The 61,921-nt window shown below is 38.5% G+C and overlaps 2 protein-coding genes across 3 annotated transcripts; one reads left to right on the top strand and one right to left on the bottom strand.

Annotated features, from left to right (window-relative positions):
• Positions 1–2,432: 2,432 nt before the first annotated feature.
• Positions 2,433–20,078, top strand: cdkn3 (cyclin-dependent kinase inhibitor 3). The gene is made up of 8 exons (XM_028821960.2): positions 2,433–2,597; positions 3,658–3,746; positions 4,198–4,253; positions 5,072–5,116; positions 9,183–9,405; positions 12,812–12,843; positions 15,379–15,482; positions 19,702–20,078. The coding sequence occupies exons 1-8, from the start codon at positions 2,586–2,588 to the stop codon at positions 19,789–19,791; spliced, it is 651 nt and encodes a 216-aa protein (XP_028677793.2). The 5' UTR covers positions 2,433–2,585; the 3' UTR covers positions 19,792–20,078.
• A 6,117-nt stretch (positions 20,079–26,195) lies between these two features.
• On the bottom strand, positions 26,196–57,757 carry cnih1 (cornichon family AMPA receptor auxiliary protein 1). 2 transcript variants are annotated; one of them, XM_051919948.1, is made up of 6 exons: positions 57,600–57,757; positions 45,026–45,094; positions 44,745–44,792; positions 29,623–29,735; positions 29,196–29,339; positions 26,196–27,486 (listed from the first exon to the last, which is right to left on the bottom strand). In XM_051919948.1, exons 1-6 carry the CDS (start codon positions 57,678–57,680, stop codon positions 27,459–27,461), a joined length of 483 nt encoding a protein of 160 aa, XP_051775908.1. In that variant the 5' UTR covers positions 57,681–57,757; the 3' UTR covers positions 26,196–27,458. The 2 variants fall into 2 exon arrangements, with proteins under 2 accessions (XP_051775908.1, XP_028677447.1); XM_028821614.2 differs by lacking the exon at positions 44,745–44,792.
• Between the last annotated feature and the right edge of the window lie 4,164 nt (positions 57,758–61,921).

The raw sequence follows: 61,921 nt of genomic DNA, 5'->3' as shown, positions 1-61,921 counted from the left end.
AAAGGTTTATTTAATTTGGTATTTCCTCAATCAGTTACATAAATTAAGTCAAATTATTTTCCCAATTTACACTTAATCTCTTTATTGCATCCATGGAAATATTTCATTCATTTTATTCTTATATTATTCCAAGTGTATGAGCTAAAAGGCATTATAACAGAGTATCCAAAATCTTTTGTCAGGTGTACTTTCTTTTATTGAAGTTTTGTTAAGTCAAACACACTGTTCAAAATTAAGTATAGACTATTTTTCGGAGAAGCAAGAACTTAGCAGCAGGACATTGCCACAAACATCCTGCCTTATGCTGTTGCCCGCATTGCTAGATTTTTCTGGAAGTGTCTATTTAAAAATATTTTAGGAAAAAATGCATATGTGAGCAAACAACTGGATAATTGACATGTCGATTCTGAGACATGAGAAACGTGAGATTTTTTTATGTATGTTTTCAATATCATTTGCCATCACAAGGCAATGGTCACCTTTAGCTTGTATTATAACATAAAACCTCTTATTTTCATGGAGAATGATGATTTATTTGTTAATACACCACAAAACACATTGGGTATGTAACATATAAAAAATACTGTTTTTGGGTAGAGTATTCCTTTAAACCAACAGGTTACTAGTTCATTTTCAGCCTCCGACCCACTGTGTGACCTTGAATAAGTTACTTAACCAGACAGATAGGCCTATGAAACAAAAATTATATAAGCTTGTTCGGTGGAATTGCATTTGAAAGGCCACTCAGCAGATGACGTTTCTGTACCTGACCCTCGTCCCTCCATCATAGGCCACCTGCCGCTCACCACGCCCCTAGCCCCATCTTTCACCGTTGCTAAGAGACTTCGTTAATAAAACAGGCACGTGACTGGAGGAGAACGCATATTTAAACAGCACGACCTCAGGTGACAGCCATTTCGATTCACTTCACTGATTCGATTCTTTCGAACTACCAGTTTAGGTACATTGACAATCCTCAATTAATTTGGTTTGTTTTATCGGCCAACTCATAGGGACAGCAAATATAAAATAATTAATACATTACTATGTATTTAACATGCTAACAATTTATATCACATCTTGTCTCAGTACAAAATGCATGACACAGCAGTTAAAATGCGTAATTAAAATAAGACGATATGTTTGAGAAACATGTGCGTGTGAGAATCGTTCGCTGTGTTCTCATGTAAGAATCAGTAAATGACACATGCAATCAATGAGCGGTAAAAATGTGTGCATTAAAGTATGTAAGATGATTGTTAGAAATTACAATAACATTTTAAAAAGTTTCATTTTGTGTGACTAACTTGTTGGATGTATCAATGAACATAAACACATTAGATTAATAATGTGTTATGCTTATATTTTCCGTTTAAAACAAGCGAGTGTGCTCTTTGGCCGGTAATGATGCAGTTTGACATCGAAAGGACAGTAAGTGAAACGAACGGGAATCACAAATCAGGCGGAACGTACAACTAACGCATGCGCTACAGCACTCCTCGTGCGCTCGGCTGAATCGATTCGTTTGTGTTCACGTTGAATTCCCCGAAAGCTCGCGAATCGCTCATCACTACGTAGCCTCTGGGCACTAGCCTAATGTTGAATAGCATTTATTTTTCATGTCTGTTTATTCGGATATATGACATTGTGTTTCTTTATCTGGATTTTTGCTTCTGTTTGGCTGTTGCAGTCTAAAATGATATAGACCGTTAAATAGACGTACTGCATTGTGTTTTTGTGGTTAGTCTTTAAATAATTCTCATTGTTTTTAACTACAGTATACTAAAAGGCAAGTGCAACATATAAAAATAGATCGAATATCTCCTGTTGGCACTCGTTTTTGTTCGCATTTCATTCAGTTTGTATTATTTTAATTGGCGACTTTAAGTGAAAAGGCCTGAATGGCAATTGGAATGCATGGAGAAAAAAAATCTCTCGTCCAACTAAATAACGGACAGATTTTTTTACTTTTACTTTCTGCAATTTTGGTAGCATAAGTCCAAATCTCAATTTTATGATCATGTCTGTAAAATGTTACTTCTCGTGATGGATTGTCTCACACCGATTTAATGCTGAATAATGGGAACCGAAAGACAAATATAATTAAGATGAATATGTATTTACTTATTATGCTACAGGTGGTGTTGTTACTAGAAATAGTTGAAATGATGTATTTATACAGGTTAATACTGTACATTAACTATGATAACTTCACTGAGAATTAGGGCGAAGCTGCCGATTATCGTTCCTTTCTTCTATTATCCTTACTGATGGATGAAGCGAGCAGTGCCATCGTACATTAATTAACATTCTACAACGGATTAGTTTTTAAAATTGTCGTGACTCATTATTTCTCCGCCCTTACGCGTCATTTCGTTTCCAATGCGCATGCGTTCTCACTGTTTTGACGGAATAAAAGCCTCAGCCAATAGATTAGCCTATAATGACAAAACAAATAAATGGGCGGTGCATGTTGTAGAACGCTGTTTGCTTATTGGTTAAAATGATCGGATGTGAGTTTTTAAATTTCCTTGGTGACGAGCGTAGTGTTTACTGCTTGGTTTGGCAAGCGGGAAAGCGTCGCAATGGTTTATCCGGTAAGTACGGCAGAGTGGTCAGGCATGGACAATTTAACTTAGTTGGCGTAACGTCAGACGACCAGTAGGCGACAGCGTCAGTCTCGTCGTTAAACGGTGTCGTATGCCTCGTTGTCTGTCGGAGCCTTACAATGAGCTTTGTTTTGGAATCTATCAGTCTATTCTCCTTTGACACCGATGCGTATATGTTGTTGTGTGTATATATAGGCAATGCCAGTCACTTAACAGCTCTAGCTGTCGGGGGTTGTTTTAGTTCTCTTTATAAAAGCAGTTTAACGAGAGACTGCTTATACAGTTTGAAGACCCGCAATCATCCATTATTGTCAACTGACATCTTTGGATCTTCAAAGCTGGAGGTTAATAATGTCAATTCAAATGTGACTTCTCAAGTTGAGAAAACTACCAGCATTTAACTGTGTTTGTAAGGTTTACAGTTCTATATTTTTGCAGCATTGTATGGGTGATATTAAGTCAGCTTGATCCGTAAATGATGCTGAACTGTCATGTGGCAATATCCTTTATGTTAAACTCGTATCTGCATTAGACAATCTATCTGGGACATATTTCTTTATAGTAAACTTAAAATAATGTTATATGAGGAAAAACTGATTACAGATGCAGGTTGTCGTAATAAAAAATCTATATGGATTACATTGTTTACTGTAGACTGGTTAATTTAAATATAATCAGTTACAGTTAATTACATGTCATATACAGTATGTTGGAATACACTGTGTGGACAGTCCATTGTACTCCGTTGTGAGATCCAGCTCCTCTGTGGCGTGGGTCTGACACTCCGTGTGGGCTGCGACTGTTGCACCGTCCCGTGAGAGGAGCACTGCATGCACACCTGTACGTATGGTGATGTGGCAAGTGTTCATTCAGCCTCAGCTGTCAAGTTATCCAGCCGGCAGAAGAGTCAGAGTATTTTTTTTTAGTTGGTTTCTTAGTTTGATGCAGTGGAGAGTCATAATTCAAGTGTTTTTGTTTGTTTTGTTTAGTTTACAACCAATGACTAAAACATGAAATATGACTAACTGCTTTTGGCACTCCTCTGCAGTCTAGCGCCACACGAAAAACTGAGTTTGACTCCTCCGATGATGAAAATGTGACCGAAGAACAAGAACAGACTCCACTTGAGATTTCATGGTAAAGAAAAATGACATTCTATGTTGTAAATTTCTTCAATGGAAACAAATAAATACATAAATAAGGTTTTGGTGTAGCAAACCATGTCAGCTATAAGGCAGCAGATTCACGTTCCCATTGATTTATTGTGTGACCGTGAGACAGTTCATTTGCTTTTGCTGAGGTTATGTGTGCACCAAAGAAAACTGCACTAATACGTGTGAAACACTCCGATATGGTGTTCACCATGAAAGAGGAAACAAAACATTTGGGTTTTTTAATGATAATTTTTATTTTAAGTTTGAGAGTTGGATTCAGAGTTTTTTTTTTTTCTTTTCATTCTCTGAGAATATAAATTCAGATAGAAAAGTAAACAAAACAAGTTTATATTTTAAAGAGGAGACTGTTTGTTTATTTTTTTCCTTCAGTCTTTTTTGAAAGAGAGCTCTCATCTCGGTCTTTTGTGTTCTAGGCTTTCACTGGCCAATGTGGACTGCGCCCAGAATCTAGGGATCTGTGCCCTGCCAGGTAGGACGTGCTCATACAGCTCCTTTCACTCTCCACACTTAACAAAATACTGAACTGGTATAGCCTAATAGGACACACAAGTCATTAATGTAACAGAACACTAAAGATGTTGGGAGAAAAGAAGAACAGGAAACGTGTAAATATTTAAAGCACCTCCATTTCAAATATGTTCTGTTTTGTATCATCCCTTTTATAGCACACACCATCTCTACGTACTTTACAGATAAAATACAATTGCTTTACGTAGTTCTACAGTTGGCTTGGAGTCCAGTTAAGCGTATTATTTGGGTGCACACATTTGGTCATTAGTGGGCATTTAACGTGCTGCACTGTGCGTTACATTCCAACTGCTTTTTGCTTTATGTCACATATTTGCAGTAGTGTGTGAAGGTGTTGGGGAAGAATAAGAGTGGCTGTTGTAGATGGGATGTGCAAGTAAGTGTCCCATAAAAGGTGGGTGACTTCAAACTTTATGTGCAGTGGTGGGTTTGGTTTAGTGAAAAGGTCAACTTCAGGGGACTGCTGTCACACATTTACAGCTTTGGAGCTCTTGAAATGTGTTTAGTTTTTTTTCAAAAAAAAGAAAGTGACAAAGCTGATAACAAACCCACCCTAAAGAACGGCTGATTGTTTTAATTGTTTTTTTGATTTTGTGTGAGGTTTGTGACTTTCATTTGTGAAATGCACTTATTATGTATTCAGCTACTCCACACAACGCTTAGATTAATGTAATTATTCTTTTTTATATCTGTTTTCAAGTATTCATAGTAAAAGAAAAAGTTTCTTGTTTTCTGACCTTTGTTTACTTTTCCTTACAGGGTGCAGGTTTAAAGATGTAAAACGGAATCTTATGAAGGATCTAGGTACTGAAGTTTCACGTTCACTTTGAGATCTGCAGTGTGTAACAGCAGATTATTAATGTCTGCATTCATCATTGTAACTTAACGTTCCAGAGATTGCACACAATTATTTCTAAATGATTTTTGAATAGTAAGATTATATAATTCATACTATAAATGTGTATGACCTTACTAAGTCTAAAGCACAAACGCAAACACTGCCATTATTTCTTCCCTGCTTCTTCGTTTTAGTTGTTCGTTGGCTTACCTGATTCTGAGCATTTTTGGGTTTTTTTTCTTTTCTTCACTTTAAGTGTTATCCCTGCAAGTAACATCTCAAGAATAATCCATTTTAATTAAGTCAAGGAAAATTACAACCACAAACCTTTTAATAATATTCCTGTGACTTATTGTTTTTTTTTTTTTTTTAATTGTCAGAATAATTAGGATTTTTCCTAAACAGAAGTTTATTATACTTCTTCTTCTTTTGGTTGCTCCCATTAGGGGTTGCCACAGTGGATCATCTTCTTCCATATCTTTCTGTCCTCTCCATCTTGTTCTGTTACACCCATCACCTGCATGTCCTCTCGCCACATCCATAAACCTTCGCTTAGGCCTTCCTCTTTTTCCTGTTGCCTGGCAGCTCTATCCTTACCATCCTTCTCCCAATATACTCAGCATCTCTCCTCTGCACATGTCCAAACCAACGCAATCTCGCCTCTCTGACTTTGTCTCCCAACCGTCCAACTTGAGCTGACCCTCTAATGTCCTCATTTCTAATCCTATCCATCTTTGTCACAACCAATGCAAATCTTAACATCTTTAACTCTGCCACCTCCAGCTCTGTCTCCTGCTTTCTGGTCAGTGCCACTGTCTCCAACCCATATAACATAGCTGGTCTCACTACTATCCTATAGACCTTCCCTTTCACTCTTGCTGATACCCATCCATCCATCCATTTCCCAACCTGCTGAATCCGAACACAGGGTCACAAGGGTCCGCTGGAGCCAATCCCAGCCAACACAGGGCACAAGGCAGGGAACCAATCCCGGGCAGGGTGGCAACCCACCGCAGGACCTTGCTGATACCCGTCTGTCACAAATCACTCCTGACACTCTTCTCCACCCATTCCACCCTGCCTGCACTCTCTTTTTCACTTCTCTTCCACAATCCCCATTACTCTGTACTGTTGATCCGAAGTATTTAAACTCATCCACCTTCGCCAACTCTACTCCTTGCATCCTCACCATTCTACTGACCTCCCTCTCATTTACACACAGACCTTCATTCCTCTCCTCTCTAGAGCATATCTCCACCTCTCCAGGGTCTCCTCGACCCGCTCCCTACTATCACTACAGATCACAATGTCATCAGCAAACATCATAGTCCACGGGGACTCCTGTCTAATCTCGTCTGTCAGCCTGTCCATCACCAATGCAAATAAGAAAGGGCTCAGAGCTGATCCCTGATGTAATCCCACTTCCACCTTGACTGCATCCGTCACTCCTACTGCAGACCTCACCACTGTCACACTTCCCTCATACATATCCTGTACAACTCTTACGTACTTCTCTGCCACTCCCGACTTCCTCATACAATACCACAGCTCCTCTCGAGGCTCCCTGTCATTTGCTTTCTCCAGGTCCACAAAGACGCAATGCACCTCCTTCTGGCCTTCTCTGTACTTCTCCATCAACATCCTCAGAGCAAACACTGCCTCTGTGGTGCTCTTTCTTGGCATGAAACCATACTGCTGCTCATTAATCATCACCTCACTTCTCAACCTAGCTTCCACTACTCTTTCCCATAACTTCATACCGAAGTTTATTATACAACAGTAATAAATAGTGCTGGATATAAGGCAATTCAAGAAAACCATAACAGGTAAATATAATGTCATCTATGTGACCCAATGTCATTTTAACTTTAATTTATACTTTATTATAAGATCTTGTAGCTGAGAAAGAAATATTGGCATTTTTTTCCTTTCATGTTTTTCATTTTTTAAAACACTTAAATGTCTTCAAAGAATGTCGGATTGCAACACCAGTTGAATAGTTGGGAGAATCCCAGGAAGATGTGTTTTGTGAAATACTGATTTTAAAATGACATCTTTATTAAGTGATAGACAAACAAGATGACAAAGCGCCTCAATGCACGTGTAAACTCAAAGAGAAGAGAGGGCCATTGCGAGAATCCCCTTTAAAAGATATGTTTGGTGTTTTTCAAGTCAGTTATTTCTTCACTATCCAGGTATATGTTACTTCTTTGACGGCTGAATTATTTTTCCAAAAAACTCTGTTTTCTGTAAAGCACATAAAGCAATGGTTTCACACATAAATCAACATAAAAAAATCTGTTGCTATGTGCTGTGGCAGCTGTTGGCACATGTTCGGCATCAGAGCGGGAGGGCGGCGGTAGGGGGTCTCAGTGTGATGCAATATGGTTTGTACCGCTTGTCATCATAAGTGGTGGTCCTCCCAGGCGAATGCTGCTGTAGGCGCATCAGCTACACGAAAGTGTCCAGCACCACGATTAGCTGGGACTGATCAGATGATGCTGGTACCTCACTTTCGTTTTTGATCTCCATCTCCAGGTCACTTGCATCAAACTCGGAGTCCGACAAGTAAGAGTCCTATTCAATGAAATTACGTAAAACGTCCATGGAGTATTTTGCTTTGCACATTCGCTTTGGCCTCTTGCTAGATGTCGATACCATTTTAGAGGCCGTTTGCTCTTCGCTACTCATGCACGTGCAGGGAATCGAGGTTAAATCAGCAAAGTTATGTAAGTTTCCTTCTAGCAAAGAGATTCGAACTAAAACATAAGGGCGAGTTTTGTCGCAGTTTACAGCTGATTTCTGTCCTCTAGCCCTGAATTTTGACAAAAGTCGACATCAGCCCTGAAAGAGTTAATTTACCAGTTAAAGTGTGTTCTCAAAGTGAAGCGTATTTTATAAGCTTTAAAATACTTTGTTCTTACAGCTTAAAGTATGGCTATTATATTTGCTCCATGGTTAATCCATCCATCCATCCATTTTCCAACCCGCTGAATCCGAACACAGGGTCACGGGGGTCTGTTGGAGCCAATCCCAGCCAACACAGGGCACAAGGCAGGAAACAATCCTGGGCAGGGTGCCAACCCACCGCAGTCCATGGTTAATGGTTAGCATTATTTTGTTGCCTAGGAGCAATAAATAGAACATTTTGCCATCGGTCTTCAAAGTGTTCATATCAAATGGTGTTATAAAAAGCATCAAATAGACGAGCTCATCATTGTCATGGTTGGTGTTCGTGTTTAGCTGCAGAAAAAATGTCACCTTGCAGTATCAAATGCTGGATGTCACAGTGTACCTGCACTTCTGGATGACAGATTTTATTTCACTTGCATCCTTTACTATTAAAATTTTGCATATTCCATAATCTTGAATGCCAAGTGCTGTGTAAATTCAGTAAAGCTTTTGCTAGACAGCCGTGCTAAATTGAATATCCTAACAAAATCCACTTGTTTGTTTCTAGGCGTTTTATTAACTTCTGTAAATCTTTAATTTTAATTTGGCTTGTTATTTTAACAACAGAGAATGATTTGATTGGCAAAGACTGAGGCATCTGACTTAAAGCTGTTTGTGCCCAGCAGGGAGCATTAGATTCACAATTGGATCATGTGAGAAAGAGTCTCCGCTCATAGGACCACCTTAAAGCCAGTGGCAGCATAATAACAAAACCAATGACGACAAAAATCTTTCCATAAATTGCTTGTATTAAATATTCATTTAGCCTACTGGCCAAATGAACTGGAATCTGGCAGCATGAGTGCATTTGCAGTGGTCAGTACACTCCGGCGGACTCTTTCTTTCTCTGTCATGGCTGCGGTGCTCTTCGTGCTCTGGCTGTTGTCTTTCCCAAGTGCTGTTGTATCCTGCAGAAGCCTCTCCTGAAAAGTGTTCACTGAAGACACCCTCTACATCCTTACTTACATGCAGTTGTTTAACAGTTGCTGTGTAGGCAAGCATCATAATGATTGTGTTCTGAATCGAAGTCCTCAAGCCCTTAACTGTTAGTAACAATAAGTGTTTTTGTGTTTTTGTCAGGGGAACTGAAGGGACAAGGAGTGGAAGAAGTCTTTGTGTTCTGCACTCTTGGTGAGCTCAACAAATACCGGGTACCACATCTCCTTGACTCCTACCAGCAGCATGGACTGATTGCACATCACCATCCATTTCCTGATGGATGTGCTCCAGAGCTGGACCAGTGCTGCCAGATTTTAGAAGAACTAAAGTCCAATCTCAAGAATGGCCACACAACTGTGCTACAGTGAGTATTTCTAGTTTTTCAGACCAGCGGTTTTCAAACTGTGGTCCGCGGACCCCTAGTTGTGAAATATCCATTAACATTATGTAGTTCCATAATAATGTAGCATCTTGCTAATTATCGCTGTTACTTTCGAAATGCTTCGATACCCTATTAGCCTTTTCGGTCAGAGTCAGACCATTTAGTATTTTAGTAATGTTAGTGGTGCTGGTTTTAATTATTCTATGCGCACTACAGTGACATCAAATTTCAATAAGACGTATTCTAGTCAGTTGTTGAAATTAAAACTTATGGCCAGAGCATTTAATATGGTAATACTATAATATGCTCTGTCTGCTGGCGTAACTGGCCTATTTCGTTTACGTTCGCTATAGTTCCTAAGTAAATAATTATTTTGTTGTTTGCCGTAGGTAGGGAATGCATAAGTTTTTGAAGCATAAGAAAACAGAGTTGCCGTTACACGAAACAGACGACAGTTTTGACGATTCAGAATCGGAAGCTAATGACTTGTCAAAATGCAAGAGAAAGCCAACGCCAAAGTTAAGAAAATATGACCAGGATTACGTTCAATTTGGTTTTGTCGAATGTGCTTCAAATTCAGATAGACCGCAGTGTCTGATTTGTAACAAAATTTTGTCAAATGAAGCTTTGAAACCAGCCAAATTGAAAAGGCATTTAACGATGAACCATCCTGATTTAGCTGGCAAACCGAAAATATTTTTCCAAAGAAAGAAGGAAGAATACTGTATATCAAGGAGACATTTTTAAGTCGTCATTGACACCAAACGAAAAATTGCTATAAGCATTCTATTTGGTGGAATTGAGAGTGGCTCGCGCTAAGAAAGCTCACACAATTGCTGAAGATTTAATTCTTCCTTCTGCAGTTGATATGTGCGACAGTTCTAAACTAAGAATGCGCTGCAAAACTGAAAGGAATTCCATTGTCTGACAACACAATTGGAAGAAGGATAGAAGACATGGCAGATGATATAAAGGCACAACTAACTGACAGACTGAAAGGTTATTTTGCAATACAACTGGATGAGAGCACCGATGTTGCCAACCAGGCCCAACTGCTGGCCTTTGTGCGATACTGTTGGGAAGGGGAAATGATAGATTTGTTTTTATGTCATCCAATGCCTTGCAGAACAACTGGTGAGGAGGTTTTCAAAGTGCTTGACAATTTCCTTTCACAGTCAGGTCTGTCATGGGGTCGGTGCATAGGCATTTACACGGACGGTGCAGCATCCATGACCGGGAAGCATTCTGGAGTTGTGGCGCATGTGAAGAAAGAAGCACCTAAAATCACAGCAACACATTGTATGATTCATCGGCAACCATGGGCAGTGAAGAACACGACACAATCACTATCTGAAGTCTTGTCTGGTTGCATCAAAGTTGTTAATTTGATTAAAACCAGACCAGTATTGACTGACCTCGCTGGGCACGAGCAGGAGGAGTTAGCTGAATTGTCATGCGGTTGCAGCTTACAAAATAAGTTCAAGCAGCAATCACTGTCACCTTTGTGGCCAAGTGTGGCTTCTGAGTATCCCCTGATATCCGAAAAGGCAGTCAAGAACTTGTTACCATTTGCGACAACATATTTGTGTGAAACAGCATTTTCAGCACTTACGAATATGAAGAGCAAGTACAGATCGAGACTGGCCATTGAACGTGACTTGCGTGTGAGCTTATCAAAAGTAACACCGAGAATTGACAGTTTGTGCAAATCAAAGCAAGCACATCCTTCCCACTGACATTATTAGTGTTAACCGAAACCAATGGTAGGCTAATAATTTCGTAAAAATGACTTTGTTCCATAATTATTGCATGCACATAGGCGTAACGAAAATGTATTCTGCGTTACTTGTTAATTTATGATTTCCTGTTATACTAGTCATCGTGACAGTGAAGAAGATACTGTGGAACCTGTATGTCCGTTATTTTGATTGCAGTTTACGTTATAAAATTTTACTTGTTTAATATAGGGGTCCGCGAGCTAGGCCCAGAAAATAAGGGTCCCTGGTGCAAAAAGTTTGAAAACTGCTATTCCAGACGGAATGCATCCTATTGTTGTAATAGCGTACCATGATTACTTGCAGTTGCTATCAGCTTTGAATTTTAATGAACAAAAATAGTTCTTCCAATTTAATTACATAAAGTAAGGGTTTAAATTAAGTTAACTACAAAGACCCAGCATCTCAAAAATGTAATGTTCAGTTAAAAAACAAAAATTTCACAGGAGGTGTAGATGGGGGATTTACCTCCAGGTGTGTGTGGTCTTTATAACCCCCCCCACACACACACACACACACATATCTCTTGTACCATTTCTCTTTTCTGCCCAGTACTGACATTGTAAGCCATCTGCATACAACAGGCCATACTACTTCTTGGGCCATTAAACACGCTGCTGTCTTTTTGCAGCTTCCCACTTACCGTATATACTCGCGCATAAATCGGGTCTTGAAACCTGAAAAATCAATCATAAAGTCATACCCCGATTTATACACCTGTTCAAAAATGCGACACATTTTTTGCTTACTCCAATTCTGCATCAGTTTCTCAGACACAGCAGCACAGTTACCAATTTCTTTTGCCACTTCAACAACTTTTAATTTCAAACCAGCTTCATATTTTCTTCTGATCGAACGCTTTATCGTAGATAAGGGATGCTCTTACGATAAAGGTGTATGAGGGTGTGAGATACAAAAAACACAAATCAGTGCAAGATCGCTTCGGAATAGTTCGGGTATCACCGTGTAGTCACGTAGGCGAGAGAGAGAGAGAGGTCAGGGGCACATGCTGATACAGTGCATTGCCGCACACACACAGAAAAAAAAGGCCATGTGCTCCGTGGTTCCTCTCTCAGGTGGGTGTTAGCATATCATAATCTCTTGGACCAATAGCGAGAGTTTTCCACATTCGACTTATATAACCGACATTATAAAATACCAGAAATTATATGGTAAAAAGAAGCCCCAACCTATCCACAGGAGAACTTAAATGCGAGTATATACGGTAGATTCATTGCTGGAGACTAGGTTCTGTAATTTTCAGTAGCTTGAGACAAGGACATAGAGTGCGCCCTAAAGGAACATTGCTCTTCCTAGGTCAGTTACGGGGCAATTACACCTCCAACAGGCCCAAGGCAGCGCTCTTGACAATATGCACTTGCTGTTGTGTTTAAAAACGCGCCATGGAGGTTCAAGTGAACCATCTATTTAGAGCAAGCCAAAACAATATATAAGCAGTACACCTTGGCCTTGCATTTTGTTATCTTCTAGAAGTATGAAGTTATTCTGCATTTTATTTGTATGAGTACACTTTACTTTGAACCACATTGTAGCAGAATAAACTGATATAAAATTAATCGTGTTTTTTTTTTTTTTTTGTTTTGTTTTTCTAGCTGCTATGGAGGACTTGGCCGTTCTGGTCTAAGTAAGTGATTCTGGCAATAGAACGTAAGAAATGTTTATGGTATCTGTGACAGTATCTCCTTTCACATTAGGAATCCAGTCTGAGAAGGACCTCACTGTTCACGTGCACAGTTTTATACCGAAAATTTTGAAGTTGTTTTAACGCATTACAATGGAAACAAATTTATTAACAAATATATTTCTGCGGGTGTGCAGGTAATAAGACTTTCCTAAACAAATTCCTTTATTTTTAGAGCCCTTTTACAGTGAAATTCAAAGGGTCTCCATTTGTAAACTTAAGTTCAAGGCTACACGTTCCGTTGTTTAGCAATATAAACCCATCATGCATCATTTTAATATTCATAGCTTGTGCCATTTTGAAGTGTTGAGCCCCCAGGTATGACTGATATGAAAACATTCAGCCGGACTATGCGAGATGTGGCTTGTGGGTGGTAACTGAAATTAGTTCTTAGATATTTAAACATAACTTAAAAATGGTTGAAGCAAAAGACTTTTTGACATGCAGAGCTGTATTTACTTGAAGCAAAAATAAATAAATAAACAAACACAACTAAGGAGCTTGTTAGCACAGTGCAGTGGAATGCTATTATAATATCTGCATCCTCTGAAGAAAAAAAGTTTCCCATATTGAGCAATAAGTTACAGTGTGAAGGCGTGCGACTGCTGGACGCATGTTTTTGTTGGCCATACATATCCTAAGCCACACACATCTCCAAATCCCTTATTCCAATTCTGGTTGGCGGGGGGGTGAGACGTTGGTCACAAGCCAGGAAACTGCAGTTGACAAAAGTGCCCGTCTAGCAAAGTCTTATCTGACCAAATTAAAAGCCTGAACAGGAAGCCAAGTGTTGCTGACATTTCCAGAAGTGTTTGCATTTTTAAAAAGTCACACATTCTCAAATAAAGACTTTAGAGGACATGCATGTAGCATTGAAAAAATTATACGTTCAAGTTTAAGAGACCACCATTATCGTACAGTGCATTCTCACTATCGATACTTACTGAAGTGTTTGATACTAATGAGCTGATGACGTTTGGTTTTACTGTGCGGTGGATTAATTAAATAGTTTACATTATTCACAACTCTTAAATCATTTCAAGCATTATAGTTTCATATATCTGAGGATCTGATGCAAGCACCTATAAGCACATTCTAGTCCCCCAAATGTCTAACGCCACCTTGGATCTCAGTTTGTTGAATTTTTTTGCTGTTTAATACACTGAGACGTGGTACTTTTGTACGTGTTACTCGCCATACGTTTTGTGTGGTGATGATGGCGATTCCTAATACACCGGGTTTCAGTTGTGACCCAAACTGAATAAACACAAAGAACAAAATAATAATGGGGGGGGGGGGGGGGGGGAGTGTGTTGCAGGTATCCAGTCACGCTGACAACGTGGGTTTCTGCTGACGTATTAAACCACTTCTGGAAACTCCTCTTGTGCAAGCAGACGTTCTGATGGGGTCCTTTACAATTTACACCCGCTGATATTTCAGTCGCTCGTTTTCCGTACCCTTTTTTCCAGGGCCGTGTAACAGGATCTGTTCCCAGTCTGGGCCCCAGCAGTTCAAGTTTACGTGTGCCAGTTATAGAATTGTATTCATACTGGCAATGGCAGAGACATTTGTGGAATTAAATGTGTTTTTTTATGTGAGGCTATTAGTATTAAGTTTTGGACTGGGCAGTTTATGCTCATTAATTGGCTAACACAACTTTTCATGGATTTACAAAGCTGAGTGACTTTACTTTAAATTTCATTTTTGGAGACTTTTGCCATTCAGTCTACAGGCCTAGTGGGTTAAAAACAAAAAAAGTAACGACTCGACTAAATTACATATTACCACTCTTTGACATTTCTCAAAAAGATATTTTAAACAGTATGTGAATTTTTCCATTTAAATGTTAACAAGGTGTGTCATTGCATACATTAATATATTAGATTCTTGAATTGGATTGAATTAAATTGATAATGGATAGATGTTTATATACATATTTTTAATTATTTTTGACAAAAAGATAAGGATACTCAAATACCTTCAAACAGTTAGCCATATTAACCCTAATTACATGTCTCATGCCCATGCATTCACTTGGCTAACCTTCCGCCTGAGGAGGTCCACACACACACACCGCCTGTGGTTACGGCCTGAGCGGGTGAAGATGGCGTGTTAGTGTGCGGCACACTTGAGAGTTTCTTGTCAGTCGGCCACTTTCCATTCCCATGGAGTTGGCGTTGATAATGCTGACGGAGTGTGAAGATTCAGTGTGACGCTCTCAAGACTTCCAGCCCTCCAGGTGTTGCTCAGTTAGTTCCCCCTCACATTATTCAGTTCTGGTTTTTAAGCCACAATAAGTGAGTCCTTTGACCCATTCAGTTAAATTAGATATCCCAACGTAACATTAAAGATGGTTACAGCAAACAGCAGGAACTCTGATAATTAATGACATTTAAATAGCACAGGTGTATGCAGATTATTAGATGTGACTTGAAATAAGTGCTGACCTGCCATTTCCTGTGTTTGTCTTTTGGACAGTCGCTGCATGTCTCTTACTTCATCTGTCAGATGTTATGACCCCTGATAAGGCAATTGATCTTCTTCGTGAGCTCAGAGGGTCTGGAGCCATTCAAACAATCAAGGTATGTTTTGACTGAAAGCGGTCGTTGTGCTTTGCAGACCGCCACACCATACGTGGAAGTGTATGTGAGTATCTGAAGTGGCAGATTATCCAGAGTGAGGCCTGACATTTCCCAGTCCACGTTAGCACAGACAAGGATTGGTGGAAACTGACGTGAGAGGACACTCTTAGCCTTTATTAACGCCTATGGATTATAAATGAGTTTATCTAGCAGTAGGAGTGTTGAAGTTTGATTAATGTTCCAGTGGAATAAAAGAACCATTTTCTTTTTTGCATATCAGTACTGTAAGTCATATGATAGAAATGTATGGTTTTTATGGTGATATTTGTTCACGTAGTAAAATAATAGATATACTGCAGTTGCAAAGAAAAAACAAATTTGAATCCTTTGGAATTACATTCTTGAAAGAGAAGTTCAGTATTTTTTAAGTCAAAGCTATTTCTTCACAATCCTGCTATATCTTAACTAGTAGAAGACATGGACCCCCAGCCCTCAAAAAAAGGCAATGGAAAATCCTAACAATAAACCTGAACATGAGTGACATGACGGTGCAGGACAGCACCCCACTAACGGGTCTTTGGGTTACTGATGTTTATTATCAAATGAATTGTGATATGCTGGTAAGAAACGGAAGGCTGTGCATTTTAGAGTTAATGAAGTGAATGGTGGTGGGCCGAGTCTCATGGCATAGATCAGGGGTAGGCAGTGTCAGTCCTGGAGGGTCGTAGTGGCTGCAGGTTTTCATTCCAACCCAATTGCTTAATTAGAAGCCAACCCTTGCCAGTCTCAGACCTTATTTAATTTTATGGCTTGTTAGTCTGCAATGTTGGCTTCTTATATCGTAGATTTGTTTCCTTTCCAAGGATATCAAAATGATTTGAAGCCTAAAACTGATAATCTTCAGTCTGTTACATATTTTTCTTTTAAGCGTTTTATTAAATCAAACAGTGCATGATGAACATACATAGATAGATAGATAGATGTAAATGGGGGGAAAAAAAGAAAGAACTGCTGGCTTCTTTGTCATTTGCAACTTACTGCTAATAAGGAGCCATTAAAACAGTGAATGCCGCTCTTTAAGACTGAAATAAGCAATTAAGGGTGGGGATCTTTAACAAGTGAGACCACCAAAATGAAGCATCACAATGTCACTTGATCAGTAAGTGCTTCTTCATCAGCAGTAATTGACTTCTCATTAAGAAATTGAGTTGGAGGAAAAACCTGCGGCCCTCCATGACTGACATTGCCCACCGCTGCCACTGATGATGTCAAACATCATAATAGGACGTGATTGGCAGCACTGCATAAGCCAGTTTTGGATTCCTACATTTCTCCAAAAATGATGTAGATGAAAATTAGAGGGAGTGTCTTTTGTAAATGCATTTTGGCTAAACACATCCGACAACGAGAGAAAAAGATGGGACTGCCAGAGAAAAGCTTTAATTCCGCAAGCAAATAAAATTTGTTATCACAAACTGGTGGACAAAAGAAGAAAATTGTGGAAGCTGCTCTCTCTTTTGCGGGTGGGTCTGTGGGTGTTGTTGAAATTGTCCACCACAGAGCAGGATGTAGTCTTGGCGTCAGGATTGCCACAAGGTTGGAGAATTGATGAATATATAGGGGTGGTTATAAAGATTAAATATACGTGTGTTGCTGGATCAATTGCTTGAATTTGACAGGTTGTGAAACATCTCAGCGGAGTTTAGTTAGTTTTCTTACATTAGAATCGCTGACACATCTGTATTCAATAAAAGCCCATTCCTGAGTCACCCAAGCCACCCAGCATTCAATTTTACGGTATTTGTTTGGGCAGAAGGGCCGTGTGCATTGTTGAAATCCGGTACTTTTGTAAGGAGATGAGGTGAGATGGGCCATTTAAAGGGGTTTATTCTTGCAGTTCTTGTGCAATTTTAGGCTGATCTTTCACTTTGGTATGTGTGGCAGCGTCTAGCCGTGTTATCATTTGTTACCCTTGAAATGGCTCCAGTTTTCAGACCGACATGTGAAAAGATTACGGATGCTGTTTTTGGCCAAATGAACAATGTACAGTACATGACTTTGTTCTTTATTTTGCAAGCAGAGTATAAGGTTGCAGAGGAAACTGTCGAGAGTTTGTGCCGCTGCATTTTGTGTCCCTTGGCCGATGCGTTTACATCAGTGTGTTTTACACTGGGAGTTGTTTGTAGATGAGCTGCTGTGACCTTCCGCTCGCTGAGGTTTGGTCCATGTTGGCAATGCTGTGTGCTCACACCATTGTTTGGCTTGCATGTAACCCTCATTCCCTGTTGAGGACTGTCACTCCAGTGTCATAGCTGGCCATGAGAAGGACTCTTAAGCTGAATTTTGGGGGCCACCGTGAGCCACACATGCAAATCAAGGGTAGTGTTGTGTGTGTCACAGCATAAGGTGTAGAATGATCGAGTTTCAAAGGCCAGCTGTGCATGGGTGACGTGTGACAGATGGACAACCTTTGTTTTATTTTGTTTTATTTATATCTATAACATCTATATATTTATATGTGTGTGTATACACATACACAGAGGGGACTGGGTGGTCTCGTGGCCTGGAACCCCTCTGGAGTTTTTTTTTGTTTTTTCTGTCTACCCTGGCCATCGGACCTTACTCCTTTCTATGTTAACTAATGTTGTCTTATTTTAATTTCTTATTTTGTCTTTTATTTTTCTTCATTATGTAAAGCACTTTGAGCTACTTTTTGTATGAAAATGTGCTATATAAATAAATGTTGTTGTATAGATATATATATACTATAGATATATAGTTATAGAACAGCACAGATGAAATGATTGCTCCCTAAAACTAAGTTTCCGAGTGGACGTATGCGGTAAGTTTCAAGGCCTTTTCACTGCCCTACAGTGTACACCCTGGTACCCTTCATCCCCATGTAAGCTACAGGAACAGATGAGGTATTTTTAAAATGCATACAAAACGCTTCTTTAGAACATAACATAATCTTTTGTGGCAAATTAACATAAATAGTGATTTTGAAGAAATAACTTTGACTTGAAAAATAACAAAATGACACTTTAATTACTCAAAAAAAAAAAAAAGTGGTCTGATCGTCAACTAAGTCACAATATTAGACAAATGCAGTTTGTTTACACTCAGAGCAGAAAACCAATTGTCCTCGCTCTTCTCACGCTGGACTGATGGTTTAAACATTCACAGTCCAGGCCAGAAGATGTCTGTGAAGCTCCACGTGAAGGGCTGCTCCAAATGCTAACTGAAGTCGGCTTTCCAATGCGTTAAGTGAGACCGAAGGTGTATTGTGCTATAAAAGAGGGCTCAAAGTTTAGTTATTCAAAGCGTTTGCTCTGATCATGTCAACCACAAAATATCGGAGGAACTTGGATGAAGAACCTTGGAGTCGAATGAGCCTGCTAAGGACATTGTACTGTTTCTAAATGTCTTCAGTTTATCAAGCCACAGTTCTACAAATGGGGGAAATTCTGTTCTGTTGCGCCCTCCCACAAAGAATACAGAAACACTGCAAGCATGGAGTGAAGGAGGTGTGAGCAAATTCTGGAGTAGAAGCAGAGAAGACCTGCAGAGCTCTCTTGGACTTGGTGGAGTCTTTGAATAAAAACACTGAACAAAAATGGAAGAACACCACAGAGGAAATGATTGCTCCTCAAAAGACACCTTAAACTCTTTAGCAGACTTGTGTGGTGTTAAAAAGAACAACATTGCACACTGAAACCAAAAATCTTCCAGGAATGTGTTGGGACACCCTGGTGCTTGAAGACCTCATAACTGCTGGAGCACCATCACCACCATCAATTAGTTCAGCCCTGGGACTTTTGAGTTGTGGACCTCCCATAAGCCTCCAAATTTCTGTAAACTCTGACAGTACTGGGAGAACCTGAACTAACAAAGCAAGCGAGCGAGCGAGAAGCACACATTCTCAAATTCCAGTGGGGTTTTCCCAGCAGAGCCTGACGTGGATCGTTCAGACTTTACTACAAAAAAAAAAGGGCTATGACTGGTGTGTCGTCTTATTCTGTCACCCTTGTGGTTTTGAGGTGGTCCTTTCAGTGATGGATTTCCAGGACTAAGCCTGGTCCATTCATGGAGCTGACACTCCCACACTATTACGGTGACTGAGTTGAAGATTAGCCCACGTTTAGGACTTGATTTCAAATTTGCAACCAGATTGTTAAATGTTAATTCCTTAATTTCTCCGTTCTCTTTCTCTTGAAAGCAATACAACTTTTTACATGAGTTCCGAGAGAAGTTTGCTGCTTATTTGACAACCAAAGAAGACTCCACATCAAGATGCGTTTCAAGATAGCTCTTCATTTTCGTGTCCTCTGAATAATGTGCTGGTCTAACAATGGAGCCCTGGGAACGCAATGCTTTAAAGCTGCTGCCTGCTCGACCCCGTAACAGAGCCACCCTTTGGACCATTTTGTAACCGCATGCATCTTTTGTGGTTAACTTGTTTGAGGAGCTCTTAACAGCTGTCGCTAGTCCACGCTTTATGTACCCTGAATTATTTATTTTTTTGAATTAGTTTTTTTGGAACAACTAATTTTTGATTTGCTAAAAAATAAAATCCATGTGATTTAGAGCACAGTATCATAATTTTTTTTTGCGTGGTCTTTGTATCAAGCTAAGACAACCAGACTGGCATTACAGATCCTAACAGGTGGAACTGGACACCCTTCACAGTGTCTGTGCAACAACAAACCCTTCAGTTCCCATTACGCAGTCAAGCCAAATATGCAGTGACCCCATCAGCCTTAGGCCGGGCTTGTACTTCACGCGACAGGACACTTGCTCCAGAGGACGCTCCTGCTACACGCGCGGTGTACTCTTTAGACTTGTGCACGTATTTTACATAAAACTGAAAGATTCCACCAGGTGGCACTGCAAGATATCAGCACGGTGAGAACAGGTTTGGCTTCACTGTGGTATTAATTGTCTGAAACGGCCATTAAATTCCGAGGACACCTTGTCATAACATCTCTGAAAAGGATGGATGTTTACTGATTCCACCATCAGTCCAGGGATGCGCCCTTTCCAGGTAGCATCGGGCGCGAGGCAGAAACCATCCCTGGATGGGGCATCAGCTCATTGCAAGGTGAACACACACATACACGAACGTCATTTTAGCGTCAAAAATCCCAAAAGCTTCATGTCTTTGGAAGGAAACCGGAGCACACTGTGGAAACCCACCAGGAAAACATGCAAACTCCAGGCAGGGAACACGAGGGCCGTGACTCCACACCATGTGTAATTATTATCAACATGCATTATTTAAATGAAGTTAACGACTTATCTGTAAAATGTAACATACATACTTTAATGCATTTCATAATGAAAGTGATATCGGGTATAAATCTAAGGATTCTAAATGTGCAGAGAGTTGGAATATAATACATGTAATGAGTTCTGTGCGGCGACCGCTGTTTGCCGCTGCCGTCAGGTCAGAAGGAAGCCCGAGAAGCACATAGCGATTAACAACTGGGTCCGTTTACAGATGACGTTTACGACGGTCTGCTTTAATGATCAAATAAACCACAAGGTTAAAGCTGAAATTTCCACTTTAATCACAAAATTGGTTTTTTCACCGTGTCCTTAATTTTTTTCTCTGTGCCATACATTCTGATGCTGTTGCAAAGGTGCAAAAAAAGACAGCACAGAAGATGTTATGTTAGACCTTTAAAATGTATCGAGGCATTATGTTGGGGAATATGCGACTCTTGAATATAAAAGCACCACAAATGCATCTGGATGTTGGGATTTTGCTTCACCACATCGAAGCATTCATCAAACATCGAAGCGCGCACATCGATCCCGGAGCACTGGCCTTCTGTCGTGTAGACAGTAAACGGAGACTGACATCACATTCCGACTTGTTCGCACTGCTCCCAAGACTTTTTGCTGGTACTGCAACTTGTGCACACATCGCGTTTATTTCTGAGGACCTGCTCAGAGGATGCGTCAAATGAACGCATGGCAGCCATGATGCGTACGCATTCTGACCATGAAGTTTAAACTGGCCGTTAGGCTCCATCCACACTACTACATTTTCATTTAAAAATTCAAGCATTAGTCTCCATTTTCACCCCTCATCAACACTACTGCAGTGTCTTCAACCACCAAAACGGAGACGAGTCGGGCTGATAACGTGGATGGGTGATGTGAGACTCTAATCGTGCTCTGGTTTGTTTGTGCTCATTACGTTGCCCTCCCTGCCTGGGTTCTACTTATTTACAACACGTCATTCCCTGACGGGTCCCCCACGTGGCGGACACAGAGGAGTTGCTTTCAATGGCACTTGTTGTGCTGCTTACCTTTATGCATCTAAATTGTGTTTTGCACAGTCTGCTTGCTGCTCTACCAGTCAGTTTTGCAGCTTTATTTCCCCCATCATGGATTGTCCCGTGGATGCACGCCTGCCCAGGGTAAGTGAACATTTACGCCGTGTGTGTCCGGTCGTGTTAGTGTGGACAGACATAATGTGAACAGTGTGAAAACACAAGTATTAATGGAGATGGTCTTTGTTTTTAAATGAAAATCTAGAAGGGTGGACGTGGCTTCTGTGTCTCTGATGCTGGGAAATCTGAAGGACACAAACACTGAAACAACTTGGGTTTACAATTTGATGTTCATTTTCACCAAGTAATGCAGTCATTGAAGAAAGTAATCTATAAATATTCAAAGTTCAGGCTGTATAGGATAGAAGTTTCCACTGGAATATTTTCACTGCATGCTTCAAAGCTTTCAAAGAATGAAAATTGTCTGCTGCATTTATTGGGTCCCTTTTCTATCCCAATGTGACTTTACGTTCACTAAACTTCTAGCAAAGCATCAGTGACTTTTTATATTACTTAATTTCAGTTATACCACAAAGCTGCATTTTCATTTAGGAAAAAAAAAATTGTCAGAAGATAAGCGAAATAAGGCTGCTAGAGTCTTTACTGAATGAAGGGGCGAGGATTTTAAGTGCATTGTTCATGCAAAAATGAGTTTCTCTTTTGTTTTTATTCTTCAAAAGTGCCGCCTTTATATTACCAACCTCCAAGTACATGTTGATTTTACACAAAATGTTGTTCACCAAATATTTAAGATACAACTGCAGCCACTAAACAACTTCCAGTGTCAAAACTGAGAGCTGCAAGTGCTTGGATGAAGATTGTGTTTCCTGTGTGAACTACTTAATATCTGCAGCCGCCTCGTCTTTTTAGGAAATTGTAGTATTGGTTTACATGTTACAAAGGGAAACTACAAAAACAAATGACCATTTATCTGGTACTGGACAATAAGAAATTGGGTTTCTAAACACGTTTGGGTCTCATTTCTTTTGTGAATGGGTCAGCCGTGCTAAATTGTCTCATTCCATTAAAAAGTCCTGGCCACTCCGTAGGGGCAGAAATGTGTGGCACGTAACCCACTTGACGACCGTAAAATATTTTTTGATTTTCATATACTTTTTTTAATCCACAAGAGGAAATTGTCTTTTCACATGACCTTTGGAGGTCAGAGCGCAGGGTCAGCCATTGTCCAGCACCCCGGGCCAGTTTTCAGGTTAAGGGCCTTGATTAAGAACCCAAAGGCATTGGACCCTTTCTGGCAGGAACAGGATTTGAACCAGTGCCCTTCTGGATACCAGTGCAGATCCTTAGCCACAGAGCCACCGCTTCATATAAAACCTAGAAAGACAGAGAGAGTGTTGCTGCACCCACCACACAATGAACCATTCATACTGGGATCCGATTGCAGCCGTGCAATGGGTGGCACCTCGGCATTTTTTTTATGGTGGCTGGAGTGCCAATCCTGCCACCAACCCCAAAGATTTCCCTTTAAGATGGAGGTGAGTGATGAAAAATTTCATGAAAGTGATGATCAAGGAAGGTGAAGGATATCAGTGTTTGAGGCAGTTATTTCCACTAATAACTGATGCCAAGATCATGTTTTTGCTGGTGGGGCTGAAGGAAATCTCATGGAAGTCATTCAAGGATGTCATTAGCAACTACAGAGCAGAGAACTACATGCTGCTGGTGAAGTGCACCATGAAGTGCAGCAGGGCACTAGACTCCGCTTATGGACCCTGGCTGTCTTTAGTTAAATTGACTAAAGTCATGTTAAAATAACTGGCAGTAAGTTTGTCGTAGTTTATGGGTGTGATAAAAGTACGTGTTTGCTTGGAAATCTGCTAAGAATAACTTGGGAAATTAAGGTAAACAATTAAGATCCTGATTTTGCTGAAACGTTTAGGGAAATAAGCCGTTTCTATAGCTGCAGGGGATTTTGTAGATGTTTGTTTACGTCATCTAATCATTTATAAAAAGAACAAGGCTTTGATGAACTGACAAGAATAGCTCTCGCCAGACATGGTGAAGACGTGGTATCACACTGACTGATCAACCTCCTATGGGCTTTGGCTCTTTAACAAACAGTTTGGGGTTAGAAGTTTGATAGTTCATGATGATTTGAGCACTGGTGAGCTTCTATTACTGTAGAATTTTTTTTTTTGTTTGTTTCTCTCATCTAATCATCTCTTTATTATAAAAGGAAACCCTGGGACAAGACTCTTTCACGCGAGATGAGACTTTTGCTAGGAGATTTTTTCCAAGTCCCACCCTTCTCTCAAACATATTCAACCACGCTCACGGTGCAATCACCTCTCAGTCCTATGAATGCTTTTGTCAGACATGCTTCCTGCACTCTCTGGTCTTAAAAATTTTTACGTTTTCCTCATTTTAAGTCGTTTAAATGATGAAACAGAGGACTTTTCATAAAGAAGCTTTTCTGGACAGTATTGTTATACATACAGTCTATTTCTTTCATTCGTAATAGTCCATTTCTGGACAATAATTCTATATGTTTTAGATGACACGTCAACAACTAAGTGAAGAAAAGGCAACGCGTCAAAAAGAGGCCCAAAAGCATTGGAGAGAAAAGAATTCAAGAAAGAACAATAATCATCTAAGTGCAAATTCAGAAAATACGGAAAGTAATAATCAGCCCGGACCAAGTGGTATTGAAAACCTAGCAGGTCCAAGCAGGGTTGGAAATAAAAGACAAAGAGTAGAAGACAAAGTAGAACATTGTAAAGAGGTTCAAAAACATTGGAGCGATACACAAGCAGAGCAGGTTAAAGATTATGAAAGTAGTAAACTTCAAAAGTCTCAAAAAACTGATAGTAAAGATCGCATTAGCACTAACAAACGGAAATTACTCTGAAATAACAGAACAGCGAAAAGAGATTGAATATATGAACACAGGTGATATGACAGAAGTATGTAGATATTGTTCGGATTTAAACTTTAAGTTGGAGACTTGTAGATCGTCTAATTAATGTTGCCATCAGGGAAAAGCAGTGTTTCTTCCCAATGAAGAGGCGTATTCACGAGAAATAAAAGATTTGTTGTTTGGCGTATGTGTTTACTGAAGTGTTACAGTAAAAGTAAGTTTAAAAAGTATTTGCGTGTTCATTTCAAAGCCAAACAGAATGAAAACATATAACAAATACCGTAATGAAACATGAAACATAATTTTCTTTCAATTTATTACGTTTTACTATTTTTACTATGGTTAATTACTCACTGTAATGTAAAAAGTTGGTTTATTTATTCGAGAGAAAGAAACGATATTCACTCACGGGCAGTTATACGTTGAGTTGTCACAATCTAAGTCCAAACACGGAATCAAAATTCAATGTGATATTGACAAAAAGTTAATCCCAAATATTGTTTTTACTGAAGTGTTACAGTAAAAGTGTAAGTTTAAAAAGTATTTGCGTGTTAATTTCAAAGCCAAACAGAACGAAAACATTTAACTCAACGAGTATCGCTTAACGTAACACGAAACATATATTTCTTTCAATTTATTATGTTTTAGTATTTTTAAACTATGGTTAATTACTCACTGTAATGTAGAACAGTTAGTTCTATTATGCATGTGTAACACGTCCCATGAAAATAACAATCGCTTTAAATTGTACATCTGGTTAGCCATACACGGGGGTAGGCGAGTGAAGTGAGCAGGGAAAAGCCCCCTAGTCTATAAAAAGAATGTCTTTGATGAACTGCTCAGAACAACTATCGATGGGCTTGGTACACAATTGGTCTTCTCCAATAAAACCATTATATTGACCAACCTCATATTGACTTTGACTCTAAGAATGGGGCATCGCCACCACAACACTTGAAGGTCTCACCAAGACACTGCAACAATGGAAAAGCCGTACGACAGCAAGTGGAGTCCATCGAAGCTGGCAGACTATTGTTGGGACACTGAAATGAGAAGCATTAGAGGCAGAGTACAAACAAATATCAGCAGCAAAAAAACATTTTAAATCAATCGATCTAACAAAGTGTGTCAGCATCATTAAGTGACTGAATGTGTGAAATTCAATCGATGTTAATTTAATGTTTCTCCAAATTCCTACTCGATACTAATCTGAAATTATTCGTGTTTAGCTAATAATGAAAAGAAGAAAAAAATCTGAAACAAAATCTGTTGCCCAGTGTTACTTTTTTCAAAGTAAATTTTCTTTAACACTAAAACATGATCAAACATTTTACTTGAATTTAATCGATTTATTTAACACTCTACACCTACCGGTATTCAGCCCCAGCTCAGGGACGCTTGTCACTACTAGTTACATACTTCAAGATCATATTCTGGTCGGCTGCTTCTTTAACAATGTCAGGGGGAAAAAAAAACACATTTTTTTAAACTGAATTTTATAAACGCTAATTTCCACTGTGCACTCTAAGCAACTTTATCAGGACACATTGTGTGAATTCCACAGTTTATTTAAATAATAAAAAGCATATCTAAATAAAGCAAGCAGTGTGACATGATTCTTCACAGGGTCCTTTAATAAGATAAACCACATTTGAACAGCAGGAAGATCTTAAATGGAGTCGAAACCTCTGGAATAAATAAACTTATACAAAATTGTATCCAAATACAAGTTCATCAGAAAAGGAGCTAAGTAAAGTTAAACTTACTTCCCACTACCTGAACATTGCTTTAGTATGCAGTAGTAAAATTACTTTCCTTTGAGCTAAAAAACATTTTTGGAAGCATGGCAATAAAAACACTCTAAGAAGTCACAATTAGAAAACGAGCCAGCAAGGTCTGATCGGCGCTGTGACAGACAGGCTAATGAGCTCCTTCACGAAAGGCCTCTTAATCCATTTGTTTTAGCTTAGCAATCAATAACTCGAAGAAAGAACATCATGTCCAAAAATGCAATCACATCATACATTATCGTGTGAGTTTTTGTCCCAAAAAAGTCTGCTGCAGAGTGTAGTATATTCATTTAAATCGCCACTGGGGAAACCGCTTTGGATTAGAATTTGCAGGAATAATTGGGGGGGGGGCAGTAAAAGACCACAAATAGGCGTACAACGGGATGCACATCTGCGCAGATGGAGTTAGGAAACAGAAAAGTATAAAGCGTAGCCTGTACAAAAAAGAAAAATATAGCCTCGGATAATTAAATTTATTGAAAAAGATGACAAAATCCAAAACAAAACGTGCAAAATGGTTGATTGGCGTTATGAAAAAGAGCAATTTTTATGTTAAGCAACACACAAGCCCTCTTTTGTAAACATCAACGTGTAATTATGGGTTTTTCCAAGGAAACCCAACTTCAAAAAATTGTAGAAGAAAAAAGAGAGACATTGTAATGAAAAGCATGGAGAGAAACTCTGAAACGATTTCTGACCCCAGTATACAGAACCACCTTGGCTGCTAAGTCCAGAAAGGGAAGAACAGTAGAAGAGGGTAGGGAAGGGGGTCCTAAAGACGAAGACAGTCGAATAACGTAGTGATGCTGAAGATGCTCTGCTGATTGTTCAACTCTGCTTACAAGTTCCTTAAGCAAAACCTTCCCTCCTTCTCGTCTGTTTACCTGGGCACCTTCTCTTGTTTCAATGTAGTTTATTTTGCCAATGCATGCAGCCTCTTCCCTACTCCTTGAGCTACTGACAATCTTTAGGAGCTCACCAACACGTAGATCATGCTGCGGATTTGAAAAAGACAAAAACAAAACAAAAAAAAGCTTTAAGGAATGCAGGCAAACGACTCATGTGGACGTGTGCATTGGGGGAGATAATCCAGGACTTCAGTTATCAAAGGCAACTATGAAGGTCATTGAATTCTTTCAGTTAAATGATAACTCATATACCTGAAGACATTAAAGGAAAGGAAATTAAAGGGAAATCAGAAAACATAAGACAGCAGAGTCACTCAGTTAATGGATAACCTAACAAAATAAAAGAGAGAGAAGCAATCAGGCCTACCAGCATGGATTTGATTGGTGGTTCGATTTGAGTAAAAGCACTGGATGACTTTTCAGTTTGTGTATCGCTTTAAGTAACAGCAGCTTTAGATTTTTTCTTGGATTGCTACTCTTGTTATAAATGACCTGCACAGGCTTCTACGATTGGCTTCACCCACCTTATAAGTGGAGGGGGACAACCAGTGTGACGAGAGGGTCTTACTTCATGAGGAAGGCAACTTCAGGTCTTCTGTGTGCACCAACTGATTTTTAAACAAGGAGGAGGCGGACATGGACACATTTCACACCGTGTGTCCGTCACACACTTCAGAAGTAACCTGTGTCTGCTTCTGTGACTCCACCTCTAGGACTCCAATATAAAAAAAGAGCGCAAAGGTCATCTGCATCAATGAAAGTAACAAGGCTAACCCTCCGTCCGTTTTCAGCCTGTTCTCTCCACTATTGGGTTGTCTATCCCAGGGGTCGCCAACTCCAGTGGCTGCAGGTTTTCATTGTATCCCTTTTTTTTAATGAGTGTCCTGTTTGTGCTGCTAATTAACTTCTTGTGAATTAATTTTAATTGAATTGCTTTTTTAAGATTTGTTCCCCTGAATTTCTTCATCGTTCCTCTGAATTGCTTCATTTCTTCGTTAATTGGCACCCAAACAGAAATGAATTGTGAAGTGAGCGAGCCAACAGAAGTCAGGGCCTCAAACTCCAACCAATTTCACTCCAAGCAGCTGCTTAATGAGGTACCGAGTCTTGTTGTTAATTAAACTCGTTCTTTGATTCCGTGGCTTGTTGCTGCTCTCGTGGTGCATTACCAGACATTTCTGAAATTGTTGATTTTCTCTTTTCTAAGAGCACCCTGTTCAAATGTTTTAGGGACCTGAGCAGACCACCATACCTGAGGCCTTCACCGTTCTTTATTTTCAGATATTGTATGATGGACACCAGTTGTTTTGGCTCATTTTGTATCTCATTATTGTTTGGCTGCTAATTAAGGCAAAAGAAACAATTAAGGGGTCTGAGTCTTCAAGAGCAAGTGAAATAAAATTAGTTCAAAAGAAGTTAACTAGCAGCAAAAACAGGCCACTCATTGAGAAAAGGGTTCAAATGAAAACCTGCAGCCACGGTGGTCCTCCAGGACCGGTGTTGGTGACCCCTGGCCTAGCCTGACAGCACTGCACTGCACTGCAAAGCACACTCACACACACTTATTCATCCATCCAACAGAAGCAGTCTGGGAAAACAACGGCTAGATGTTGCGCATGGATAAACACCACGTGGACTGAGACCTGGCTGGGACTGTGCAACATCAGCACTACCCAAAACAGGGGTACATAAATAGGCAGAATATTAATCCACATTTCTGTATTCTATCTATCGTCGTTACTTTACAAATCAAAATATGATGCTACACCAAGTTAATAATAAATGTTAAAACTCACCCATAAAGATAGTAGAAAAATGAAAGCAGATAAAATGCCAGTTTGCACCAGCCTTCTTTTTGACAGTAGGCTAAAATGTCAGCATTCATGATTGTAGTGGGATCGTAGAGACCTGGGCCACTCATTATGGGTCTGCTCATATATCTGCGAAATAAATAGATTAAGTAAAGCAAAAAAAACAAAAAACGTGGATGAAAATTCAAATTTTGAATACAAGATTTGCAATAAAAAGTAAAAAAAAAAAAAAAAATCTTTCTCTAACAGAGCATTGTGGTCAGAGGACTAAGAAGCTGTGAAGTCTCGAGGGCTCGTCTCACAACAGCCTGACTGCTTATTTTGAACTGAAATACATCGGAGGACAATCTGACCCTCACCATCATCTAAATCTACATTAGACGTAAAACTGGAAGAAAAACATGACGCTTACCTCCAGACGTGGTAGGCAAGTAGCGGCATATTAAGTCCCAGGGTTAGCCACTCTGCTGCACACAGGAACATGACACAGAAGAAGGCATGGATGAGGTACTCTGGCAGTACCAGCTGAAATAAGCAGGTAAACACTTCAGTTAACAGCCAACAAATGACAAAGACAGACTTCTAATCCAATTCCTGCTTGCTGCTCTTTTCATTGTGTACAACACTTTTAATAAAACATTTCAAAATGGCCTAGAAAATGTGAGTCTATGGTGACAATGCTCCAGGTGTGCAGTAACAACAGAAAAGCGCCATTCCTGCATACCCAAATTAAAACGACAGTGTTTTGTCCGTTAAGATGTTTCTGCACAGACTGTTATTGTCCCACAGCTTGCGTTCTTACAAGATGGGAGAGTCTGATGACCCCGTGTCAACAGCAAGGTGCATGAGATTGTACCATAGCTGCACCACATCAAGACAGGACTGGTACTGTTACTATCTGGGCATTATCTACGATCATAAGGTCCACTGAAGTGAACAGTTGATGGGGGTCCGCAGTCGATTTAATTGACATGCTGCTATTGCTGTTGTTTCTCGTTTGTAGTCTGCAGCATTCAACTGCGTGTTTAAGCCCAGCATCAGGGACACCAAAGATGTCAAGTTTAAAAGTGAAACTACATACATTTTAGTTAAAAATGTAATTTTATAAAGATAAAAGAAAAACAAAATACCAAAGTCAGAAAAGTATACTATAAGATAATGATACTGTATATGGTAAACTACATCTACTTGCAGCACAAAATATGCTATAAATTAATTAATGACAAGAGATAACTGTTTATAACTAAAAAGGGCACGCTGGCACAATATTGTCACTTTGCAATGGTGATTTAGGTGGGTGGTTCCCAATTTGCAACAAAATGGCGATTTCTGGTTGATTTTTGCTGTGCGTCCTCCCCCACCAAACCTAACATCTATGGGATCGGAGTGAAAGCTTCAGATTTGTCAAAAATTTCAATCTCTGGTTTTCAACAAATCTCGACTTTTTAGGGTCCCCTGATACCGAAAACATTGATATCTCGATGATGTGTGTGTGTGTGTGTGTGTGTGTGTGTGTGTCAGTGTGCCACAGTTATTGGAGGACGGTCTACAGCTAAAACGGCTGGACGGAAAAAACAAGTTTATTACGAGATGATGATGTGCTGATTAGTCTTTGAGCCAAATCGTGAAACAGAAAGGAGGCACTGCAGAGGAACCCAAAAATACAGCAATTCTCCAATTAATTATGAATTCTTCTTATCAATTACTATTGTAATGACCTATTTTATGATCAGAAAGATCAGCACCAGAGTTGTAAATAATTACTGAAATGTTCTAGAATAGTTTGGGTAACTTGGTTCCTAAGGCACTAACGTCTGAATCTTTATTTAGTGTTGTATTCCAATTTATTCCTAATAAATCAGGTTTTGCTATATTACCTGTGTTTTATACAATAATCACAGAGAATATAAATAAAAATTTGATTGAGTTTCATGTCAAAAATAAACGCAGGAATTTTAAAGAAAAAGGTAGCCTGCTCTGCTAGTTAGGTAGTTAGCCCAGCACTGCTTTCTTTCCAAATTGCAGTTAAATGCCAGGATATTCTTCTGTTTCACCAAGGCCAATCTGCTCCTGGTTAAGAACGGCCCAGTTAGGGTGTGCATGAGAGTACCCTGCGATGGACTGATGCCTCATTGGTGGGTAGCAGACATGTAGTGGACAAGGCAGTTTTATTAGACAGACAGGATTACTACTTAGCATGTAATGTTAAAATGTAACAGAGAAAAAAACAAAAAAACTATAAACTACAGTAATACCACACAAATGTACAACACACCAGTATTAAACTCATAATCTGGAAATATAATGGAGTCAAAGGGTTTGCAAAGAGTGCATTATGCCACCATGTTACATGGGCACTGTAAAATTTAAAATAAGGATAGGTTGTCGTGCGTAATCAGCACATTTGAGGCAATACTCACACTCAGATTGTTGAAATTTAACTATTCACATTACATTGCTCTTTTAAGATTGTATTAATTTACTCCCATAAAGCACTTATTCCATCATTGCTCATGCAGAGTGACCCCTCTGAAGAGTCTGTGGGGCAGCCATATAAAGCCAGTGCCTGATAACATCGGAGTGTGGTTGTGTACAAAGTCTAACTGAACTGACAAGATGGCAGTACTGGTTGCCATGTCTCCTGCAAATATATAATGCAAAGTGAGTATCTTGAATCTGTTAACAGATAGTACACACATCAAAAGTGTATCAGGGGGAAAATGTGAACAGAATTCTCTCATTCAAATGTGTTATATGCCTAATGGTAAAGCTGTCACTAATGTTTGATAAACCACAAATAAGAATGTAAAAAGGCAAACAATAAAAAAACTACAACTTCAAGCATACAGAATTTAGGGTCTTTAACTGGTTGTGTTGGGGGAAGATTCCAAATTAACACTGCACTCTCAAAAGCTGTGCGTTAGTACTGAGATGCACACTGGAAAGGGTCGAGACCTAAACTACAATTGCCTAAATCTAACATTCTTACTACGAATATAGACTGACAAGATCACTTTGAGGTATTTGTGTGTTGAGCACAGTGGACACAAAGTCATACAACACTAAACATATGAAAATAAACATTGTTAAAGAGTCACTGCAATCAAACAGATTAATGTCTGGGACATACCCACAGGTAACAGGAAGCCTGATGTACCAACATAAACAACAGGAAGACATGCTTATATGAACAAGACTTAAGTAGCCACAGACTACTGATGCTAAGGCATGTAATAAAATTATCAACGTGCTGCTCAAGGTATTTTGCAAGGATTACAGGCTTCTGAAAATTACTATTTCAAAAGTGAATTGCAAATAATTTTGACAGATACACTATAATGCCAGAAATTTTGACACTGGAGTATAGAAACATACTTTGTGAAGTACACAAATAAATAACACATTTTTTCCCAGGGAACCAAAACATATTTAAATAAACAAAGTAGGGCTGCATCAGCAGACATTTGTAAATGATAAAAGGTTATAGGTCACTTCCGTGATGAAAACAAGGTAAAAGGCACACAGCTCCAAATGTACGGCCCTGATCAGGTGTGCCTCATGAAGGTTATACTCAAGCACTCAATAAAGCAGGCCATTGAAGAAGCTGTCTAACGTATGTTGACGCCTGGTATTTTGAAAAGCTGGCCCCGCGCTTTATTGTTATTGCAAAGCAGATGTTGACAGGGAATTTGTGGTGCTGGCACAGGTAAGCAGATACCAAACCCTCACCACCTCAAGAACGTTTTGTTGGAAGGTTTTAAGAAGTTGTTTCCCATTACACAATTTTTTAAGAATCAGTTGCTCTTTAACTATAATGGCACAGTACCTAATACCATTTGCTAATGACAGATAAGCTTCTGTCTTTTCACCCATACTAAAAACTCATCCGACTAGTCACAAACTTGTCAGTTTGTTTTCACATGATACGTGGCTGCTATTTGTGGTAGCAATGTTCTAGACTAGGTAATCTTCCACGAGGTTCAATGTAGCGAGGAATGGCAGTCTGTCGTCTTTACTGGTGAAAACAGATTCTGCCTGGAAATAAGATGGTCACATATATATTCAATGGAGACTTGGTGAGCAGCTGTGTCCATTGTGTAGACGCCTGCAGCATACAAGGACCACAGTAGGCATTATGGCATGCACTAGGAGTGCAGTGCTTGTTCTGGTCTGGTGTGGTGTTTAGTGAGGGACCATCACTCAGCTAGTTCTGATCTCATTCCTACATGAAATGGAAGATAAGTTCTTCAGCTCTCCTCCAAGTTCAAATCAGTCAACAGAACAGCACCTTGCTTTACCCAGAAATCATGAACATTCAAGTTTAAATCATCTAACAGGTCTATCAAGATCATCATTTATAAGCTACTTTGGGTTTGCTACAGATAATCTTATGACAATCCAATGACAGTTCACCTCTCAGATTGGCATTTTTCACACTCGCACCTTACAGGTTACAGGATTTTACATGAAAGCACTGCAGTCTCCCAGTTTGACTATACATTCAATAGTACTATCACAGTCACTGAAAAGGCCGACAACAGGAAAGAGTCGATAACTATAACCACACAAATAAACAAACTTTACTTTTTGCAATTCAGATTACTATTAAGACCATCCAATTGTCCATTGATACAGCTGGAGGTTTGTAAAAATCCCAACAATAATCCAGGGCCTGTCTTGTGGGGAAACGACCACAGCAGAAGAGAGACCATCCTAGTAGTAGTAGCCTGGTTCTCAAGGTAGTAACAGTGCATAAAGATGATCCAACTACGTTTAGCAGGTATCTTGCACCCTTTTTCTAGAGACCAACTGATTTGTTTTTTTTTTTTTGCATTTTTGGTTGAAAACACAGCATTAGCCAAAAATATTAAGATGATTAATCCATAAAACAAAAACATGCTGAAAATAACTATTTCTAGCTAAAAACACAAAATAATACCCATTCACAACTGGGTTTTACAATTCATACTTCAATAGGTTTAAAAAATGTGAAGTCTTTATCATGGATATAAAAAATCAAGAAATAGAGGATTAGCATTTTTGTACATTAGGGAAGAGAAAAACGTGTAGTGAGATTTGTACATCACCATGGGTTAATCGGCTATTCTTTGCATTGATCCAAGTTGGTCACTTACATCCCAAATCCTCTTCAACAACTTTCTGCAGTCCTAATCATTTACTGGGATGAAACCTATCCTTCTCATGCCATCCACCACCATTTCCAACAACATAGTCTTTGGACACTCCTAATGTACCCCCGTCTTCCCCTTACCATTCATGACATTGCGCCTGTTCACTTTTCACTCCACAATAATGAAGCTGGCTAACTTCATCCTGGCACTGTTAAGTCCAACGCTGCAATCCACACACTGATACGCAGTTTCATGTGTCATTACAAGGACAGAGAACTCCTATTATTGCAGCACTATTTGATCAGAACTTTCACTGAATTTCTTAAGATGGTGCCTATTGCAATCCATAGCACTTTAAAATAATAATTTAACATAACTGTTAGACCTTTTTTTTTTTTTTTAAATTTGAATAGTATTTCTTGTCATATATGTAGGTGTAGGTTTTGTAGCACACGTAGTCCTTAGAGTGTTAACCAGAAAAGTCAGTGGTCTTCTCATCTGACCACAAAAACATGTCTCCCAAGTTGGCATTGTCAAGTTTTCTGGCAGACTTCAAACAGACCATTAGATTTTTCTTTATGGATAATTTTTGGGTTTCTTTACTAACCCAAGATGCCAGGCTCTTTATATATTTGACTGATGCAGCTTTACTTAACTCCCACACTTAGCATCTGCTAAACTTTAAGTGGCTTCACTCACAATTCTCTTTGTCGAGATGCTGAGCTTTGACAGATCTTGTTTTTGAGCAGTACCGTACTGGTGTGATGGAACTTAATTTCTTAAGAATTGAACCAGCATTATTCAAAGAGAAGTCTAGACCATTATATAGGGTGGTCCAGATCTAATTATGCAATTTTCATGACGCTATAACTTATTAAGTTTATTACATAGAGAATTCACAGCACGTGCCCTGCACATAGAGATTTCACTTAAAATTCTTTTTGTTGCCGATAGATGGCAGCACGTGCCCTGCATTCCAAAATGGCGGGGAGACAGTTATCAGTCGAACAGTGGCATAATTAGATCTGGACCACCCTGTATGTAGCGGTAGCACCCTTCTTTAATCTGTGCTTTTTATCAATTTTTCTATGATGTATTCCAAATGTTCTTTATTTTCTTTGATTTATTTTATTAACATCACAGTGGTTTATTACAATACATCCATTACAGATAAATAAGGCATACAGTAAACACTTGCTATCTGGATCAAACACCTCCACTCCAACCCTTTCAGATGCAGAGAAAAAAAATATTAAACATTAAGCAATTGATTAAAGATGCTGAAAAACCTGAAAAGTTAGCAGCATTCGGCATTCAAATACCAGATTCTAAAGAAAGTTAAACTAGTTCCTTTACACCAGGGATCTCAAACTCCAGTCCTGGAGGACCGCAGTGGCTGCAGGTTTTCATTCTAACTGTTTTCTTAATTAGTGACCTGTTTTTGCTGCTAATTAATTTCTTTTGAATTAATTTTAATTGCCTTGTTTTTTTAAGATTTGTTCCCCGGAATTTCTTCATCATTCCTCTCAACTGCTTCATATCTTTCCTTAAACAAAAATGAAATGTGAAGCGAGTGAACCAACAGAAGACCAACTAAGTCAGGTCCTGAAACTCCAACCAATTTCACTCCAACCAGTTGCTTAATTATTGTTGTTAATTAAACCAGTTATTTAATTCTATGGCTTCTTGCTGCTCTCATTGTGAAATAGCATACATTTTCAAAATTGTTGTTAAAATGTTTTGGGGACCTGAGCAAATTGACATTCCTGAGACCTCCACCCTTTTTATTTCCAGATATTGTATAATGGACACCAGTTGTTTTGGCTCATTTTGCATCTCATTATTGTTTGACTGCTAATTAAGGAAAAAAACAATTACTGGGTTTGAGTCTTCAAGAGCAAGTCAATTAAAATTAATTCAAAAGAAGTTAGCAGGAACAAAATAGGTCACTAATTAAGAAAAGGGTGGAATGAAAACCTGCAGCCACTACGGCCTTCCAGGAATGGAGCTTGAGATCCCCTGCTTTACACTGAATTCAAGTTTTTAAATAAAATAGGCCGTTGTTTTCCCATTCTTTTATGGTAGGGGGCAAGAGTCAGACAAGACCGCATGTTAGCAGTGTAGTTAGTTCTTCATAATTGGGAACTGCTAACAAACAATGGCCCATTTGGTGTTAACTACATACAGAACTCTTAAGAGTAGTAGGAATTATAATGAATCTAAAACTATTGGATGAATAAGCAAATCATTTTTCCAGTAAGGTCTAGGCAAGTTTTTTTTAAATCAAAATGTGACCCAGTGAAGCAGGTTATTAAAAACATTTATCATGACAGTCCTGACCAAAATGTATCCTGACTAGTCTTAGTGGAGGAAGATGCATGTGCTGTACAATTGTGAGCCACGCTCAGCTATGTTTTCCACATATTAATAAACAGTGTATTTTATTGTGGGTTGATTTAAACTTATTAATCAAAAACCTAACTGAATGGTCTTTTTTTCTGATTATCTAGTTGCGACTTATTTTTTAAAACAGTGGTATATTTTGGAAACACTAGTTGTATCTTTATCACAGGAACAGTATTATTTCTAGATAGCGAGGGAAGGTTAGACAACTTGACCAGATTTCTTCTGATGATGTGTTTAACTTGCATGTAAGTAAAGGAAAATTTAAAAAGTAATATATTGTCAAAATACAAATCTCTGAAGCTCTCAGTATGGACCATGCTTCATATATAAACTGCTATGAGCTTTAGGAATTCTGGACTATATTATGGAAGTTTGCAATTGACAGTAAGACCTTAGCCCTTCAAAGAATCTCTTAGCACCATATTCTGAGTAGTGCTGACCTGCTCAATTTCTGCTATGTTGTGGCACTTAACAGTTGTTCATGTACAAGCCTATGTACCTTACCTTACAAAGGTACGAATTACTGCATGACCAAGCAGATCTTTATTTTCAAAATGTTTCTGCAGATTTCTGTGTTACCAATAACACCAGAACAGAGTGGATTTTTAATTTATAAAATGTGACATTATCATCTGTAACCCCATAAAAGGCTTTTCAAAACCTTGAATGAAACTGAATAATTTAGAAAGGCACTGTATCTCCAAAAATTATTCCATTGTCACCCAGTTTTATGGACCAGATACTAAGCAGTACATAAGCCTTACAAAGCATGGAGTCTCACTCACTTTTTTATATTATTTCCTCTTATCACAATTGCTTGTTTTAATATCTATGTTGCTTATATTTGTAACTCTGTATTTAGCCTTTCTATTATGTCATCACTATAAATATGAACTGCTTTTCAGCTAGTTTACCTGCTTAAATACATTTTGTAAAATGAACAAAATATTTTCTACAAATGTACAGTATGTATAATCTATAGAGAGAGAGAGAGACAGATAGATAAGGCACTATATAACAGATAATGTATATGTATATTGCCACCTTAATAAAAGGCTTTAAGTGTCTGTGTGTCCATCCAATTGCTATGTCTCTGTCATTCCAAAAGATGGTGCATCACAAACATTTTAAGTAATAAAACGCATTGCATTTATCTTTCCAATAGATGGTGCAATGCAAAAAATGCAGCAATGCATTTAATTTCTACACACATTTCCTGAAGAAGGGGCCTGAGTTGCCTCGAAAGCTTGCATATTGTAATCTTTTTAGTTAGCCAATAAAAGGTGTCATTTTGCTTGGCTTTTCTCTACAGACATTTCAAAATACATTCCAGTAGATGGTGCACTGCAAACATTAATGCTGAGGTCAACGTTGATTACTTAGATTTTAACCCCCCCTTAGATGGGTAGCACAGCTAGTATACACACACACGGGTTTATTATGTACATGTATACTGTACATACACATGCTATGAAAAAGTAGGTACACCACATAAAGGTGTGAGTTCAACTTACTGTACCTGCATGTATAAATATGTCTCATATCTTCATTTCAGCAATATTAATACATAAAGGTAACCTAATGTAACAAATAATTTAAATTATTCTTTGCAATCATTTACTCAAAAACAAAGCAGAAAAGCACTGTGCAGTTGGCACAGTGGTAGTGCTGCTGCTTTGTGGTAAGGAGGTTGTGGGTTTGCTTCCAGGGTTCTCCCTGGGTGGAGAGCGCTTGGAGTAGTGAGAAAAGTGCTATACTGTATACATGTAAAAATGTATTATTATTATAACCTCTGTTGTGGAGAAGAAAAAAAAAAAAAAACACCGAGCATCCCCTCTGAAGAAAATAATTACAAGAATCACCTATATAAACTTGTCATCAGTCTTCCATCCGTTTGGAGAACGTTTTGACAACTCCTCCTTTAATTGCGGGATGTTTGAGGGCTTTTTCCATATGTACTGCCTACTAAAATCCCCACTCAGTATTTGTATGGAGTTAAGACCAGACCTTTGACTTGGCGGTGTAATAGCACTTCATTTCATATTTTTCAACCATTATCTTGTTAATTTGCTTGAGTATTTTGCATCACTGTCTCGTTGAAAGTTTCATTACCAGTTCTGCTTCAGCCTTTTGAGAAATGGCCTGAGTACTGTCTGATCCAAATAGAATCAATGGTTGAGTATGGCTAAGCTATCAGGTGGAAAAACTTTCCCCCAAGTGCTTCCAACCACTGTGTTTTACATCATATGAGTTTCTTTTGAAAAAAATATTAGTTTTTTTTTCACCAAATATTATGGGAGACGCTGTGGTAAAACAGCTCTGCCTTTTTCTTATCTGTCTAAAGCACATACAGTAATACTAATAGTCCTGGTGGTTCATCTAGGTGTTGTCTTGCAAACTTCAGATGTGCTCCAATATTCTTTTTTGAGAACAGAGGCTTCTTTCCTGACCCCACATGCAGGGCAAATCTGCAAAGTCTTTTACAGTTGGTTGACTTATAACTTTGACAAGGGCCGAGACTAAACTTGCTCTTGGATGCTTCTTTTTACAAAGGCTGAAGTTAGTCAGATGACCTGGCCTGGATAGACTGGCGGTGGTGTGGGTGTGAAATTTTCTCAATTTATAAATGATGTTTTGAACAGTAGAATGATGGACTACAAATGACTCTTCCTAAACTCGTAGGTATCAAGAACCTTTCGTTTGAGGCTCTCAGAGATGCACAAGCAAAGCATAATTCATATTCAGAGATGTTTGTTTAAATACTGGGTAATTTGATATACGGTATAAATATTTTGAATATGTTCAGTTATATTATTTTCATGACACATACAGAGTATGATTAAGACAGAAATGTGAGAATTCCTTTACAAACTGGTTTAGACTACATGTTCATATGACACTTAATTACGGAGTATGGCGATATATTTTTGAAGGTGTTTAATTCTTTTAGAATCACCCTGTACATCATTCTACATAATCAGCTACTTCACAGAGCAGAAGAACTCGTCAAAAAGCAGATCAACACAAAAATGATCAACTAACATATAAATGCAGCCAACAAAGAACAAAAAAAATACACAGACATTTACTATCAAGTTCTACTTAATCTAATTTAGTGTTCCTGGAAGACACAGCCAATCCTGGCAATACAGAACACAAGGCAATAAATATCCCTGGACGGGGCACCAGTCCATTACAGGGCCAACACACACACACACACACACACACACACACACACACACACACACACACCTGCAATCACATTCACACAGGGCCAATTAGAAATTGCCAATTCACCCAGCCTGCACATCTTTGGGTGATGTGTGAGGAAAACTGGGGCACCCAAAGGAAAACCCATACAGACATGGGGAGAATGTGCAAACTTCACACTGTGCCACCCTGCATATAAGGAGATATATTAAAATCAAGTATTATTTATGCAAGTAGAGGGCATGAAACTAAAAGCACTGACCTGATGCCTCATTTTACTAATGGTCCCAATGAATACTAATCAGACAGACTGATTCTAAGGGAGCGGTTGAATGGTCTGCTGGATTTGGCCTAACATATCATTAGGTGATTTGTTCTCACATTATATTTTGCATGGACTGTCACCACCAGCTCTAAATTTAACCAAAATCAAATACATGGAAAAAATCAGATAATTTAAATTAAAGTACACTGTGTACATTTTAAAGTAAAACAATCAGGATGGATCACAACAGATAATAATGTTTTACAATTTTTATTCTGAGAAAGACTGGGATTTTTGTCATATTTGGTATCGGCATGCAGACTTACACTGACAACACAATATGATCATTTTACAAGGAATGAAGCCTTAAAAAAGAAACATCATGGGCAATGCCTATAAGGTGTAATAAACTTCAAAGCACTTGGCTTCTGGTGGAGCAGAAAGCTATTCAACCAAAGAAGAATCACAAAAAAAAATGTCTAGTGTAATCCCACTGTGTCATTATTTTCAGATGATTAACAAAAGACAGCACAATATGAAATAAGTACCATCAAATAGAACTTAAAAGACTAAGGATAATGTAATTATAGTTAAGTCAAAAAGCAGTACTTGACACCAATCTAAGAATGTATCTTCTATATAGAAGATATATTTAACTGGATAGTAACATAGTTCTCAGTTACCTGACATACATATTGCTGAGAAAATCTGGGCAAACAAATGATAAAGTACAGAACTGCAGCATTTTGAAAACTGGCTGGTGATGCCAAAGGAATTCTAGCACCAATTGCATATGTTCTGTAAAAGTGAGAGCAATGTTTTAGAATAAATCACTGGAAACCCAGAGTGCCAATGCCATTCTTAACAAAAATGTGCAAAGTAGGTCAAATATTTCATTTTACTGTTGCCCTCTAAATTTCACTTTGCAAATTCTAACCACAAGCTACCAATATACCTATTCAAATTTAAAGGAGAAATTCAATATTTTCCATGTCAAAATAATTTCTTCCCAAACATGGTATACATTAGTTTGCCACACAAAATTGTTCTCTAATGTGAAGTGCATTTAATTAATTTCAGAAAATAAGTAACCCACTCTTGTGCTTTAAAATTGATTTAAAGGCTACCAGAGTCCCAATGTGATGAATCCCCTTAAAACTTACTGAATATGCCAATTTTTCAGACCAGAAATATTATCAAGTATAGATCTATGCCTTGACATTACACATATACAGTATTACAAAACAGCATATCCATGTCAGTTTAAGAAAAAAAAAAAAAAAAAGGGAAGAAAGCAAAAATCCAACCACAGTTGTGAGATTCGGCCATTTCTCACAACTCACTGAGCCAAGTTCATCTTCCTCTGCATCAGTGTGGCACCTTCCATGAACAGGGGAGTGGATCACCAAACACCATTACTGACATTGAATTTTGATGTCCAGGTTTGAATTGCTGTCTGTAGACAACTAGATAATAATAACTAAAAAAAAAAAGTAATGTGATTGCTTATATTCTTTTGCTATATGGAAGGTTTTTTTTGGTTTTTTTTAACTTCACAAGATACTGCCTGCTGCTGCTGGATTGTTAAAGTACACGTGTGACTTAAGTGAGAAAGAATATTGAGCAGACACATAGCTAGGGCTTAAAGTGTACATCATATGCACATTTGTTTGTTTCAGTGACAGAGTACCAGCTCTAAATGGTTCTGGCACCTTGCATTTGATGCACAAGCCAAACCACCTGCCCCCACAACCCACCCATCAATATAATATACTTCAAGAAGCACATGTAAAAAAATCCGAGGGGGACCTCCACACCTGCCCAATTGAGAAATAGCGTAATATTTGAAATGCATTGTAAGTTGGACCAAGCAGTCTACAAAAAAAAAAAAAAGGAGAGAGTACCGCACTGCACATATCATGTAATCAAATGACAAGAACTCTACAGATGTTATAGGCATCAATCCTGCTTATCCACAGTAAGGTTGCAGTACATGTGGAACCTACTGTATAACAGCAACCTTCGGATAGATGGAAGGCAGGAAGAACACCAGGACAGGTGCCAGTACACTGAAGGGCACACACACACACACACGCACACACACGCACACACAATAGGGTCAATTTAGCAATGTCAATTCACCCAAGTTTAATCAGGCTGAAGTTTAGTATGTTCAGTAGGTGTTTTAACATAGGCAGAGTGGGCTTTTGTTCCAGTCATTCCACACAGTGCCAGGTACCACATGCAGTCTGTATGTTCTCCCTATGTATTTACAAATTAATTGGCATCAGTGTCAGTGAATGTGTCAGTTATCATCCATCCATTTTCCAACCCGCTGAATCTGAACACAGGGTCACGGGGGTCTGCTGGAGCCAATCCCAGCCAACACAGGGCACAAGGCAGGGAACCAATCCTGGGCAGGGTGCCAACCCACCGCAGGACACACACAAACACACCAAGCACACACTAGGGCCAATTTAGAATCACCAATCCACCTAACCTGCATGTCTTTGGACTGTGGGAGGAAACTGGAGCGCCCGGAGGAAACCCACGCAGACACGGGGAGAACATGCAAACTCCACGCAGTGAGGACCCGTGAAGCGAACCCGGGTCTCCTAACTGCGAAGCAGAAGTGCTACCACTGCGCCACCGTGCCGCCCGGAGTTATCATGCATTATAATTTTTTTTTTTTTAATTGATAATTGGTTTGTGGACATTCAATCTGCTCTATCGCACACTCTGCCTTTTTCATTTTCCAGGTTTTTGTTTTAATTGTGTGTGTGAGCAAGACACACCACAGTAAAGGTGTCTTTGTTCTTAAAAAAAAACAAACAAAAAAAAAAAAAAACAATGCAGTGTAATCAGTTCAATTCAGATAAAGTGTTATGTGTACAAACCACAATTAAATTCATATGTGCTCTTTTTACTGTGCTCCCACTCGGTGAGCATCTCACTCCATAGGCGGAGTGAAATAACACTACAGAAAGTAATGGGCCCCAGGGTTGGCACTGGGTTGTCATAGCTCTATCCATGACAACAAACAAGCAAGAAGCATATCCGTACTTCAAGAAAATATGACCCAGAATTGCAATGAAGTAATTATTTGTAGCTACCTTCCATTATCACAAGGAGCCTCATAAATGCAAAAGGCATATTCTTTTCATTCAAAACCTTTACCACTTCAGTATGGATGTATTTAGTAAATTCTGAGGCCTTATCTTTCAACTTTGGACCCTAGAACCTCTTCAGCCCTATTGTAAACTGCAAGAACAGAAAAGGTGTTTCTAAAATTTATTATATATAAAAAAAAAAAACACTTCACTTTATAACACAATTTCATGTGGCAAATTAATACATTCCATGACTGAAAAAACATACTAAACTTATCCTTTAAGGACAGCAGTTAACTGCAGCTTCTAAGGTTAACTAACAGACTAAGAAAGCAAGCCAAAAGCAAACTGGGACAGATTTTAGTGACTGGAACCAGATAGCCTAAGTGTGTTTAGCAACGACCAGTAGTTAATGGGTAGAACTAAATGTAATACTTAATAATTCTACTTAACGAAGTTGTATATACCATTTTCTATCATATACTGTATACTAAACTTTGTAGCAAACACTTGACATCTGAAAATTATTACCCCTTCCTATTTTTTTTATAATCTACTATGCACATTTCACATATTGACTATAAACCAAGTGTGTCAACAAATCTAAGAAAGAATGGGAAAGCTATCTAGGCTTTGAAATATTAATGTAAAATTTCATGACAAAATTTCAAAAAAAACAAACAAAAACTAACAGCCAGAGCTAAATCACTTAGTCTATAAACCATTACAAAAGGACCAAGTAACTTTATCTTTTCCCTCACCCACCATCCACGTAGTGCTTCTGAACTCTGCAATATGTGGGATGCAAACAAGAATGTATAAGGGAACCAATTTCCATTCATGCAAGTATGGAGTATTTGCAAGTCTTTCCAGTGAACGCACCTTCATGCACCACATTCAGTTAAGATGGAAAAGTGCCTTAACTTTATATAAATGAAAACAGTCCTTCAAAGAACTTTTTCAGCATTTTGATTTGCGTATACTGTATTTTACATTGAAATGCACTGCATTTACCATTGTATTTCCATGAAAAGTAAATATTAAGCAATTCTTCAATAACATTAAAAATGGAAATTATGAATATTCATAGAAGAAAAATTAGAAAGTCTCACCTAGTGTTCATGTATAAACATAAATAAATTTTAAAATAAAAACTCCATTACTTTTGCAAGTGTGATATTTCAAAGATAAATGGATTTAACTATAATGTTATTTATTGTGCAACACTTCAGACTTCAATCAGGTCATTTAAGATTCCTTAACATAAAGCAGACTATACTAACATTACAAAAAGTACTCATACTGGAATACTTAACCGAAAACATTTGCAAACACTCTAAACATGCAAATGATAGACCAGAGACAAAATAATGGAACCAAGAGGGTATTTAATCCAAAAGTATGTACAAACCTTTAATGCAATTTTGACTCTTTTAATCTTTTTGACCCTTTCAACTGTCTTTGGTGTTTTAAAAAAAAAATTCAAAAAGCAAATCAACAGGATATTAGTGATTATGACAGGTAAAATCACAAGTAGATTAATAAGAGTTAAAAACATCAATTAGATAGTCTAATCACTTCTAAAAATTATTATACTATATTGGATCAGACTCTCTTTTTAGAAGAAGATTCCAGTACATTTTCACATGCACAATAAACCAGATGTTAAAAAGTTGGCTATATAAAACTTACTGGATTTAACGTATTGCACTGATCAATGGGGTTTTTGTAGTCTGTCTTCAGCTCATCAAAAGCTATTATCTAAAAGAAAAGAATGAAAACATATAATGTGTAACATTTTAGAAGAATATAAACTTTCCTAAAAGTATTTTAAATACAGGCCTCTATGGGCTATAATGTACCACAATTTAATTATTGTGAAAAGAAAAATGCAGTTTACTTATAAGAAAAAAAAAATTCCACACAAATATTAAATCCATCCAAACAGTAGTACTCCGTGTCCCATCATTTGTTAAATTTGCTAAAATGAAATGTACTTCATGTTTAATCAGTTTAAGATGTATTTTGCACTAAAAGAAAATGCTAAACCATTTAAGCATTCTCTGCTTTTAGGTGCACATTAAAATGTTGTGCACTGTGTGAATGGTCAAATTTAACTTTTCTTGTTGACAGAATAGAAACATTTATTTGTCAAAAATCCATAGTTAATGTAGGGTGCATCTAAGAGGCACAAGGAGCTGGCAGGGAACCTTATATAAAAAAAAAAAGTCAAAAAATGGATTTGATAAACTGGATATTTAAGCTTTAGTTTCTCCTTGCCCCACTCGAGTAAATGCAGAGCCAAAATAAGCAAACAGCAGGGTAACTGGGTCTAAAAATTTTAAATTAATCAACCTTTGGCACGCAGGTCACAGATTAGGCCCCAAGATTGGTATTATATTCTTAGCAGCCTTTATGTTGAGGCAGATAATAAGGGGCTCATCACCAGATATACCACCACATTGAGGGATGTTAGAATTCCAAACTATGTAAATCTAACAGTTAAAAGACAAGGCCTCCCAGGTGGCGAGGCTTCGAACAGCAAGGACTTCATGGCTGATAATTAATTATTCATTAAGTATTCACATTACTGCTATACAGTAAACTAAAAAAATGGCTTATAAGAATCTGAAGTATTAGAAGGGAACTTCATATTGTACAAAGAAAATATACAAATCTGAGTCTGGTCCCTTACCAAGAATACTTTTCATTAAGGGGTCACAGTTTATAGTAGAATGTGTTCTTTTTTACTGCTGGTTAGGAACATGCTGTTCTAATAAAAGCATAGCCTCATAAATAACTTGCATGATTTCTGGGAAAAGAACTTTCTACTCTCCATCCTAACTAGAGAGGATCTCTATATTAAAAATGCCTTGCTGTTTAGTCAAAGCACCACCCAGGCCAAAGCTTTGTGATATTAAATTCTAGGCAATTTCCTTTGCTCTCTCTTCAGTAGCTGTTATCCTTAATACATACTGGTGTTGGAGCATCTCAAAAATGAAGTAACAAATTCCAAATTAACCTTTAAAGAGCATAACATAATATTAAGTACCCAAACAGATATGTGCCTTCTTACTGAAACATAGGTGTGTAAAGCTTCTTAAATTGAGGCAACACCTGATTGATTTACCTTCAGCTGGTGTGAGGACAAATGGGTAGAATGAGCAAACTATGGACGACAAAGAATAATATAAACAATAGTAAAGCAATCCGTACGGTCTGTATAGGCCTTCAGCATACCAAGTGGAATGTACTGCCTACTTGCTCACTATAAAGTAACTCGTCAGAGTCCTATCTCTCTCCTTCACTCTCTTCCATCATCACTCTGGCCTCTCTTCCTTCTGCCAATCAAGCTTTTGTCCTTATAGTGACATCTTGATTCCATATTTAATAGGACTATGGTAGAAAGTGTCCTGTAATGCCCATACATGGATTAATCCTGGGGTAGTCTTGCAGAGCCTGATGTGATTCCTGAACGAGAACAAATGTCTGGGGACAACTCAATGAAAAGTTTGTAGTTAATAGCATCAAAATCTGCCATTGAAAGGACTCCACCCATAGGGTTTCTTCCTAAAAATCTTTCCTCAGTTTCCTGTAGTCCGTACACTTTATACACTCAGGGTTGCAATTTCCCATTTCTACTCATGTATTAGAAAAAATAAGTTTAGAAAGACGTGGAAAATGAACAAAAGACTTGACACTGAGAGAAAACAGAAAGCTAAAATTGAGGTTATCAATTCAGAAGCATGATAGATAGATAGGATAGATAGACTTTATTAATCCCAAGGGGAAATTCACATTAGCATAAAATGTGTATATTGTAAAGAGTGCAATGACAGAAGATACAGAGACACACACACACACACACACACACAGACCACTGTAGGTACTTGGCCCCACACGTTTCAGACGTGCTTCTGTCTGTTATGACATATTTCTGTCATTCTGAGTATTTTATCACTATGTGGCATAATAATAGCAAACAGAGTTTAGATAAGCATTGTGGTGAATGTCTATACTGTGTGTAAAATTCTGTGGCAACACTAACTACTGTAGGGCCTGTTTGCAATTCCAATAAAACAGTATCGTTAACTTATTTTAACTATTTGTTTAGACATACAGTCAGAAGGTGGATGCTATGCAGCCTTATCTGTGGTTCTGCCGGAGTGGTGTCAGCCAGCGTGTTTACTTCAATAACCCGATCATTCATAGAAACCCGGTTTCTAAAATGCCATGTAAGCCCTTATTCCAAATGGAGAAAATGGGTTATTAGCCTCTGAGAAACTTGATTATGTGGCGATGTAAACCCATAACCAAGATACTGTTAAGGATTTTGTAATCTTAGCATGTTCATTGCACTCAGTCAGCCTGCACATGTATTTGTTTTGCATACCCTTTCAGCAGCCAAGGGTAGAAGCATCCACAAAAAATGTTCGGGTAATTGCATTACTCTTTCTCCTGATTGAAATAATCCGTCTCAATATTCCAGAAAAAAATAAATTAATGCTGATGAGCAGAATGTACAGTATTAAATTCAGTAACACAATCTTGACAGCAGTAAAGTAACACATTTTTAAAGTAACAAGTAACCTAACGCAACGCTTATCTCATGTAAAAAATATCTCTGTTATTATTATTCCAGCAGCACTGAGTGTAAGGCAATAAGCACATGTGTCCTTTACAGGGCTCAATTGCACAGACAAGTGGAAAAGAGTTTGCTGTGTGCAATCCGGCACCAGAAACCTATAAATAAATTGTCAGCTTGATTATTATAAAATATTAGAAAATAATCATAGGAGTCATGCTTATTTTCAAATTCATGGTGGCCGATAATGTTTAACTCGTTTTTTGTGCACTTTAATGATGAAGGACCATTTTGCCAAAGGAGAACTCCTGAAAATTATTGGTGCATGTAAACGTGGATTATAAGGAAACCAGAGTTCTGCCTTAATCGGGTTATTCACCTTAACCTTAATGTGTGTTCATTAGGCACATTTACTGATTTGGCTGCTCTGAATACCGAAATCTGCAACTCCTGGAGTGTTCATTGTCATCTCTGTTAATGGCAGTTCTTTTCAACTGATTTTGATGGGAGTGTGACACACTGTTTACTCTGAATGCACATTTCGGAGTTCATATTTTCTCAAACATATCTGCCAATTCTTTCAATCTTCTATCAACTCTGATGCGCTCGTTTGAACTGAACAACACAGAGCATGCTCAGCACCTACGTTCATGCATTGTTTACTTTTACAATATATTTCGCCAATGACTGACATCCTGCAAGTATGTTCAATTCTGATTACTTTACCCTTAGTAAATACCTACACTTTGTTAATCTGCTTACAGTTAGTCAGTCAGTCATTATCCAACCTGCTATATCCTAACACAGGGTCACAGGGGGTCTGCTGGAGCCAATCCCAGCCAACACAGAGCGCAAGGCAAGAACAAACCCCAGGAAGAGAGCCAGCCCACCGCAGTACTTACAGTTAATTAATGTTATATGTGCTTTTATACCTTGTTAGCATACCTAAGACTATTATAATTCATGTTATATGTATATTTATGCCTTTTTTGCCTGTTGCTGTAACCCTGCAATTTCCTTTGGAATTAATATTTTTTATCTTTCTGCTTCATTAAGGTCTTCAAATGCCAATGTGTACGTGGATTTTTTGGAAAAGTTTTTCACTTGCAACCGGTTATTTTTACTTTTAACGCATGCTGCATGCTCCCCTCACATGCAACACACATTCAGGAGACTTTTTGGCTGTAGAAAGTTGACTGCAATCAGAACCTTGCTCTCTGTCAGATAGGGTTAACAGAAATCATTGCTCTTTGTGTTTCAATATCTCTGCCTCTACTCTGAGCACTGACTTCATTACAAAATGGGACACACAGTGAGCCATCTAATTGTTCCCACCCGCTTAAAAGCAAAATTCACTCATGGCTGTCTCCAGACATAGGTATTATACATCTGGCTCTGCGACACTACTCCTGTGGTAAAGAGCTGGCCTTCTGTGTTGAGTGATAAAAACACATCACCTGGTTAGTAGAGAGCAGCTAGCACAGCACATACATACAGTAGCTTCCTACATAAATAAATGTTAACACATTTTTGATTCTTTTCATAGAACCTCATCACATGTGCTGCCTGGACTTTTTACTTGACTTACAGTATTTTGTATGGTTTAATTTCCTGCAAGCACACACTGGGCTTAATATGAATTTAAATTCTACACTTAAGGCTTTACACGGGTGCAAGAAATATAGACAACTATTATTTGATTAAAACAAAGGATTACAGTGATTTCTCGGGCCAGAAAACAAAGACACTGAAACCTGAATCAATACAAGATTATATTACTATCTTTGGAAACCTTTAGAGATTAGTTTCACATTAACATATACCCTGGGATTAGCAATATTTATCACCCTGTTTTCTTTTCAAAAGAATATTTCATCATCCCTTTACTTGTTACCAATATTATATATAGTATAAGATATCTACTGAAGAATAAAAAATACTAAAAAACATTACAAACACCTCTGTGATATCAGAATAAGGAAAAGTACTGTGTATTTGTAACAGAAGTAGTTATAAAACGTAAATATACTAAAGAAGCAAGAACAATTGCATCAGATTAACAACATGATAAATTCACAAGGATCTGAAAACACACCCACTGTAATGTGGAGCACTTTATAAAACAGTATTCTGTGTCCATGGGGAAACTACAAATCTTTCCACAGCTAGAAAGTGAGTGTTAGGCAGTAAGGCAGTAACTTGTGTATTATTTTTGCAATTAACAGTGCCTTGAAAAAATGTTTGCCCCTTGCCGATTTTTTCAATTTTTCCTCATTCATATTATTTGTTTCTGACCTTCACACAAATTTAGTATAATAAAAAAGACACCCTGAGGAAACAAGATACACAGTTTTTAAATGATGAATTCATTTATTGAAGGGAGAATGTTCAACACCTATATCACCCATGTGAAACAGCCCCCAAAACGTAATACTTGCTTGTGTCACCATCAGCAGCAACAACTGCAATCAAACAATTTCAGTGACAAGTCTTTAGCATTGCTGTGGAGAAATTTTAGCCCACTTGTGCCCACAAAGTTCTTTTAATTTGACTACATTGGAGTGTTTTTGACCATGAACTGCTTATTTTAGATCCCACCACAACATCTCAAAGGTGTTAAAGTACAGACTTTGACCAGGCCATCCCAAAATCTTAATTTGTGTTCCCCCTCTCATCTTGAGATATGGTCTTGTGAAATTGATGAAAAAATAAAGCCAAATGTGCCACCCCTCTCCCCTCACAAAATTGGCTGTATCTTGGAAAGTATTGATCTTACATCAAAATAATTTGACAGTGTCTGTCTCCTGAATAACATGGGTACACTAGATATTTTTAAGTTTTTTTTTTTGAGACTGCAGTGCATGGGATTTCTAGAAAATTGGTTTATTTAACATAGAATGACTCTTTATGTTCCTCTTGTTTAGCAGTGGTTTTTCTCTTTGCATTTTTCCAATGGATACCATTTCTGCTCAAGTGTCTTTCTGATGAAGAAATCATGAACACTGATATTAACTGAGCTGGTAGAGACCTGATGTTTCTTTAAATGTTCATCGAAGTTCTTCAGTGACTTCATGGATGAGTATTCTATGTGCTCTTGGGGTCATTTAACTAAGCCAGCCACTCCTGGGCAGATTAACCATTGTTCCAAGTTTTCTCCATTTGGAGGTGATGGATCTCACAGTGGTTTGCTGGAGTCCCTGAGTTTCAGAGATAGCTTTGTAACCCTTCCTCGACAGATAGATTTCAGTCACTTTCTTTCTCAGGTATTCTGAAATTTTGTTTAATCGAGGCAAGGTATGCTGCTTGTTGAGGCCTTTTAGGCAATTTCACATTGCTGGAAAGGTAACGTAATGTATTGTAATGTAATGTGTAGATTCAATAGAGCTGGCGGCAATCAAGCATGGCTGTGTGTAATCTAATTTAACCCATTATAAATTTGGTTCACTGGTTAAATTAAGTGACTAAAGGGATCCATTACTTTTTCACATGGGTGATACAGGTGTGTGACGATGCGGGTTCTGCTCCATGGTCCCATCCAGTTTCTGGGAGCTCTCGAACCTGACACCGTTGGTAATGTCACCGATGAGCTAGACAGTGAGACACAGCAAAGCAAGGAGATGGTGCAAAAAGTAAGAATTGCTTTTATTAAAAACAGCAAAATAAAATAAACAGCAAATAAATAAATAGTGCAGTGTCTCTCAAATAAGTCATTAAAAAAATAATCCAATAAAACAGTTTATTAAATAAAACAGGTGAATCCGTGGAGGTTAAAAACACAATAGAAAAAAAATCCTTTAAAACAACGAGGTTAAAACAATGGCTGGAAGCAGTCTTTTCTTAAAACTCCGGTGCTTTCTTCTCCCTTACTGGCGCTCCCCTGCTTCTCTCCTAATGGGCCTCACAACAGGTTAATCGTCCTACCTGCAAAATGCAGCTCCCTTCAATTTTGGTCTGGTAGCCCTCTGATCCCCAGCTACGTCGGGCTCTAGCCGGACCGAGACTTGGGTTCCTTCCCCAGCGGCCAGGGCGCTCACGCTGGGGCTCAACATGCCCAAAGCCTCCACAACTCCACTTCCTTCAGCGGCCAGTCATCTCCTCTGCCGGTCACTCCAGCCCCTCAAAACTGCTCAGCTGGAGCGACTGCTTCAATCTGCCCCTTCTGAGAGTTGGCCAAATAATCCTCTGGGGCTCTCCTACCAGCGGAGTTAAACCTTCATGAGCCTGCTCTCACTCTCCCGCCCTGGCTTTCTCCTTCCGCCACCTATTTCTCCGTTAACCTCTGTTCCTGTTCTTTTCTCACTCTTCTTTCCTTTCTTTCCCTCATCTGCCTCGCGCTTCTATTAAATGCTCTGGGGACGTGGATCAGGTGTGGCAATCAGCAGCTCCCAAAAACAATTACGAATGCGGATGATTCCTCACCTGTGCACTTAAGCGAGGACTGTCCACATCACAAATTCACCCAGGCCACACTAACACGCCCCCTTTCTAAGCTGCGAGGGCAGCAATTATTTATTTAAAAAGTGGCCTTTTTGACTTGAGCTGTGGACCCACTACACCACAAGGAACTTTTTTCCTTCACTACATCAAATGATCACTTAAAAAATTTGGACGTGATCATCAGTAGGCTTTGCACCCTGGGAATGAAGTTACCCAAACTATTCTATAACATTTCAGTAATTATTTACTGCTCTGATGCTGAAAGAGTGCCTCTTTCTCTTGCACGATTTGCCTCAAAAACTAATCAGCACATCGTCATCTCATAACAGGCTTAAGTTCTGAGTCTGGTATATTTTTCTGTATAGCCATTTTAGCTCTAGACCGTCCTCAAGAAGCTGTGACACACAGACAGACACACACCTATCATCAACATATCGATGTTTTTGGTATCAGTGGACCCTAAAACATCAAGATCCATTGAAAACTGGAGATTGAAGTTTTTAACAAATGTAAAGCATTCGCTCTTCCCTCAGGATATGGTGGGGGAGAGTGCAAAGCAAAAATGTGTACTGTATTTATTGAAGTTATCTTATTTACTACACTAAATTTGTTTGGACAGCAGAAACTATGAACAAACAAAAATAGAGGAAAGGGGCAAATAAAGTATCTTGCTAGATTGCACAGTGCAGTTAAAAGTTATCTGCCCAAATTAAATAAACTAAAAATCAACTACAGTGTTCACATACACAAATAAAGATACATTATTTATGGTCTAACACTGAAGGAATCACAATGTGATACTTATTAAAAATATACAGAATATGAAAACCCAAAACTTCAAGAACATGTGATCATTTTAAAAGAACATGTCTGTCTTTTAAAAATCATAAAGACTATAGAGTCCAACAACTCCAATTCATCAAGAAATTATATATTATTTCTGATCATGATCTAATGTTTAATCATCATATAATCATTCTATTCTTGGAGCCATGTTTCCTAGTTTAGATATGTGGGAAATTTAAACTAGGACTCTTATTGTGCACGATAAAAAAAGCTAATTTATTCATTCAAAACATATTACTGCAAAACTTTCTAAGGTAAAACAAAATTTCTGTTTAATTGTAGAAACAAAATTAAATCTCAAAAGGCAGAGTGGGAATACTTAGTTATGGTAGAAAACGTACGTATACTGTACAGATTGGTACATCACCTCACTTGAATTCTGCGCGATGCCTTGAGAGATGAGGCCTTATGTTCGTAGATGGGCTACCTTTTAAACAATATGTATAAATATTGAATTTTTAATGTGAAAAAGAAATTGCATTGTTGATTAAAAATTATGGGAACAACACACTGTAAACAAAACACCAGTCACCGTGTCTGCTTCAGCTGTAGAGGCTAAATATTACAGCGACAGCCCTCTGGTAGCCATGCAAGCTCAGCTAATACAGCTTCTGCTAATATACAATATCTTACATTTTACACGCTTAACCAGCTATAAACTCTATTAAAACAAACTGCAGGGGGGAAAAGAAAGAACTTACTCAAAATTGGCAGAAATGTTCATTTGTCAAACTGTTGTGCTCAAGGAGAGGACTGGTCTGTATAATTTTACAATTCAGTTGGTGTTACATGAGCCTGGCCACCAGAGGTTTTGTGAGACATGCTTTTTATCTTTTTAATGTCTCTGAAATTGGAATACATCTTGGAATCAAATGTATCTTACAGTCAGTGCAAATAAAATGCTGACAGCCAGCAGGTGAAGCCGTAAGGTATGATGTAAAGTTTGTGAGCTGCACTTACATGATTGCGGTGCTCACCCTTTTGCTACATTGCTTCCAACAGCTATGTGCATTACCTTAATTTGTTACGTTTAGGAAATATACGAGCCCTTCACTGCCATGCAAAGGTGTTTTGATGTAACACTGAGAGAAGAGATTATTCTGCACTGAGAGAAGCACGCAGAGAACACTGCAGGGTGGTATTTCTGACCAAAAGACATACAAGACCTGACCAATCAGATGTTCAGCAATCGTGAATGATTGTAATTAAATAACGTTCTCCAGCTACTATATGTGCCCATCCAGTAAAAGACGGACTCAAAATGCAGCCCTCAAAGTGAGAATGACCAGCGAAGGACCTCCATTTAAGAGGTGACACAATCAGGAACAATTCCAATTGCTTTTAATATGAAATGTTTCTGAACCGTTGCTTATATATCTTTACTTGGATGTTAAGGGTTGAATTGAGTAAATAAAGCTGAATAAAATATTTTTGTGTGTGTTTTTATTTTAGGCAGTAAAGCAACAAAATGTGAATATTTTCAAAGGGATTGAAATGTCTTATTATTATCAAGGCCTATAAACTTGAAAAGCAATCAGTTTTATTGTATTTTTTGTAATGGTGCTTCACTGCAACTGGCGCAGATTTGTGCGACACTTGGAATGAAAATTTGGTTGGTCAGGCTGGGGTGAGTAAAGCGTTCACTGGAGGCAAGTGAAGACTGCATAGGTTTGGATGAATTGCATGACCAGTTGTGCCGGGGGTCCTTCTACCAGTAAGACTAATTAATTAGGACACCATGATATAATAGTAGCATGACACTGGTCACAGTACGATATGAATTATATTTTCCTAATGAATTGCATTACATTATGTATTGTAATATATTGCAGAATTTAATTCCAATTTACTATTCCATATTTAAGTGAAGACAATTTGAAATTATATCTAAAGGTAACCATTTCAGTCCATTACACCTAACAAAACCATTGATTCTAATCAATCCTACTCAATTTTCTGTTTAAAAGAGATTTGAACTATCTCATAATATAACTGGAAATACTGCTATGGTACATAAAACACAGCAATAAATGTCTACCTGGTGAGATGATGTTCATTGTAGTGCCATCACTTCCAACTAAATTGGTAGGTAATCAAGTTATATACTGAATATTTTGACAATCAAGAAAAAAAGCAATACATTAAAAAACTGCCTTAACTGAATGATAGCAAACTAGGAATATCAAGGTTATCAAAACGCTTTATTAAAAAAAGATACACTAGCAAGCCTTAAAAAGGCTTCATTAAAATATAATAGCATTTCAAGCTATTCAAAAAGGCTCCTCAAATCAAAGTGGTATGCCTTTTTAAAACGAGTTCTCATCAGTCTTCAGTATGAACTCAATTCCATTGAAAATTTACAGAGAGATACAAAATTCTTAATGGTGGGTGTAAAAAACAGAAATGGGGTGCATTTTACAATATTCAAAGGGCTTTATAAAACCAAAGGTTTCAAACTATTTAAAAGGCTTTCTTAAGAAAAGTTTCTATACAGTTTTAATTCTAAGCTCTTCAAAGGAAAATATTCCTTTTTAAAACTGCTCTGATTTTAGTGAACTAAAATATATAGTGAAGACAAAACAAAAGTCTTTCTCATGTCTGTAGAACAGAATTATTTTGAGCTGGTGAGATTTTAGAGCACTTCACAGTACCAGTGACGCCAGATGCACAGAACAAATGGCTATAGCAGCTTCCACTTCCAGCTCTTCTAAGCACGAGTGCAGCTAAGGATGCCAATAATGTACATTTTTGGTGTTTGGCTATTTTAAAAGACAAGATTAAAATGTGCAGTTTTAAACTGAATTAGACCATGCTTTGCATTGACTGACACAGACAATCAAGTATGAATGGATAATTTCCATTTATTGTTCATATAAATTGAAAAGATCCTTACCTATCGTTGCCAAAAAACATTTAGAGCTTTTCCCACAGAGAAATATGGCAAACCTTCTCAAAACAAGCAAAACTAGATAATGATTGCATAAAATTACTGTTTCTCTTGATCCAAAAATGTACTTTGCAACTGTTTTTAGATCCTATGCATTTGGACATACATTGGTTCAAAAATTCATAATAAATACATACTTCTTCCTCAGTAGATCTATTAAATAGCAGAACAATAAATCTTTCAGTGCTACATTGATTCGTTCCTTAAATAACAATAATTACTCCAAATAACACATATTACTCTTCATTCTTATTTATTACATAATGAGATAGCCTACAGTTAAGAAGGGGGGCTATCTCAAGTACTTAATGACTGAATAATTTACAGAATCTGCTTATCTGTGAATAAAGCCATTAAACTACTTGGTGAAGCATGGAAATGTCTGAACAATCTTGGTGAGATGTGTGGACGCCAATGCAGGTGAAACAACACGAAAGAATTTGTAAGATCATATGCAGAAGTCTACAACTAGCTTGACCTTCTTCACAGATGCCTGCTTTTTTCCATTCTTTTTCTAGGTTAGCTATTTCAAAATGCCACACTAAAGACTTTTGAATAAGGGAGATCATTTAATCATAGCCCAGGGAGAGGCTCTTGAATCAGTTTACCACCAGACATGGGTTCCATAAATAGGGGAAAAAAAATAAAGACTTTCAAATTCCCATCCCATCCTACTAGGGGGCTGCTTTTCTCCAGGATCTGTATAAAGCCAACTTTATCTTTCCTACCCTGTATCGCCAAAAGTGGACTTTTGCTTAAACTACTTCAATTTACTTTTTACTTGTAACAGCAATATCTAGGACCATAAGAACACATTCGATTTTTGCTCAGCCAGAATTTTTTTCATCTCATTTTTATTTGATCTAAATAATCAAGCAAAAAAGCTATACAAACTTGATGTTTGATGAAAGTTTAGCTTCAATGCAAATGCAAATTTCCAAAGTTCACTTTTTACATCGAGACAGACCAGATTTCCGGTCAGGGAACCATTCTACAGATGCTTGTTTTACTCCGGGATTAACAGAGATAGAATGGCTGCCATATCAAACGCGATTTGGATGTTAATATCAAAACTAACATTTCAAATAAATAATCAGCCTGCATAGTGCGAAAAGATTATACACTTTTATTTCTATCTGGGAAACGGCGTCAATGGTTTTACTGTGGATTTACACACAACAAGAGTAATTCACTGTATTATATAAGTCCAACAACTGAACTGTTGGCCGAGCTTTATGACCTGATTTCCTGATTCTGCTTTCGGAAAAATCTGAACTTCATGCAGGAGAAAACCTGGATGCTAACAAATTCCTGAGGGTAGAGAACTGTCATTCATTTTGGCAGTGAAGGCAAGGCATTCAGCAACCAGATACGTCAGCTGGCGTCAAAACTGGGCAAAACCACTTCATCCCAAATCCCTTCTCAAATAAGAACAGGTCAATATTACTTACGTGCCAAATTGCGAAAAAAATCAAAGCCGCCGTCAGCAGCAGAGCAAGCATATAACAAAAGGCCGCAAATGTGAACGCCATCTTTGACCGACCAGCTGTAAGAGAGTCGCCGTGAGGAGGAGGCAGAGGCGGTAAAGGGGCGGGGCTTGAAGGAGTGAGGGAAGGCGCGTTAGACAGACACGCGCATGTGCACAGAGAATCCGGAACGGAAGTGTTCCGACTTAACCCGAGGCCTCAGATCGGGTAGAGACAAGCTCTGGAGTTCTCAGATTTACGCGAACCATTGAAGTTGCCGAACGTTTAGGTCTTGTTTATCATGTATTACGGTACAGACGCCATAGCGTATTCTAGGACTGGGCATATATATATTGTCAATTTATTTTTTGACTACATACAATTACACTTAACTCAATACTTCACTTATGAGTTTAGTGCCCAATGCAATCCACCTTAATACAAGGATAAATGCCAGTGTGTGTGTCTTCTGTGTGTCCGTCCGGTTGCTGTTTCTCAGTGATTACAAAAGATGGCATATCACCAATATTTTAGTATTAAAATGCATTGCATTTTTCATTCCAACAGATGGGACATCACATCACTACTTTTACAAATCCTGTACCAAATGGTATATAACTGAGACATATGCATTGCATGATGCTCTGCAAACATTAACACCAAGGTCTGCATTAATTATTTAGATTTCAACCTGTCTTGGCCAGCTAGTAAGTATAGATACACAGGAATATGAATAAAGGAGTACAAAGCTGATACAATATATATATATATATATATTTATTTGTATATATATATATATATATATATATATATATATATATATATATATATATATATATATATATATTTGAGGAGGCAACAGTGGCCATGTATATTAATACAGGTGGCGCAGTGGTAGTGCTGCTGCTTTACAGTAAGAAGATTGTGGGTTCGCTTCCCTGTGTGGATAGTGCCTCGAGTACTGAGAAAAGCGCTATATAAATATAATGAATGAATTATTAATATGGCAGAACTTGAAGTAGGTATTTTACATTAGCATGTTTAAGCAAATTATTGCAAGATTTCTTACAACTTGAGAGGCTAACAAGAAAATACTTCTCATGCTACAACAAACTATTTTTTGTAGTTGCACTCTTGATTCTTTAGGATTATCAAATTCAAATGTAATGAAGTAAAACCAATACCTAGCTGCAATGTTGTACTTTTCCAACATGAGCAATATATACTGTTCAAAAATTTCTGGGCTATTGATCTGGTCAGTTAAGTAGCAGAGTGGGTTGTTAAACAGTTTCAGCCGCTTTGGTGTTAATGAAATTAACAACAGGTGCACTAGAGGGGCAACAATGAGACGACCCCCAAAACAGGAATGGTTTAACAGGTGGAGGCCACTGACATTTTTCCCTCCTCATCTTTTCTGATTTTTCACTCGTTTTACATTTGGCTACGGTCAATGTCAATGCTGGTAGCATGAGGCGATACCTGGACCCTACAGAGGTTACACAGGTAATCCAACTTCTCCAGGATGGCACATCAATACATGCCATGGCCAGAAGGTTTTCTGTGTCTCCCAGCACAGTCTCAAGGGCATGGAAAAAATTTCAGGAGACAGGCAGTTACTCTAGGAGAGCTGGACAGGGCCGTCGAAGGTACTTAACCCATCAGCAGGACCAGTATCTGCTCCTTTGGGCAGGGAGGAACAGGATGAGCACTGCCAGAGCCCTACAAAATGACCTCCAGCAGGCCACTGGTGTGAATGTCTTTGATCAAACAATTAGAAACAGACTTCATGAGGGTAGCCTGAGGGCCCGATGTCCTCTAGTGAGCCCTGTGGAGCTCGATTGACATTTGCCATAGAATACCAGAATTGGCAGGTCCACCACTGGCGCCCTGTGCTTTTCACAGATGACAGAAGGTTTACCCTGAGCACGTGTGAGACACGAAAGGGTCTGGAGAAGCCATGGAGAACGTTATGCTTTCTGTAACATTGTTCAGCATGACCGGTTTGGTGGTGGGTCAGCGACGGTCTGGGGAGGCATATCCATGGAGGAACGCACAGACCTCTACAGGCTAGACAACGGCACCTTGACTGCCATTAGGTATCAGGATGAAATCCTTGGGCCTATTGTCAGACCCTATGCTGGTGCAGTGGGTCCTGGGTTCCTCCTGGTACACGACAATGCCCGGCCTCATGTGGCCAGAGTATGTAAGCAGTTCCTGGAAGATGAAGGAATTGATACCACTGACTGGCCCCCACGCTCGCCTGACCTAAATTTAACATAATACAGTCATGGCCAAAATTATCGGCACCCCTGGAATTTTCTCAGAAAATGCACCATTTCTCCCAGAAAATTGTTGCAATTACAAATGTTTTGGTATACATGTTTATTTACTTTATGTGCATTGGAACAACACAAAAAAACAGAGAAAAAAAGCCAAATCTGACATCATGTCACACAAGACTCAAAAACCGGGCTGGACAAAATTATTGGCAGCCTCTACTTAATATTTGGTTGCACGCCCTTTGGAAAAAATAACTGAAATCAAGCGCTTCCTATAACCATCAACAAGCTTGTTACACCTCTCAACTGGAATTTCCAACCACTCTTCTTTTGCAAACTGCTCAAGGTCTCTCAGATTTGAAGGGCGCCTTCTCCCAACAGCAATTTTGACATCTCTCCATGAGTGTTCAATCAGATTTAGATTCAGACTCATTGCTGGTCATTTCAGAACTCTTCAGCGCTTTGTCTTCAAACATTTCTGGGTGCTTTTAGAGGTATGTTTGGGGTCATTTTACTGCTGGAACACCCATGACCTCTGACGCAGACCCAGCTTTCTGACACTGGGCCCTATATTGCGCCCCAATATCTTTTGGTAATCTTCAGATTTCATGATGTCTTGCACACAGTCAAGGCATCCAGTACCAGAGGCAGCAAAACATCCCCAAAACATCTTAGAACCTCCACCATGTTTGACTGTAGGTACTGTGTTCTTTTCTTCATAGGCCTCATTCCGTTTTCTGTAAACAGTAGAATGATGAGCTTTACCAAAAAGCTCTACCTTGGTCTCATCTGTCCACAAGACGTTCGCCCAGAAGGATTTCGGTTTCCTCAAGTACATTTTGGCAAACTCCAGTCTGGCTTTTTTATGTTTCTGTGTCAGCAGTGGGGTCCTCCTGGCTCTCCTGCCATAGCGTTTCATTTCGTTCAGATGTTGACGGATAGTTCGAGCTGACACTGTTGCACCCCGAGTCTGCAGAACAGCTTGAATATGTTTTGAGGTTGATTGGGGCTGTTTATCCACCATTCGGACTATCCTTCGTTGCAGTCTTTTATCAATTTTTCTCTTCCGTCCACGTCCAGGGAGATTAGCTACAGTGCCATGTGTTGTGAACTTCTTGATTATGTTGCGCACAGTGGACAAAGGAACATGAAGATCTCTGGAGATGGACTTGTAGCCTTGAGATTGTTGATATTTTTCCACAATTTTTGTTCTCAAGTCCTCAGACAATTCTCTGCTCTTCTTTCTGTTCTCCATGCTTAGTGTGGCACACTCAGACACACAACAGAAAGGTTGAGTCAACTTTTCTCCATTTTAACTGGCTTCAGGTGTGATTGCTATATTGCCAGCACCTGTTTCTTGCCACAGGTGAGTTCAAACGAGCATCATATGCTTGAAATAAAACGATTTACCCACAATTTTGAAAAGGTGCCAATAATTTTGTCCAGCCCATTTTTGGAGTTCTGTGTGACATGATGTCAGATTTGGCTTTTTTTCTCTGTTTTTTTGTGTTGTTCCAATGCACATAAAGGAAATAAACATGGGTATACCAAAACATTTGTAATTGCAACAATTTTCTGGGAGAAATGGTGCATTTTCTGGGAAAGTTCCAGGGGTGCTGATAATTTCAGCCATGACTGTACCTCTGGGATATCATGTTTCAGTCCATCCGACGCCGCCAGGTTGCACCTCAGACTGTCCTGGAGCTCAGCGATTCCCTGGTCCAGATCTGGGAGAAGATCCCCCAGGACACCATCTGTCATCTCATTAGGAGCATGCCCCTCCCCATGTTGTCAGGCATACAAGCACGGTTGGGGGGGCAGTATACAAACTACCGAGTACGATTTTCAGTTACTGCAATGAAATTTCAGCAAATTAGACTAGCATACCACACCATTTTTTCACTTTGATTTTCGGGCGGTCTTTGAATTCAGCCCTCTGTAAGTTGATAATTTTCATTTCCATCAAACAAGGTGGCATCCTTTTGTTCCTAACACATTACCACATCAGTAGAGATATCCAGCAGGATT

This window comes from Erpetoichthys calabaricus, chromosome 16 (genome assembly GCF_900747795.2).
Source record: "Erpetoichthys calabaricus chromosome 16, fErpCal1.3, whole genome shotgun sequence".
Lineage (NCBI taxonomy): Eukaryota > Metazoa > Chordata > Cladistia > Polypteriformes > Polypteridae > Erpetoichthys > Erpetoichthys calabaricus.
The sequence above is the reverse complement of the archived record's forward strand: the minus strand, read 5'-3'. Positions and strand labels throughout refer to the sequence as shown.

What these genes read in the sequence shown, in the direction of transcription:
- cdkn3 (XM_028821960.2), top strand. An exon ending in AGGGATCTGTGCCCTGCCAG is followed by an intron (nt 4,254 to 5,071) that starts GTAGGACGTGCT and finishes TTTTCCTTACAG; the next exon opens with GGTGCAGGTTTAAAGATGTA. An exon ending in ACTTGGCCGTTCTGGTCTAA is followed by an intron (nt 12,844 to 15,378) that starts GTAAGTGATTCT and finishes TCTTTTGGACAG; the next exon opens with TCGCTGCATGTCTCTTACTT.
- cnih1 (XM_051919948.1), bottom strand. Translation starts at nt 57,680, where the DNA reads ATGGCGTTCACATTTGCGGCCTTTTGTTATATGCTTGCTCTGCTGCTG. An exon ending in AGTGCAATACGTTAAATCCA is followed by an intron (nt 44,793 to 45,025) that starts GTAAGTTTTATA and finishes AAAACACCAAAG; the next exon opens with ACAGTTGAAAGGGTCAAAAA. An exon ending in TTTTTCTACTATCTTTATGG is followed by an intron (nt 27,487 to 29,195) that starts GTGAGTTTTAAC and finishes TCAAATCCGCAG; the next exon opens with CATGATCTACGTGTTGGTGA.